This window comes from Conger conger, chromosome 13 (genome assembly GCF_963514075.1).
Source record: "Conger conger chromosome 13, fConCon1.1, whole genome shotgun sequence".
Lineage (NCBI taxonomy): Eukaryota > Metazoa > Chordata > Actinopteri > Anguilliformes > Congridae > Conger > Conger conger.
The window spans coordinates 12,474,258-12,546,346 of NC_083772.1; the positions used below are offsets into that span (position 1 = coordinate 12,474,258).

Consider the following 72,089-nt stretch of genomic DNA (forward strand, 5'->3'; position numbering starts at 1 on the left):
TTTTAATTACCTTAGCAATTACAGCAGCGTTTATACATAGTCACCCCATTTCAGGGCACCATAATCTTCGGGACACAGTAATGTTATATAAATGAAAGTTGTCATGTTTGGTATTTTGTTCCATATCCTTTGCATGCCATGTATGTGACCTATCAGCATACTAAAACTCTTTGCATTTGAATTCATCTCTATGGGGATTTGGGGGTGGGACTAGATATAGCGATAAATTACACTGCTACAGTATGGAACACATTTCAGATTTATGAATCAATTTCCCAAATGACTGGTGTACCCCATCGCCATATTCTCTCTTGGTGCTTTACTGCCACCTAGTGGCACCTCTGGACATCTCATCCTACAAATAGTTTAATTTGGAATTACATTTCAAATGATTTGTCGGACGGTGCTGTTACAGAGTGGAATAAAAATGTTAATTGCATTGGGGAGTGGGCAAACCACACCATAAAGAATATGGACCTATGTGTCTGAAATAAAGTTAAATAAAAATGTGACATTGGTTCAGGCGGTAAGAGGAGTCGCCAGGCAGTCTGAGGGTTGCCGGTTCGATCCCGCCCTGGGTGTGTTGAAGTGTCCCTGAGCAAGACTCCTAACCCCCAAATGCAGGTAATCACCGTTGATGTGTGAGTGTGTGTATAAATGGGTGAATGAGAAGCATCAGTTGTACAGTGCTTTGGATAAAGGCGCTATATAAATTCCAACCATTTACCATTTAATGTGCCACTCAAAAACGGGGCGAGGAATGACCTCTGAGACTGATAAGTGCAAGCCACCCTCAGAATCTGTGGTGCAACCTTTCAAAAGGGCTGACACTGTCTGTGGTTTTGGTCCCAAGTGGAACAATCCTGCTCTTCTTTGGCCAACTGGAGAACTTTCCATATTTTATTTACAATAAGTCATTCAACAGTTGTATGTCACTTGTTGTTCAGTATTTTTTCAAGGTCTTTACTTATTAAGCAATACAAGCTTAGTTTAACCATAAACACAATAATTATTATTAGTATCCTGTACAATAGGAACCATGAAATAACTTTTGAGAACATACAGTTACCCTTTTCCGTAGATTCTTTCCCCTTTTCCAACTTATTTTCCACGTTTTGTACCCTTTGCCGCGGCCTGGAGCATGGGGCGGGGTTACACTTGGGAAACATGTAACCCCGCCCCACAAGCTTTGTCATTGGCTGAAATAACGTCAGAACTCTTTTGACGCAGACGCAGACTGTGTTTAGTCCCAAGAGCGCAGCCTTTGAAACGGAAACTGTCAGTTGTTAGCTAGCCTAGCTAGCTTTAGCTAAGTTAAGACTATGGCAGCCAACTTTGGAACAAAGTTGAGCCAGGGCGTTTGTGTGCACTAACGATGCATGCCATTTTTTAAATAGTTTCTCATAATGGTGAGTTCGCAAGCTAACTACTTTGGAGGTTAATCAGTGTGTGGCTGCTAGTGAACGTAGTATAACGTATCTAGCTAACAGTTAGCCAACGGTAGCTAGCTTGCTATCTAGTTACAACATGGCTACTTAGCTCTTATCAGTCTTGAATCCAAAAAGTCTGTTTCTTAGCCAAGTACAATATCTGATATAGCGTCTTGTTTCACCTTTACCTTGTTAACGTTAACTTAATGGATAGTTAGCTAGCTAGGTGTCTAACTCTGCAGAGTGTGCTAAGCAACAGTATACACAAACATGCGTATTGTTTGTCCGTGCTTTTTTTTTTCTAACGTCGACCTCCATTTTTAGTGTTTTGTAGTTAGTTAAAATGTGTTTTGCTTCTAGTTGTAGACTTGGAGACGGAAATATGTCAATTGTGACCGTTCAACTGGGGCAGTGCGGTAACCAAGTCGGCCAGGAGCTGTTCGATGTCATCAGCAACGACACTCACGATGCGCAGCGATATAAACCCAGTGCCCTTGGAAAAGCATACCATGTCTGCAGTCAGGAAAGGTTTCTCCACGAGTCCATAACGGGAGGTACAGTTTCATAAGTTACACTAGATGGCTGAGTAAAAAAAAAAAAAAAAAACTGCATCCAGCCTTAAAATTGATTTACTTTCATTTTAAGAGCAGCCGTTTAAAATATATTTATAGGAACATTAGTCAAAAGATGCAGAGAGATACGGGGTAAGGGCATACTATGTTAACTAATAACTTAACAGGAAATTAACTGCATTGTAATTCATTCCAATGTTAAATTGTTGATTGTTCTGTATCCAACACAAAATGCACAGGCCCTAAGTATTAATCACTGATGTACTGGATGTGCTCTCTGCACAGAGCTGTCTGCCCGAGCTGTCCTCATTGACATGGAGCCCAAGGTGATCACTCAGACCATGGCAACAGCTGCTAAGTCTGGCAGATGGAAGTATGGAGATCAGTCATTCTTCTGTCAGAAACAGGGCTCTGGAAACAACTGGGCAAATGGGTAAGGAATGACATCACCTAGCTGTGTTTCCATGCCCCACTTTCCACACGAAAGGGACTAATTTCACTGGTTAAAAAAGTCATGCTATTCCAGCTAATGGCATCTTCCACACCATTCCTCAAAGGCTTCCCCAGAGAACACCCCATCTGGAAAAAAAAATGCATTCTACAATGTTGATATGGAAACAAGGTAGCACACATGGTTGTTATGAATTCCTTGTCACGGATGGGGGCTGCATCAGTGAATGGCATTTATATAGCGCCTTTATCCAAAGCGCTGTACAACTGACGCTCATTCACCCATTTATACACACACACACACACACACACAAACAGCGATTGGCTGTCGTCAGAAGCATTGGGCGTTAGGTGTCTTGCTCAGGGACATGTCGACACCCAGGGTGGGATTGAACCGGCATCCCTCCGGCTGCCAGACGACTGCTCTTACCGCCTGACCCAATGTTGTCGCTCCCTGTCGTTCATATGGAATGTGCTATGCACTGTGGCTCTGAGGCCATGTGGTATGCTGAGGCGTATGCTGAGGCGTATGCTGAGGCGTATGCTGAGGCGTATGCTGAGCGTATGCTGAGGCGTATGCTGAGGCGTATGCTGAGGCGTATGCTGCTGCTGCTGCTGCTGCTAGGTTCTGTGTCCACGGGCCACGTCACGAGGAGGCGGTGGGGGAGCTGGTGCGCAGGGAGGTGGAGCGCTGCGACCGGCTGGCGGGAATCCTCACCCTGATGAGTGTGGCGGGGGGTACGGGCTCTGGAGTGGGCACCTACATCACCCAGTGCCTCCGAGACGCGTACCCGCACTCCTTCCTCCTCAACCAGCTGACCTGGCCCTACGGCACCGGGGAGGTGAGGGACCCAGCGCTCGGAGAGCCCACCGTGTTTCCCTCGGCATGGTGCCTGCATGGCATCTCATACTTTCATTCAGTCATAGAAAGTATGTTACAGTTTCACCATTCAGTATTACATTGTCACCAGACAAGGAATTGAGAAAATTCCATACATGTTGGATGGAGAGATATAGGAGAGAACCAATCCCCTGCTTATGCAGACTCCGAATGAATCTGGACCCTTGATAGAATTTATTTTTGCTATATTATAACAGCAAAGTAATTCAGTGTTTTTAATTGAACATTTAAACATCAAGCCCTAGCTTGCTTTAGTCATTTATGCAGTGAAGTTGGCATTACTGCTATGGCAAACTGTACTTCTGTTTTTGATCCTTACGTCTCCCCCTGCAGGTGATCGTGCAGAACTACAACTCGGTCCTCACGCTGTCGCACCTGTACCAGTGCTCCGATGCCATCCTGGTCCACGAGAACGACACCGTGCACAGAATCTGCGCCCAGCTCATGAACATCAAACACATCTCCTTCAGCGACGTCAACAAGGTCATCGCCCACCAGCTGGGCAGTGTGCTGCAGCCTGCCCACACAGCACACACACACAGCCAGTACAGCAGGAACCCTATGGGTGAGCACAGCTACTGTGTGTGTGTACGAACGAACAGCAGGACTGTGTGCACCAAACTAAAATATACAGTGCCCCCATAATGTGGACAGAGACCCATCTTTCATTTATTTGCCTCTATACTCCACAATTTGAGATAAAAATAATAATAATACGGCTTGTGGTTAAAAACATTATTGAGGGCACCGTAGAGATCGGGCAGTCTGGTGTGCCATCTTAAGTTCAGAATCTGTGTTAAAGCTGTGTGCGTGCGTATGCGTATGCATGCCAGTCTGGAGTCACCCTGAGCACAGATTCCATTTTAAACCTGTACTCTGTGCATGTGTGTGTGTTTAGGGGAACTGATGACATGGCTTGTGTGCCCCCCTGAGCACAGATTCCATGTTAAACCTGTACTCTGTGTGCATGTGTGTGCGTGTGCATGTGTGTGTGTGCGCGTGCGTGCTCGTGTGTGTGTGCGCGTGCGTGTGTGTGTGCGTGCGTGTGTGCGTGCGTGTGTGCGTGTGTGTGTGTGTGCGTGCGTGCGTGCGTGCGTGCGTGTGTGCGTTTGCATGTGTGTGTTTAGGAGAGCTGATGGCCGGGCTGGTGTGCCACCCTGAGTACAGGCTGCTGAGTGTGTGCAGCGTCCCGCAGATGCCCAGCTCCTCTCTGGCCTACAGCACCTTCACCTGGCCTGGCCTACTCAAACCCCTGCGCCAGATGCTCATCACCAGCGCTAAGATGGAGGAAGGCCAGTGTCACATGCTCACCGCCGCCCACTGTTAAATTCAGCTGCTGTTCTGTAGACCTTAGCTGCTGTTCTGTAGACCTTAGCTACTGCTCAGTAGAGCTTAGCTACTGTTCTGTAGAGCTCAGCTACTGTTCTGTAGAGCTCAGCTACTGTTCTGTAGAGCTCAGCTCCTGTTCTGTAGAGCTCAGCTACTGTTCTGTAGAGCTCAGCTACTGTTCTGTAGAGCTCAGCTCCTGTTCTGTAGAGCTCAGCTACTGTTCTGTAGTGCTCAGCTACTGTTCTGTAGAGCTCAGCTACTGTTCTGTAGAGCTTAGCTACTGTTCTGTAGAGCTCAGCTCCTGTTCTGTAGCGCTTAGCTACTGTTCTGTAGCGCTCTGCTACTGTTCTGTAGAGCTCAGCTCCTGTTCTGTAGAGCTCAGCTCCTGTTCTGTAGCGCTCTGCTACTGTTGTTCTGTAGCGCTCTCCTACTGTTGTTCTGTAGCACTCTGCCTGTTTACAGACTCATGCTGTTCATCACCCCATCTGCTTTATCAGAGAATCGAAAGCCTGTAGTTAATTTATCTGTTGGTCAGGCATGGATTTGTGTGATGAGTCTAGCTTGTGCTGGGGGATATTTCAGGACATAAACCAGGATTACTGCGCTTCAGTCCATGAATGGGTTCCGGGTTTTACTCAGTGCAGTTATCCTGCTAACTCAGTAATCCTGCTTTGTGAGACAGGACCCTGCTCATGTTAAAGTGGCGGTGTGCCCCCTGCAGGCATCGACTGGCAGGTGCGTGCACCCCCTGTGGGACAGGGGGCAGCACAGAAACTCAGTGGCTTCAACACCTCCCTGGCCAACCTCCTTATACTGCGAGGCAAGGATGTCTCCAGTGCCAACGCATGTAAGCAGCCCTGTTCCTGCTGGCCTCATCCCGGGGTTTTCACCAGCACAGCACTGCTGCTTTTAATTAATACACCTCTTTCTGTTCCCAAGTGGATGCTTACTTCTGTATATTTTGGGATGCAGGTGGCTTTCTCGACCCGGCGCTGTATTGCCCCTGGTTGCCAGCAGGGGGAGCCTTTAGCACCTGGAGATCACAGCTTCCCTTCAACAGATATGAGAAGTCAGCTACTCTGGTCAGCAACAGCCAGTCTCTGCTGAGGCCCCTGGACCACATGGTGGGAAAGGCCTGGAACATGTTTGCGTCCAGGTGAGAGTTCAGTAAGGCAGTGCATGTATGACGGAGTCAATGAGCTTTTTGGGGAAAAAATCTGATCATTCAGTCAGTTGTGTTTTGTTTAAAAGTTAAAAAAATAGCAGAAAAAAGTCAGCATTCTATAATTCATGCTACTTCTCTCAAATGCAGTACATATGTACTTTTCTGCACTACAAATCAATTAAAAAAACATTGCACACACCTGAAAGCGCATATCTGTGTTAAACCTCAGTTAAGCTGAACTATAATCCCCACTGTAATAAGCAGTATACAGTACTGTGGCATATGACTGGTTGGCTTGGTCCAGATTCCATACATTACATTACATTACATTAATGGCATTTAATGTAATGTACAATTTCAACTGCTACCAGTACAACAAAGATAAGGACCAGGGCCAATTTGAATTATTATTATTATTATTATTATTATTATTATTTTAAACAAACAAACAAACAAACAAACAAGCACAAAAGTATGACCAAACCCCTTAACTAGCCAAACACTGCTTACCTAGCCGAACTAAAAATACTGATACACAAAGTAAATCACAGAAAGACAACATTAAGGTTCACAGGGAGGTAGGGAGGGACGGGGAGAGGTGCTGCTTGAAGAGGTGCGTCTTCAGTTTGCGCTTGAAGGTGGGAAGAGATTCTACAGTTCTGACCTCAACGGGGAGTTCATTCCACCACCGTGGAGCCAGAACAGACAGTAGTCGTGAGCGTGAGGTGGAAGTTCGGAGAGGGGGAGGTGCCAAGCGGCCTGTGGAGGCTGAACGAAGAGGTCTGGCAGGGGTGTAGGGTCTGATGATTTTTTGTAGGTAAGCTGGGGAAGACCCCTTAACTGCTGGGAAGGCTAGCACCAATGTTTTGAATTTGATGCGAGCCATGACAGGTAGCCAGTGGAGGGAAGTAAGCGGGGGGGTGACCTGAGTATTTGGGAAGGTTGAAGACTAGACGAGCTGTTGCATTCTGGCTAAAAACAAATATTCAATCACTTGACAGGTATGCAACTAGTTTCAGTGATTAACACAGTGATAAAAACAAACTAGCTCAAGCCCTAACCTCTGCTGTGTAAAATAGCAATTACAATTATACTTCACCACGTCTAGTAGACGGCCTGCAGCGATACCAGCACACCTGGTTAAAATTATTCACTTACTGACTAACGATAACTTTCCCGAGTCTAATATACTCCGCGTCGCTTTGAGCACACCTATTTGAATTGCCTACAATCGCTTACAAGGAATATCAAATCAAGGCTAATCTACTGACAAATTCCAGTGCTATTTATAACAAACGTTCAATGACTTGACAGGTATGCAACCAGTTTCAGTGATTAACACAGCCATAAAAACAAACTAGCTCAAGCCCTATTCAAAATAGCTGTTCAAAATAGCAATTACAATTCTACTTTACCACGTCGTAGTGGACGGCCCACAGCGATACCAGCACACCTGGTTAAAATTATGCCATACCAGGCCATGTAACAGGATGAGTGATCCAGCAACCCCAGTTTACTGCTCTTGGTTTAAAATGTATAGCAGGTGATTCATCATGGGGAAATGCATGTCTTTGTGGTGTAATTGCATGGGGTGATAATTGAAAACAGGATAATAGTATTAAAAAAATACATTTCGCCTTGGAGTAACTCGTATTAGCAGTGTCTCCTCAGGTTCGTTCTGACCATTTCCGAAAGTGTTGTTTCTGGGAGGAAAGTTCTTACTGGAACAATATGTGCATTGGACACTTGTTGGGGTAGATCAGGTCATCTTGCGTAAGTGTATGAAAGACTGTGTTTTGTGGGCCTGTTCCACACCGGCTCGATCCAGCTCAGCCAACTCAAACCTGTCCACCCTTCTCCTCCCGTTCCACATTTATGAATTTGGCCCCTGTTGATCTGCTCTGCTGTACACCTTGACCCGCTCGAGTTGGGTTTGGTTTTGTCGGAGCGAGGATATTTTATGAGGGGCCTACACGCACATTTACTGCAGCAGTTTATCTTATCTCGCTGCTGTTAATTCCAACAAAATGGTGGCACCTTGAGACTGTAATCCAAGCCTTGCGCTATGTGCTGTGTCATCAGTCCTGAGCACGTTGTGTGTATCACTTTCCTTCTCTCACAGCGGACTCCTGGGTTTAACTCAGAGTCCTGCATCCTCACCAGGGCTCCACACTGACGGCTGTATGGTGTGGTCACTCGAGCTGTGTGCTTTTGGTTTTGCAGGGCATACGTTCATCAGTACACCAAGTTTGGAATCACAGAGGAGGATTTCCTGGACAGCTTCACCTGCCTGGAGCAGGTCATATCCAGCTACAAACACCTGTGATCAGAACACCTGGAGCAGGTCACATCCAGCTACAAACACCTGTGATCAGAACACCTGGAGCAGGTCACATCCAGCTACAAACACCTGTGATCAGAACACCTGGAGCAGGTCACATCCAGCTACAAACACCTGTGATCAGAACACCTGGAGGAGGTCTTATCCAAATAGACACCTGTGATGAGAACATCTGGAGTTGGTCATCACCAGATAGACACCTGTAATCAGAACATCAGAAGGAGGCCATATCCAGATACAAACACATGTAATCAGAGCATCTAGAAACGGATAATTACTTGATGTAACTGCAGACTGAGCTGAATCTCTCACACTGAGCTGGATAATGGCAGTGTCACTGTACAGACTGCAGACTAAAGCTGAATCTCTCACACTGAGCTGGATAATGGCAGTGTCACTGTACAGACTGCAGACTAAAGCTGAATCTCTCACACTGAGCTGGATAATGGCAGTGTCACTGTACAGACTGCAGACTGAGCTGAATCTCTCACACTGAGCTGGATAATGGCAGTGTCACTGTACAGACTGCAGACTGAGCTGAATCTCTCACACTGAGCTGGATAATGGCAGTGTCACTGTGCAGACTGCAGACTGAGCTGAATCTCTCACACTGAGCTGGATAATGGCAGTGTCACTGTACAGACTGCAGACTGAGCTGAATCTCTCACACTGAGCTGGATAATGGCAGTGTCACTGTACAGACTGCAGACTGAGCTGAATCTCTCACACTGAGCTGGATAATGGCAGTGTCACTGTGCAGACTGCAGACTGAGCTGAATCTCTCACACTGAGCTGGATAATGGCAGTGTCACTGTACAGACTGCAGACTGAGCTGAATCTCTCACACTGAGCTGGATAATGGCAGTGTCACTGTGCAGACTGCAGACTGAGCTGGATAATGGCAGTGTCACTGTACAGACTGGAGCTGAGCTGGATAATGGCAGTGTCACTGTACAGACTGCAGACTGAGCTGGATAATGGCAGTGTCACTGTACAGACTGCAGACTGAGCTGGATAATGGCAGTGTCACTGTATAGACTGCAGACTGAGCTGAATCTCTCACACTGAGCTGGATAATGGCAGTGTCACTGTACAGACTGCAGACTGAGCTGGATAATGGCAGTGTCACTGTACAGACTGCAGACTGAGCTGGATAATGGCAGTGTCACTGTACAGACTGGAGCTGAGCTGTCACTGAGCTCTGCTCTGTGGCTCGGCGTAAACCAGAGGTGTAAATCACAGCTGGGATTTTCTCCCCCTGACACACTGGCTGCTGTCTGCAGACCGGGCTTTCCGTTTCCACACTGTCCTTCACTGTGTATCCGTGACGCAAATCAAGATGTCATAACCCTGTTTATATTTTCCACATTCATGCATTTGGCAGACTTAATATTTATATATTTGTGTGCGCTTATTCAATGCGTTTTGTAAAGATGATTTGTTGAAGTGTTTTGTTAAAATGTTTGATAAATTATTGCAAACTAAGATTTTATAATAACATGATAGAAATGTGGAAATTGTGTACTAAAGCTCTTGAATGAGTCTGTCTCTTCTAGTCAGTTTCAGTGCGTGTTATGGTTGGAAAGGGGAGTAGGGACAGCTGACAAATGTGAATGGGCTCAGATCAGTCAAAGATGGTGTCCAGATGGAGAAGCGTGATTTCACTTCCTTTTCTTTAGGGCGGTAGAAGTGGTGGACTCGGTCCCCCACCCCTATCCACACTAGCTGTCCTGTGGTATTTTTGTGGACTTACTGTATACGTTTAAAATCTGGTTTGTGTGTTAAGTGATTCACTTATTTGAACCAATCAGTGTCTTTTTTTTTTGGAGAGAAAGCCTTTTGATTGGTGATTGACAGTATACAGTACAGTAGCTCCCTCATTATTCACTATTCAGTCGCGTCTTTGCTTACAGAGCTGATAATAAATTCATTCAGCCTGTCTCCGATTCCACTCCATTACTCACGAGTCTAAAAACGACGCCGCTCTTCTGAGAAACAGGGTAGCAGTGAGAGAGCGCCAGCGCGAGCTGCTCTTCCCAGCAAGGCGGCTCGCGGCTCGCTGATGACACATCTCGCCGTGACCGAGTTTTTTCCAGTACGGGTGAGAACGCGGGTCTGCAGCGGGAGAGGAGGGGAGTCTGGTAAAACAGTCATAAGAACCCTTTCCATCAATGTCATCCCACCCTGACCGCCAGACACAACACAGAAACGGCCCGCGAGGCAGAGAACCGCTGCTCTTCGCATTACCAGCCGCTTTGATGATGTCACCCCCGTCTTTGCGGCTGGGGTTGGTACTCCCCTGCACACTTCTCTGGTAGTCCACAGATGATGCAACTTCTTCAACTTTTTTTTTTAATTGTCTTTTTTTTTTTTTTTTTTTTTCCTTTCTCCCTCCTGACCTCAACACTGTACTATGGTTTCCTCTTCAATTAGGCCAAGTGGCAATATCCTTGACCAATAGTTTACATTACATTACTTTCGTTCAACAGAGGCCGTTATCCTGAGCAAGCTACAAGTAAAGAGAACATAAGTACATCCACCAGGGTGGCAGGCCGGGTGAATAACATTCCCAGACCAGCCTGCAATATCTGTGCAAGCTACGGTTTATAAACCTAGGACCGTAATACGTACTATACCATTCACATAATGGTATAGTACATGGGTCCTTTGACCATGTCTGGGTTGTGACCTAGTACAGGTGAACAGCAGTGTCAGCATAGGAAACCAGGCCTTTGAGAAAGTAGGTTACTGTGTTCTTACCCTGTCCTGTGGTGACAGGATGCCACTGTTTGTGACGGGACAAGTGTTTTCTGCAGCGACCTCATGTTTTTGACAAAATGTTTTTTGTGGTTTTACCGCCAAATGTTTGCTTGTGCTCTTCTGGTGAAGACGATGCTAAACGGTCCTCTGGGCCTGGGAAGAGGGATTTGCTTAGCTCTACCTCTGAGCTACCAGCAAGTGAACCAGCCATGGAAGAAAAGAAAGCAACCCGTGCTCATTTTTCCACCTTTTTATGCTGGTATAACTTTTCCTGCTGGGTGATATATAGTGTGAGAGGGAAGGGGTGTACCAGGGAGGTTGGGATCACAAAGTCATTATTTATGGAAAAAACTGTATTTTTTGTAAAATTACAGGCCTCCACACTATTGCACAAAGGTGTGAACTCTGCTGACTGAAGACTCGCTTTTCAAGCTTCTGTAAAGACGGCGAAATTAGACGGCTGAATTATTTGAATGTGTGTAAAATTATAAAGGGCAAATTAAATCATTTCCAGTAGAATCTAAAAGATTAAAGATTTAGACTCAATATAATGTACAGCCCTAGGGGTTTCCCCTGAATAATAACTTCCATTTTATCTGCATTTTTCTGCTGTAAAATGTTTTAAAATCATCAGCCCTGGCTGTTAAACTGTGTGCAGTCTGGGAAATAGGCATGCGTGTAAATCCTGGATCATCTTCAAAGTGTGTTCCATCACTTCCAGAATTCCCACACCACCTGTAGTTCCTCCTGTGCGGTTCACTGATTTCTGAAGAGTAGTTTTGTCTAAGAGATTGAGTAATGGGCTCTCGCAAGAGGACGTTATTTATCGTTTCCGGTTTCCACGGTGCCACGATCGACTGCGTCTTCGCCTAAACTGATCTCCGTTGGTACTGGCCGAATGAGTACAAGAGTGATAACAACGCCATGTGCACACTGGATTAGTAGTGGAGAGTGGTAAAGCCTTCTAGCTGCTGCCTGCCAAATAGGTGCAAACTGGCCAATCGCACACAATGAGGTCATTTTAAAAACAAGGCAAATCCCCACCTTGTAATTTCAGTGAAATGCTCAATTTTCTGGAACAAAAGGTTTTGTATACTGGCTTTACTGGGGTTTTGGCAAGTGTGCTCTCAGCTACTTTACAATACAGTATGTCCATTCATCTAGGAAAAACCTACCAGATTAATCTGCAGATGCTGGCAGTGTGCCTCACGTGACTTCTTGTTCCTTGTAAAGACCCAAAGCCGTGTCTGCTCATTGGAGTAGGAGTGTACCTCCATCGCGTTGACTTTGGAACAGCACCGCCAATGTCAAAATAGTTGATTAGTGTTTTAACCTTGCCAATTGGCAAGTTTTTATGATTACAATTGTTTCCATTTGCCTGGATACACATGTAGCTGTTTTGTTGTATTGGCTCCAAAATATATTATGGAAACACTGATGGAAATGTAGCTATAGGCTATTGAATGTATATTCTGGGGATTTCCAAGACTTGTGTACATATTGCTGTTTTACTCAATTTATCAACCTCTCCTCGTCAGATTCTGCACTGGTGATGCATATGGAAATGTGCTTCTGGTTTCTCGATGTGGATTACACTGATGGGCAGAATATTTGCAGATAACAAAATGACCTTCAAACCATCCCTACGAATGATTTCTTGAAACCATTTTTCAAAACACTTGAACACTATAGACTCGTCTCATAGCCTTCATCCTGGAAACGAGCCCATATCTCTTTATTGATCTATTTGTAATGTTTAAGTGACCTTTACAGTCCTATCTCTTCAGCGATCTATTCGTAATGTTAAACTGATCGTTACAGTCAAATCCCTTCAGCGATCTATTCGTAATGTTTAACTGATCGTTACAGTCATATCCTTTCAGCTATCTCTTTGTAATGTTTAAGTGACCTTTACATTCATATCTCTTCAGCGATCTATTCGTAATGTTTCTGAGCTTTACAGTCCTATCACTTCAGTGATCTATTCTTAATGTTTAAGTGATCTTTACAGTCATGATAAAGGTACCCAAAGCTCTAAACCTACAACCCCACAGTTGTACACACTACAACTGTCTGACAGCCTTCACCTATTCTGTGGCCAGGTTCACACAAAAACACCAGCACAGATGCAAACAAAAGTTTACTGCACCTTGCTTCCGAGTCCACGTGTGTATCCGTGTGGTCGCAATGCAAGAAATGAAACAAAGACACCGCAGATATTGAGTAACTGTTTATTCTGGGGAAGATGTATGCAAATGCGTTTAGGAGGTACAACAAAAATTTGCACATTCAAACACAAACGCTCTCTCACACACACATGCACGCGCACGCACGTGCCTGCACACACGCACAGGAACAGATTAGGAGGGGCACAGAGGGGATCTTTGCTGTAGAACAGAATGTGCCGAGAGCTGCCAAGACAAACACTCCCCAAACTAACCAACTCAAAAACAAAGAAAAAAACAGACCATACCGTATTCATCCACAATTTTCACAACTCCAAAACGTTTCCCCATCTTTGCTGTCCAGAAAATATAAAGCATATTTCTTCAAAGGTTGTGTCACTCATGCAGGATTTTACAGTCAGAAAGCCATGCCAAGAGTCACTTGATATGTATTACAAGTGGAAAATCCAAAAAGGGGGAAGAAAAAAAAAAAAAAAACATGAAGTAGAGACAGAACAGAAAGTACACAATGTGTTAGAAAGGAGAACACATGCGCTTGCAGTGTTCACCTCAACAACCACAGACCAGCAGAGATGGGGAATTAGGCTAAGCTAAGAATGTGACTGGTGTGTTCCACAGAAGTGCTGAAGAGGCCTGAAAGGGAAGCCAATTCAGGTATTCTCTAGAATCGCACTGATGAACGCACGCACACACACGCACGCACGCACACACACACACACACACACACGCACGCACACAATCAGTGGTACACTACATCCACAGTTAATAAAAAAAAAACTGTTCCGCTTGAACTCCAGCCTTCAGAATATTACCCAAAAAGAAAGAAGCACAAACAGCCGAGACGCTGAAATGGGAACTTTGTGTGACATTTTAATTTAAAAATGAGAAGCTTGTAGGATGAAGGAGCCCAGAATGTCAGGCAGCCTACAGACTGTTGTCGCCATGCAACTTAACAGCCAACACCAGTCTGATAAGCTACCGGACAGGACGGGAGAGTGAGTCAAATCTGTATATGCCGTGGTCAGACCATGGTCATGCTGCAAGTAACAGTGGGTTGATTTCTCTCTCGCGCGCGCACACACACATACACACATACACACACGTCAAAAGTAAGCAAAATCCTTGCCCAGCCACACAGCTTGAATCAATGGAGTGTTCCCCTCTTGGTATGAGAACACTAGTACAGGCTCTTTGAGAGGGTTCATTTAAGGTCACAGGCCCAATTTAACCAGTCCCTTGCTTTGATTTCCACAATAATAACACACATTAGCTTCATTACCTTAAGGATCCCTTCACAAGCAGTTAAGATTAAACTAATCTCGGATCATAAAACTGTCATGCTCCAACAAGCAGACAGTAGTGATGACATCACGTGGTGCAGCCACTCCTAAAGACTAAAGGCACAAGCTTGGAAATTCAGTGCAGAGAACAGGCCCCAAATGCAAGCCTTCATTTCACCAAATTGCATAATTACAGTTTTGGCAGTGAGCAGGCAAAGACGGGAAAGCACCAAACTTTACACTTACCTTGCTAATGCAATGGGAAAGAAAGCACTATATATCCATGCTGCCTGTTAAAAGTCAGTTATGTGCATCGCTGAACTGCAAGGACCCAAGAATCTAGAGATACGACTGCCAGTTAAGCCACTGAAAATTCAACGGATATTCAAAAAAGTATTTTGAGTCTTGAATTCCTGAAAGTTACTATATATATTTGTTAATGTTATTACAGCTTGTAAAAAAAAACAAAAAACTGACAAATCCAGACAGGGACTGATCCAGGCAATTTTATAAATTCTGACCAAAGTTCAGTTGAAATTTACAGGTTAAAAATGACATTAATATAGCAGCACTGTATGTACAACTACAAATGAGTGAATAAAGTTTATCTTTTTTTTTTCCTTTTTTTTTTGGTTCAAAATTATGTGTTATATCACTGATCAAACATCTGAACCGAACGGTCATGAACAAAAGTATTTACAGGATGTGCAAACTGTATAAATACCGTGTCTGCCCGATTTTCTATTGCTATCCTGTTGAGACTGACCGAAGAACAGAATGACAGACACACATAAATGGAATTAATCGAAAACAGAATTTAAGCCCTGAAAATCAAAAGGTCATGAGCCGCACCAGAACAATACGCCACCTATCCAAATCAGCCAAACTCATCTCTACAGTTGCACATCGCAATCAAGTAAAATAAATCAAGTTTGCCGGTTAAGAGCTGTGTTCACTTCAATGGAAGCAGCACTCACTATGTTGCATAAGCCCTTGCAACAACAAGTACCCGTGCCAGCAACCAGCTTTCACACTGCTGCTGATGAACTGCTTAATGACTAGAATATCATTCACATCAGTACTACAGCAGATCTCAAGTAACGCACACCCAATGGCAACCCAAAAAGACGGAACATAAATACACCCAGACGTCAAATATTACCAGATTCGCAACTTCAGTTTCTTGAAAAAGGAAAAAAAGGGAGTTGGAAGAGTCAGTTTTGTGGTTGGGTTGTGAGTGAGAGCAGGAGGCAACGGGCTGCGAGAGGGGGAATGTCACTGCGTCTTCTCCTCGGCGCTCTTCTGCTGCTGGGTCCTCTTGGCATAGCTCTGTGCCATGGAGTTTATGATGGAGCAAACAAAATAGCACACCATGATGATCACCACTTTCTCAAACACCCAGGACAGCCAGTTTTCCCCCTGTTGAGAGAGAGAGAGGGAGGGAGAGGGAGAGAGGGAGAGAGAGAGAGGAGACGTTTAGTCACTAAAACCTCTGGAACACAGATAGATCAAAGAGGATCATTCCAGCCTTCATGTAAAAAAAAAAAAAAAAAGCTCTGGTGCACAGACACCTGATACAGTTTCTGAGCTGCGATACATTTAATATTATAAAAGCTATTCTGTGTGACACTGGAACGTTTTATTCCATAAAGTTAAAGAGCTCTTCGTTCTCTTCTCTCTCTTAACTGCCAGGGCTTTTGCGTTACTGGCTTTTTTTTTTCCTTCTGGCAACGGACTTTAAAAAAAATCTTCTTTCGCGACCCTCTCCGTAATAAGGATAATAAAAAAGCGAGTGAAATATAAAGCAGAGGGAAGACGGACGGTACGAGACGCGTGAGGTCACCGAGGCGGCGCTCCCTTTGTTCCAGCCTGCGATGGATTAGCACGCCGCGGCGCGCCGTTAGAGGGCTACGCGCGAGACAGGAAGTCTCCCGTCAGAGGCGCGCGGCGCTGCGTGACTGTGCGAATCGAGCGGCCGCCCCTCCCCTCCCGGGCCTCTCTGTCCCCGCAGTGGGTTCAGCGAGTTCACTACCAGCTCCACAATGCGTTCCACATTCAGCCCAGCTCAGCCAACACTTCCTCCGCCAGAACCCTCTCTCACTGCGCCTCAGTACAAAAACCCGCCGCACTGCCTCCGATACCGAAACGCTGTCGTAACGAGGGTGAAACAGTTATGATAATATAATATACTTAATAATAATATCTGGGCCTTCACAGAGCTTTCCTGATAAATAATTAGCTGTACATATCTCTTTTTTTAACAATTGTTGTCTCGACTGTTCTGCTTTAGTATGAATGCTACATTCTCAGTGTTTTTGTTCCATTTCAAAAGATACAAAGTGGAACAACAATAATGAATATGAACTGAAACATATCCAACTACATGTACAGCTACATGCACATTACATGCTGGAACATACCGTAACCATTCTGTTTATCTGGTGACAATGCACTATATGAACTCCCTAGAACTTCAAAAAAATTTTCTTGTCACACAAAAGCATGAATACACACGTTCTATGATGAAATAAGTTGAAATGATCATTAAATGAGTCAGCATTTTTTCATGCAGAACATGTGTTTGAGGAGGAGAGGCAAGGAGAGAAGGTGAGGAGAGGAGAGAGACAGGAGGAGGGCAGAGGAGAGAAGGGCTGTGTGCTTACCGCTGGTGTTGCCTCTCCGGCTCGGTGGTGCAGTTTTGCGCGCTGAGCCTCCAAGTAATCGCGGAAAGGCTTCTGGAGAGAGGCACCCACTCTGGGCACGGCACTGACATCCGCCCGGTCCCGGAGAGGAAGAGGAAGAGGGGGAGGAAGAGAGAGAAACACAAACACACACACACACACAGCAAAGTTACATCGGAGCTGCTTACCGGTGGAGGCCCAGGCCGGAAATAAAGAACTGTGCCCTGAGCCCGTCTGCTACAGCGTGTCAGTGAACACACCCACACTCCACACTACCATGGAAACCAAGGGCTGTGCCGTGCATCAGCTAATCCTGACCGACAGGAGGAGGAGGGGGAAAAAAAAAAATTAAAAATGAACAAAAAATAAATAAATAAAAATGAGGTAAAATAAAGAGTTGTGCGCTGGATGCGGTCCCAGCCAGTCCCTGAGTGAGGAGCAGACTTGAGGCAGGCTGAGCTCAGCGAGTTCAGAGCGCTCTGTCCCCGTAGTGCAGCCAGAGAGAAATGAATGAATCTGCACAGCTCTCACATTTATCATCGGTGGTTCCTGCAAGAACTGGTTTCGGCCAATTAATGAGGAAGTGAGTTGTGCCTGTGTCATCTCACTGCATTTTAAAAGAGGTGGCCCCGCCCATTTTACCAGGAGAGAAAAGAACAGAAAAATGAGGCGTGTTTAAAAAAGACAGCCCATATTAGGAAATACTTTAACTGTTAACAGCCCCCCCCCCCCCACCACAAACTCCCAAGGAAGCAGGGTGGGGAGGGGAAGGGGGGGGGGGGGTTGTATTGTCTTATCCTCTGTCCTATCCCTCCGAGTCAGAAGTTCAGAATTAATCACAACAACAGAAATCAAATGAAACGCTAAGGACACAACCACCTTCCCAGAATTACTGTATCGTTGCCATATTGGCTCCATATTTTCATTATTAAAAGGCTTCTTCAGATATCATAACAGACAATACAGTATGTGGTATACTTCTGGGCAGAGAGTAAGTCTGAACAAGCAGTGCAATGCTAAAGACTGTAGGTATGGCTTTAATCATATGTCCTCATAGGCATGTCCACGGTAAGTTCTGCCTAATCATTCACCAGCTTCAGCACAAAGGCAGCCCTGAACGGAGGTGACCTCAACCACAGCCAGGCCTGGGAGCTCAGAGCCAGGCCTGGGAGCCCATGGCGACACACCACTGGATGTCAGGGTGATCAGAGAGGGGGGGGGGTACAAATGTGTGGCCCATACATTCAGACACTGAGCTCACAACGCAGGGGATATAATCACCTGAGGTTTCTGCAATGAAGCATCATCAACTCATGCCCCCCACGCTGACCAGCTCACGGTCTGGAAATGTGATCGCCGCTCCATCAGGGATATGGAGTAGCCTTCATAAAGTCGGTCCCTACAGTGCTACTCCTCTCGATTCAGACCAGTGAGAACACTGCCACGTGCACGGTCTCAGCACACAATTCACCAGTGACCCTTATTTTCATTTTAAACTCTTCACTTTTTACATTGTTGCCTCGTCGCTGTAGTTGTTGTTTTTGTACCTGCGTTTATTTCACTTAATCTTTGAGATATTTATTATTTTATGTCTTTTTATTAAGTTTTTAAATGCTGCTAATTTACATGTTCAGAAAACTGCTGGGCAAATACAATGCACAGTATTATTATCATCATTAAAGCGGCACTAAAATCTGAAAAGCTGTTTTCATAAGACAGAAGAAAGAGTCCACAGAAGCCACAGGGGACAGGAGCTTCTCCGACGTCAGGTTCAAAAACGAGTCTCCTCCTGATGAGCAAGAACAAGTCTCACCACGACACTGATGACCGACGATAGCAAAAGGGGAAAAAATGTTAAATGAGCTGGACATGATTTTAAACGTGGCTGAGTAAATGCAACAGAAAAGCAATTATTTGAAATCTGAAAACATATTTTCTCAAAGTAATTAACTGAGGATTAGGCAGAGATGACCAGGACCACCGTCAGCGGGGGTCGACCGGGTATGCCTTCGCTGTTACCGGAGGAGGGGGCACAATGTTCTGTGAGCTTGTGGTAAATATTATTGTCCAGGGCACGGAAAAAATAAAATAACGCAACTCTTTCCCAGGCCCGGGAATTTCACTCAGCAGCCCTTCAGACTAGAAACTGTATCAGTGAATTTACATCGATTCTCTTGTTTTATATAAAATATCACATCAACTCCCCCCGTGGCAAAGCAAACCTTTCCACAAAGTACATTTTCTAAAAATGAAAGTACGTTATTGGCAGTATCTGCCTTTCCAAGTTTGAGTAAGAGGTGATTCATTCAGACAGACTGAACAAACTTGCAACTGAAGCCGTCCGTGTATCCGTGTCTTCAGACAACCGTAAGAGAAACATTTAAGAACCGCCTAATTTACAATAATAATTTTGGTGCACAGACCCATACACAGTATAATGTATATATTATAACCGGCATATTGTAGACTGTAATGCTAAAGTATACAACCTAAATGATACAATGTAATATGATATACAATGAACTTTCAAATGTATTTTCACTTGGAATGCCAGCTTTCTTGCTGCCCATAAATTTCCTACATTCTGTGAAATATAAGAATCATGAAAGTATCCGAATAGAATATCTATTTTCAGGTATTTGAAGTAATGCATGTATACGACATAAAAATGTGCACAATATTACCTTATCGTGTGACATGAGAATTTCCTTCAAGGCTTCAGTACGTAGAATCCTGAAGAGCAGAATGGCGTCTCACTAATCTCAGATATTGTGTGACCTTCCTCAAATAATCTCCAGGCTAAAGATGAAGGCCCCCGCGGCACAGGAAACACTGCGCGGAATCCCCGTGATCTCAGGCCCGTGATTGGCCCAGGCCCCGGCACTTTCCCGCACTACAGCGCGCTAATTCCCACCTGGCGGGTCTTCCTGCCAACACTCATCACGAGGCCTCCGCGGCTAACGTTTAGCAACTTCCCATAATTGTCAATGGCTGGAAACGCATTGTTCCTGGTGGCATTATTAGTCCTACACGCCAAACGGTCATAAAGCTGCGGCCATTACTCATTTGTTTTGTGTCTTGCTTTTTTTTTTTTTTTTTCTGTGTTGCAAAACACTGTCTGACCGACAGACTGAGTGACAGACTGAATCTGGACCGTGTACTGAGGTCTGGGAGAACGGTCACCATCACTGTTCCGTGTTTCCCTCAGTCATCGAAAAGGAACGCATAGTGAAGTAACAATATATCATTACGTTTTTTTGGGGCAATACAAACACCAGCATTTCATGAAAACATAAAAATTCTGACTTTTACTTAAATGTAATATAAGAAAATACGTTTCTGAACCTTGACCCTTAATTAAAAAAAAAAAAGTGTACTGCAGTCCCCCCCCCCTTTTCAGTAAACCCCACGAAAAGTGTTAGCCAATCAGGGAGTCATTGGGAAGGATGAATGGTTTAGTGCCACTTTGTCCCATCTCAGTGGCACTCCATCACACACACTGGCGGGGGTGAGAAAGCGGGAGAGCTGATGTACAGGAAATGCAGCCATGAGCTCACTGAGCCACGGCATCAGCGGCCTGACCTCACCGCTGTCCGCCGACCCCAACACGCGCGTTGGGCGCACACTTCCGCACCGGCGGGCACGTCCTCCGGCCTGCAGCAGCGCACACAAGCCGGCCCCGATATTATTCACAGACGGGGTTACGGAGGGCCCTTACCGAGGACAGGAAGGTAACCGAGTCGCTGTTGCCTAGTCACGTTTCCTCAAAACAGCTCAAGGTTGAGGCTGGTCTTTTGCTGGATATGTGGAATGAAATCCAGTCAGCCATGACTACAAGTTTCAGTGCGCACTCACCGTTTCCCCGTCTGTGTGTACTCTGCGGCCGAGTCCTCCGTACAACACAATCGAGTTATTATGAAACTAAAGTAACAACCCTGAAACCTCCATGAAATGGTCAGAAACAGCTGGAAAAGTTGTGCATGTGTGGGGGGAGGGGTGGGGGGGGGGGGGGTGTTAAAGTTCCTATTCGAGGTAGAAAATCGTGATGTAATTACGAACACAAACTGTACGTGGTCTGGAAAGAATATCTGATTTTGAACATTCAAAAAAAGTACTACTACGTAAAAATGTTATATTCCTTAAATATATGTGGGCCTACACCAACAGTGAAGCAAAAGACAGAAGCAGGAAAAGGCAGTTATGATGTTCAAACACCTTTTCAAACAGAAGTACTGCTCGCTTGTTTTTAAATGGAACCAATCAGACGGCCTTCCTCTGGAAACCACCGACCCTCAGCTGGGGGCCCCTCCTTCAGCCGAAAAGGAAACGGAGCTGAGGGCCTGAGAGGGTTAAACTGCGCTGCAACCACCAGAAGTCAGAACTGAAATTAGCTTTCTTTTCGCACTGCTGATAAAGAGATTCTCACAAAAGTCATCAGCTCATTTCCTCAAGACCAAATTCCACACAACATATGTCAGCGAGAAGGCCCTGCTTTCATCTCCTCTGCAAAAGCCCCACAACGTCTGAAACCTCAGGCCCCAGCCCCATGTACCCATCCTTAATCAAACCAGCCCACACTGTAAAACCCTCACCACCAAGGAGGCCGCAGCCTCGCCTGCTGAACCAGGACAGGGCCCACTCGGACACAGCACTACACAGACAGAAATTAAAAATAAAAATTGTGCCGAAGTTCAACGGATTGAGGGGAAACTTGATACACTTCTGGTCTTTTTCTAGCTCATGAAGAGAACAGACCATTCAGTTATGTCTGTGACAGCAGTCTGAGGGGGAGAGATTTAAGTGCCTTAAATGACTCGACCCCCCCCCACCCCCCCACCCCCCAACTCCCCCATCATACCATATAATGAGTCATATCTAAATGCACAGAAGATCACGCTCAAAAATGCACTTCATACAGAGACCACGGGAGACATTATCCCACAGCAGTGCATTTTTACAATCATTAAAAATGCATCAGAAATCTGTTAAACACTGTGGTTTTTCAACCCATAGACCATCATATATTGCCTTGCTCACAATGCGCAGGATCCCCTTAAAACCTACAGATCACAGAGCAGTTACCAAAGTGTAACACTTGGCCTTGGCTGTTAACCTATCGTGTAAAACTTTAAAATTTAGGGAATTTGTGCAATAAGGGGTCCGATTTCCCCCAGCGTGATGACAAACTTTCAACTCAAACACCCCTCAGGACTCAACTGTTTTTTGAAACTGACAAAGACCAGGAAGACTTATGTCAACACACCATGCAAACTCCCCACATCAGCAACCACTCGCCCCATTTAACTGCACCGGAACATTAATGATCACAAATCTGTTAATTAATTTACAATGATGAGAAAAAGGAAACGCTAAGAATACATGAATTTTTACCGAAAGATGACAACACGCTTCCCGCATAAGGTGGATCGATAAGAACCAAGTACCAAGTGTCAGAACATTCTTATCCAGTCATTACTCACTACAAGGCTAATTTTACTTGGTGAGCAATCCTATGAGATCACCATAGGAAACGATCAGCCTGGTTCCCATACATTAGGCCACTTTCTCCTCGATCAGATGATTCTCAGAAGCTCCTTGGAGCACTGATGACAAAACTCTTTACCAAAGAATACGACAACATTGTCTTTTTTAAACCGTCTCTGGATTACAAGGCGGGCCTGATCTTTTAAAGGATGTTTGCATGTGCGGATAACCGACTTAATAGAGGTCTGGAACACGACGTGATAAGCCAAGAATCTAAAGACCTGAAACTGGTTTCAAATGCAAACTAATACTCTTAACTAATACATATCTGACTGCTTCCCGAAATTTTACCGGTTACATTTTGGATTTCATTAGAAAGTAATTTTTTTTATTTACAAAAAATACTAATGAAATGAAGTAAGATTCACGCTGTGACATTTTCCCTCCACGCTGCTGCGTGTGGACGCCAGGCGTGGCTCTGATTCATCGACGCGGCTGATGAATGAGTGTAGCGCCGAGCTGGTTTCGGGTTGAATGAGAGCGGAGAGAAAGTTCATTCTGAAACCCCCGGTGGAAGGGCTCCCTTTGATGAAGTGGCGGGGCGGGTGGCAGAGCGCGGTGCGGGACACTCCCCGCGGCAGGTGTGTAAACGAGGCTTCCTGCCTCAGCGATTCATATTTCCACGCGCTCGCCGCAGAAACCCGCCCCCCCCCCCCCGCGCAAACAGCCCCTTCGCACAAGACCGGCGTCACGTCCTCCGAGCACGCGGCCTCGTTAGCAGCGAGGGGTTAGCGAACGAGGGGGTTAGACATATCAGCACGTCCAAATAAACTCTACGACTTGGGTCTGTTGCAAAACACTCGCTAAAGGACTGATTCTCAGTACAGTGGGACTGACATCAGCCTGTGCCAGGGAGGGAGGGATGAGTCCATGACTTATCAGCATCCCTCCTCCAGGATGAATGTTCACCATACACATCGATGTTTCCATCATCATTTCAGGTGGGGCCGTTCACTGTGTCCATGCATTCAAGAGAACTTGGGGGGGATGATTTTGCATTGCTTGAGAACAGAGTGAATTTGAATCACAAAAAAACGATTTTTAGGTACATAATTGTGAATAAACGCTATAAAACGACCCTGCTCGTAGACATAGTCTCATACATAACATCGCTGTACAGGCTGTAGTTGGTTTTCTTGCTTTAAGCCACAACCTCTTGCCGTGATACTGTACCTGCCACTGCAAAGCTGGCAGTTCATCAGAAACTTAAACTTTCATCTTTCATCACACAAAAAAACAGTCTGGGCCAACTGAAAAGATACTAACTGAATTACATCCAAAAATAACATCAGAAGCTTTGGAGCTACCCTCAATGGCAATTCCTGAGCTACAAACCGAACAGGAATCATTTCTTGATATGAATGCTAATCCTATCTTAGATATATTTGCAGAATGAACAGGTGTGCTAATTAAAATAAAGTTTACCCATGCGCAGCCAATTTCCTTTACTGGACTATATTTAATGCAAGTGTTACCCTTGAGTACTTCATATATTTTGGTTATATAATGAACAAACAACTGGGCTTTCAAATAAAACAAATGTATGACCTCTGTAATGATTCAAATATTGCATATGTATTGATCCAAGCACAAATGCACCATAATGCTACAAAAATGAATAAAAAAAATAAAATAAAATAAAATAATTAAAAAAAAGATTTAGCTGGAACTAATTATTAGACAGTCAATGTGCACATCACTCCACTGAAGTACCATTATTTTGAGCATTTATCTTTGCGAAAATGAAATCATCATCAACCATCCGTCTTCGAGTGTCCTCACACCCTTCAGCACGCTTCAGTGCAAAAGTGCCAAACGGAAACAACACACACAAAAAAGGAAGTGTACGTGTCTGATGGCCCCTTTCACCAACTCTTTCAGGACTGCCAAGAGCCTACCACAGCCTTTTCTTCTCTTTCTCTTTTAAACCGTCCTCACACAGAAGGTGGAGTGACCCAGAGGTGGTGTTACTCACCCGATCAGGGACACCATCTGCTCCACGATGTGCCTGCTGAAAGTTATGATCACGAACAGTTTCTGTGGGAAGAGGAAGGGGGGGGGGGGGGGGGGGGTGAGTGCAAGATTAGGGTCGCAAACATAGACAGGATGTAAACAGATAACCATCCATTTTCCTACACGCCGCCATTACTAATACACCATCATCTCTCTTGTCCTGATGGAGGCTGTCTGATGGGTGATGAGGCAGGCTCGAGTCTCCACTGGGGGTAAACACAGACTGAGCACCATGACACATGTCTGCCAGCTAATCATGGCAGGAAATTAAACAGCTCTGGGGGGCTGGGAGGGGTGTTTTTCATGCACAAGGCCTAAAGCACAAAGGCTCAGTTCCTTTGGCCCCACAGGGGTGGGTAAACGTGCATGAGATCACGGGCCGGCGGTACAACTGCACAACGCATCACTTCTAAAGAACCTACAGTGGTAAGACACACACGGACAGACACCCACGCACAAAGACACAGACAGACACAGACACAAACACAGAGACACACACACACACACACACACACACACAGACAGACACAAACACACAGAGACACACACACACACACACACACACAAACACAGAGACACACACACACACAGACAGACACAAACACACACACACACACACAGACACACAGAGAGACACACACACACAGACAGACACACACACACACACACACACACACACACACACACAGAGAGACACACACAGAGAGACACACACAGAGAGACACACACAGAGACACACAGAGACACACACACACACACACACACACAGAGACAAACACACACAGAGACACACACACACACACACAGACACACACAGAGACACACAGAGACACACAGAGACACACACACACACAGAGACACAGAGACACACAGAGACACACACAGAGACACACACAAACACACACAAACACACACAGAGACACACAGACACACACAGACACACACAGACACACACAGACACACACAGACACACATAGACACACACAGACACACAGAGACACACACACACACAGACACAGACACAGAGACACACACAGAGACACACACACAGAGACACACACACAGAGACACACACACACAGAGACACACACACAGAGACACACAGACACAGGCACAGACACACAGAGACACAGAGACACAGAGACACACACAGACACACACAGAGACACACACAAAGACACACACAAAGACACACACAAAGACACACACAAAGACACACACAAAGACAAAGACACACTCTGCCTGTCTACAACCTGATGAGTCAGAGCTCTTGACTTGGCAAAAGGAAACGTAAGAGCCAATCAGAGACAGAATCTGTTAAACAACTCATCAACCTTTCATCTCACATTCTGTCCCCTTCCTGGAACAAAATGAAGAGAGAATAAGCTATAGCTTCAAACAAAAGACTACAGCTAAACATGAAAGGGCCGATGTCTTCGTCATTTCACAGACACAACTCTTTACCTGAGAGGGTCTTTTTTTAGATTCTTTAGCACCACTGCATGTGTAAATTGTATACACACAGCTGTGGCAAAGACTATAAGATAGACTTTATTGAACCCTGTGGGGTCATTTGTCCTTTGCATTTGACCCATCCTAGTTGCTTAGGAGCAGTGGGCAGTGCAGCACCCAGGCACCAACTCCAGTTCTGAGCCCAGTGCCTTGGTCAAGGGCAGTGGCAGGAGTATATCGAACCTGATACACGTCTTTCCGCGTGGGAGGAAACCAGAGGACCCAAAGAAAACCCACGCAAATCCTCATTTCTGCTAAAGCTAGGCAGCTAAATGCACAAGAAAAAACAGACAATAGGATATGAATAGTGAACGAAAGGCCTCATTCTGTACATAAAATGGGACAAGCTATCATATGACAAAAGATACAAAGTGCTTTAGATGAGTCATACTTCTTAAATACCAAAAATATGCCAAATGTAGAGTTTCTTGAGACTGAACTTTAAATGATTTTTTGCGTTAAGTTAACATTAAAATCAGTACTGAGCCACTCAGCTTAAAAATAATAATAATACAAAAAAAAAGGACCTGTCTCTGAGCTCCATGTAGCCCTGTGCCCCTAACGGTCTGGAGGCCAGAGGCTCATTACATTACTGGCATTTGGCAGATGCCCTTATCCAGAGAAATGCACAAGAAAGTACATAGCCATAACCAGGAACAAGTGTGCTTAAAGACCCTAGAGGGAAGTACAATTTAAAGTGCTAAGAGTGCAACAAAGATAAGGACTAGGGCCTATTTGAAGAGAGCACAGGTCAGCTGTGCAACCTACAAAGGAGGACTGGAACAGGCTGGTTGCAGGTACATGGGCAGTTAACCAGATGGGTCACTCTCCCACACAGGCCAACACTATAGCTGTGGATCTCCTGGCCAATCAACAGTGGCATGGTCAGGTCTGTGATTCTGGACCAGAGGACATGACACTTAAGTGGGGACCGCCTGCTTTACGGACCAATCAGAAGGCCAAAGCCTCAGCCACCATACTGGTGTCAAGCGCGCCGGATGAAGGTACAACAATTCACAAATTCATTTTATTTAAAAGGCGTTAGTAAACTAAACTAGCTTTTCGGCTGTACCTGGATGTGCATCTTGATGACGGCTTTTCCAATGAGGGTTGCGCCAAAAAAGGTCCAAAATGGCACCAGAAAGTGTCCGCATGTGATCCCAGCCAGATCAAACAGGGGGTTGGGAATCTGAAAGAGATATTATCACAGCATTTACATCACTTGCTTACCTATGCACAAAGTCAGGGTAGTTAATTAATCAACTTAAATGATTAAAATGACTAAAATAAGTAAATTACAGCATTTGTACTAGAATCTGGAATGTACACTGTTGTTCTGTTGGATGTTTCAATGCCATTTTCACTTCAGGCCCAAGGCTTACAAAACATTTATCATGCTTGAAAACTGCTTTTTAATACTGTTCTAACAAGAAGGTCTCGTAGCTTTTGAAACAGCGTTTGAAAACATATCTTTTTAACCTGGCTTTTAACTGTAATTAGTAATGCCTTTTGTTTTAACCATTTTTATTTGTATTGTGTTATTGTTTTTATGCTTTATCATTTATTTTATTATATAATCTGTCAACTGTGTCCTGCATTTTTTATTTTCTTTTATTTTTCGGTCTTAATGTCAAAGCACTCTGAGCTGCTGCCATTACATGAAAAGTGCATTATAAATAAAGTTTATTATTATTATTATTATTATTATTATTATTATTATTACTATTATTATTATTATTAGCAATAGGCAATAGTAACAAATCAGTGGCTAGTACACCAATGATAAATACATTGATTAAATACAGAATAAATACAGAATTAACACAGATTATAATCATTGTAATTTTATAGATTTTAACTCAGCTTATAAAATTCAACCATGATACACAAGCATAATTTCTTACACCAAAAATAAAGACTTACAGAGGCACAGGCTAGAATTCCAAAGAATCCCACTTTCTGCACCATGTTTTGTACAGCGAGTTTTGCTCTGGTGGCAAAGTCCTGGAGAAAATAAGAAAAATGATTTAATGAATTCAACTAATTATGAAAATGTATGGAAAAAAAAATATATAGTTCAGAGATTATAATTTAAAAAAAAAGATTTATTTTTTATTTTTTATAATGCACGCAGACACTTAGTCTTAGGAAAGTATTCTTTTTTTAATTCTGAAAGAATTCTGCATTTTTCCATTATGCAATTTAAATAAAATTATACCTCCCCTAGATGTACAATAAGAGACAATGATACAAAGCATTGTAAATCGCATTGAACAGAAAAAAAACGTTCTAAGATGCATTTAAGAAATCAAAATATATTCATGAAGATTTTTATAAGTATTTAGACTACCAATCTTCAACAAAAAACTATCTAACTAAAAAGAAAGGCTATTTAAAATAGTCCGAACGTTTTTATAATGATAAAAAATATATTTCTACATACAAATCATATTAAATGTAAATATGTTCACATATACATTTATGTAATGGATATACATGAATATACACAAGAGGAATGAACCGATACATTTTTGGATTGCAAGCAGAAGCACTAAAACAAAAAAGATGCAGGAAAGTAGACAGGTTATAGTCTTTAAAAAAAATGTTTATACTTGAATGTTAAACTACTAACAATAGAGTACACTTACAAAAATGACAAAAGGTAGGTCTATACATATGAAAATGCTTAAAAAGAACAGAAGTCTCTCACACACACACACACACACACACACACACACACACACACACACACACACACACTTCAATTTCACAATACAAAAATAACACACCCTGGAATGAGATTGCGTGAAACATTACTCTCACATTACTAAATATCCAAAACCTGCTCTGACACACTGACCACGTACATCATCATTAAAATATGAGTTTCTTCATACTCTCTTCATTTTTTACTTGCTTCATATTCAGTCTGCGTCATTTTGAGTTCCTGTGATTTCCTGTGTTTCAAATTGATTTCTAAATCGATCTATGAACAAAGGAACTTAAATGGCAACTTCAGATTCGAGTTCAAAATACAGAGCCGCTGCATAATACACTATAGCGCATTCTATTCAGAAAATAAATCAATTTAGTCAACATCATCAATGGTTCTTCACAATAAAGCATGCACAGTCAAATTCCATTCATACTTAAGAAACTAAACATAAATATTATTCTAATCATCATTATAACTGTATTCTACTGAGGCCATTCCAGCTATTCGGACCCCTTCAAATTAACACCCTTCAAGCCTCTCTATAAATACGCTCCAACATGTTCTCTCATACAACTACACCTCTGCAGGGCGGACACGGAGAGCTGTCACCAAGTATGAATAATGTTACTATGAATAATATTACTAAACATTACAGGTAAGACTCTCAGGAAGCTCAAGTGATAATTATGGTGCAATCAGTGACGCTTGTAGCTTGTAGCTCAACAACAGGAAAGGGCTCACAGAACATCTCTATATTTTTCCTTTTATTATTCGCATAAATAAATATAGGAATTAACTTCATATTCCTACCTTTTGAAAGAGTATATAGTATATACATATAGTATATAGTATATACTATATATATAGTATATAGTATATACAGTATTTTTCCAAATGAACCGTTTTGTACTTTAAAAAAAATAACAGGATTAAAATAATTAAAACAACACGAGGAGAGATGTCATAGTATCAGGACACAAGTTTTCAATTCATAAATCTGCAAATAAAATAAAATAAAAAATAAAAAATAAAATAAAAAATAAAATCCTCAGGTCAAGCAACTAAGCTGAGACAATATTAAAATGATTGATTCATATTGTTTTTAAAAGCACAGTATATATCGGTTTGGGGCCTTTCCGTTGTTTAGGGTGTAAAATATTTCAAGCCCTCCTTAAACAGGCTGAATATACTGTAAGAATATTCTTAACCGAGATCACAGTGGCTGCAATACCCTTTGTTCTCAAAATTATCACTCGGCAATACCCTCTGATAAGAGAGTGGTGTGGGCATTCATGCCAGATATGCTCAAACGAGCAACTCCTGCGAGAATGGGCTTTTTTAATAACGCAAGGCGCTAACAGGAGACGTTTGAGAGGCGATGAACGAGGGACTCGCTGGCACAGAGTCAACACTCTGCCATCTGCTGGAGCGCAGTCCGAGAGGCTCAGAGAAGGGAAGAAACTGTCCCAACTGCCGGTGATCTGGGACACTGGAGGAATGTGTGGTTCTCTGAAGGAAACCCATTGATTCGCTTTTCAACAATGGTAGGGATATCACAGTGACTGCAGGGGGGGAGTGGAGTAAAACATTTAATGGGAAAAGAAGACTAAATTAACGGTCACTGTGGTGACTATTTAAAGCGACAATAAGACGCATCGGATATTCAACCCCGACTGTGCCAAAACCCTCTTCAACCAGACAGATTCAGTTTTAGCCAAGAGCCAAAACCATGCCAGAGGAAAAAGTAAAATAAGCCATTTAAAAACTTCAATAGGAGACTCATTGGGAGAAATATGACACATAACATGAAGATAAACAAGCCATCCAAAATCATCGCTTTCCTGATAGCTGATATTATTTGAAGATTAAGAGAAAAATGATTTCCTCAATGATTTTTTTCAAATTCATTAAATTGAAATTTTTTTAAATGAATTCAAAATTAAAAACTAGAGAACCCTTCTCTCTGAAACATGAATGCAGCGCCAACCAGGTGAGAACTGGGCACAGCACGCAGGGTGAAAAACTGAAGTGAAACTTCCAGAACAGGCCACTTCCAACTGCCACTTTTTTTTTTTTTGAGCCAACTTTTACAAGGGATAAAGGTATATGACATTTCCTTGATGTAAGTACTGCATGGTGTTGCATCAAACGACTAGCTTACTTTGTGCATAGGGGAAATGAATAAGTTAAAACAACAGCTTTGATTAAGTAGGGGAAAAAAATGCTTGTGCAGTGCATTATGTAGGATTATCAGCAAAGGGAAAGCCCACATGCTCCTTCTCTTAGAAAGAAATGAAAAACAACAAAAAATGTGCTGATGGCCTCAAATGTCCCGTGTGTAACTGCATGCAGATTTCAGATCTTTTTCAACAACAGAATGGCAAAATATTCTGCCTCCTGGTGCAATTTTATCAGCTGGTCCAGCCCAGAAAATGTAAGTATAATTACATTAAAATATATGCATAATTTTTCCACATCGACAAAGTCTTTAACAAGCTCTGATTAAAGGGAAGGTGGTTTCACTCTGACTCACTCCTTTTCAGACAGTTTACTGGAAATAACAGGAGGGGGGGTGTTTCACAGAAGTCACATGACCAGCATGGGCAAACCACAGCTCAGCGCGGGACCAGCAAACTGGTACACAAGGGTCGAGCACACGCCCCACGCAGATGGTTCTTATTCCGGTCACAGGACAAATGATCCGGGGATTTGGTATCCAAGCAGCCACTGCCTGTTACCCCTTTCCAAACAGGACATCTGATTCCACCCTGCAGCCTCTTCCCCCACCTCCATATCCCTGCTCACTCTCAGATTCACACAGCAGCACATCCGAGTGCATGGCTGAAGGACTCACTCACAGTCCGGCTCACAATTTGGCAAAAATAAATCAAGAAATTCCCTACAATTTTTGCCACAAACTAATAATGGCGTCACTTGGTGATGTAAAAAAAAAATTATAAATAAAAATAAACATTGATGTAAATGTTGCTCTTGTTCTCCGTTATACATTGAATTAATAATGTCAATGATATTTTATAGAGAGTAAATAAAGCCTAAATGTGGGTACTATCATAGACAAGAAGAGAGCGAAGCCCTGTGTTTGAAAGTGGACAGATATTTCTCAAAGGTTACGGGACGAGTTTGGCAGAAGCCTGTGCTGTTGTCTTCCTGAGGATGTTCTTTGTGTGCCAGCGCTGCACATTCCAGCGCACGGAGCCAGATGTGCCTATAGGGCTGAGACTAATGGGACAATCAGCACGCTCAGCGACAAAATCAGTGTGCTATACGGCACAATCAGCGCACTATACGACACAATCAGAGCGCTATACGACACAATCAGCGCGCTATACGACACAGTCTGTGTGCTATACGACACAATCAGCGTGTTATACGACACAATCAGCGTGTTATACGACACAATCAGCGTGTTATACGACACAATCAGCGTGTTATACGACACAATCAGAGCGCGATACAACACAATCAGCGTGTTATACGACACAATCAGCGTGTTATACGACACAATCAGCGTGTTATACGACACAATCAGAGCGCGATACGACACGATCAGCGTGATATACGACACGATCAGCGTGTTATACGACACGATCAGCGTGTTATACGACACGATCAGCGTGTTATACGACACAATCAGAGCGCTATACGACACAATCAGAGCGCTATACGACACAATCAGCGTGATATACGACACAATCAGCGTGATATACGACACAATCAACGTGATATACGACACAATCAGTGTGTTATACGACACAATCAGCGTGTTATACGACACAATCAGCGTGCTATACGACACAATCAGCGTGCTATACGACACAATCAGCGTGCTATACGACACAATCAGCGTGCTATACGACACAATCAGCGTGTTATACGACACAATCAGCGTGATATACGACACAATCAGCGTGCTATACGACACAATCAGAGTGTTATACGACACAATCAGAGCGCGATACAACACGATCAGCGTGATATACGACACAATCAGCGTGCTATACGACACAATCAGCGTGTTATACGACACAATCAGCGTGTTATACGACACAATCAGCGTGTTATACGACACAATCAGCGTGTTATACGACACAATCAGCGTGTTATACGACACAATCAGAGCGCTAAACGACACGATCAGCGCGCTAAGTGACACGATGGCCCGTGGCCATGACAAAATGACACGTGGTGAAAAGGTATTTAAATACCATTTCATTTCAAAGAAACTAATTTCAATTTAATTTAAACGTAATGACTGTCATTATGTAATTCGAACACCAACGGCAAAGACAGCGTGATCACTAGCCAGAATTACTTGTATTTAATTTGTGGAGTAACATGGTCTGATTGTGAAAGACACTCGTGCAGACAGTTACCTGCATTATGTAGGCAGAGCAGATGACACAGGTTCCAGTATTAAATAATGGATAAGGGAACAGGTCACTCTGGCCTGTTACTTAATAAATGCAGACTCCATCCTTGCTTCCTTTCCATAACCTACAATGAGATTCCCACTCAAACTAGGTTGCTTCAGGTCTACAATTTTGCATTTGTCACATGCAATACAGTACTGGGCAAAAGTCTTCGGCACCGGTATAACATTCAGTACAGATGAGATTCTTTCAAAAATAATTCAATGAAAGGTCCTGAATAAACGTACTATACATTTTACATTACAGTTTAGTAATTTGGCAGAATAGTTAAAAACTGAATCAAATCAACATTAAAGCGTTAAAACTGCATCACTTCTCTGAGATAGCCAACGCTGTCCTGCAGTTCCATAAGACAGTCAGCAGGGAGGTTGTTCCAAGCATGTTGGAGAACTTGCCACAGTTCTTCTGCAGACTTTGGTTGGCTCCTTGCTTCTGATCTCAGCCAGCCTTGATCAAGTTTTTATGTACAAAGTAGTCAATTGCTTACAGTAATTAATTAAATTAATTAAATACAAAAATGTCTCTGTAAAATTAAATCTTTTGGAAAATGAATATTTGGAAATCTCAAATGTGTTCTTTTACACTAACACACAAAAATAAAAAAATATATAATAAAGTCAAGGATGCCTAAGACCGCTGCACAGTACTGTAAATCTATCAAAGATAAACAACGAGCTGGACCACATACATTTTTTTGGGATGAAAGTCCCCTCCGCGGTATCGCATTCATGCCTAGCTACGTGGCTCGGAGCAACTTTACTATCAACTACAAAACAAAGAACTACCCCAAATCACCTGTAGCCTCATACCCAAATACTCCTCATCTCACCATTCCCGTACCATCCGCTCCACCACTGACCTTCAGACTCCCGTACCACACTTCAACATCATTACACTAAAGTTCAATCCCCCTATCCCTCAGAATCACATCACCGCCCTCATCCTACAAACACATATACAAACAGCATCTGATGACAAATCAGTCTTGCCCCCATTGACCCCTACTGTGAACCAGATTTCAACCTTATTGTCCATTTTCTTTTTACTTGTTCTTTCTGTGCTTTCAATCAACGTCTATAGATGGCAGTTCCCCCAGTGGCACCTGCTTACCCCTAATCAAAACTCTTTTTTTTATCTTCTGTCTTTTTATTTTTCTTTTCTCTATATCTTGTGCTTAGCTGCAGGATAGGAAACCCACAGAAAATAATTTCTTAAACTGAGTTGGGAATAGGTTTATAAGTGTTTTGTGTACTCTTGTTCATGTCGCTTTTAAACTTTTTTTTTTTTTCCCCCCTGGACTAATAAATAAAATGAAGATGAAAGGAAGTAAAAAGATATTGGGTAAAATGTGGCTGAAAGCCTGACCTGACGACAAGGCCAGTGCAGACCGACATTAAAGGAAGACACATTCCTAAAGCAGCACACCGCAGTGCCTCTCCAGAGATCTGAGGGGAAGAGAGAGCATCCGCTTCCTGCCTACGCGCTCATATCCTTCAAACTTTACAGAAAATTAATAAGTGAAGACAAGAACATAAGGGTAGATGGAGCACCTGGACAGAGCCCACACTGAAGAAAAAATCCAGGAATAGAGTAGTAAAAGGAAAATACATTTCCATGGACAATGATAATGATAATGACAATGCAAGGTCAATGACAACATCGGGTTCTAGAAATACAATTTGTATACATGCATGTTTGTGGCATGTATATAAAATTCTGTAAGAGAACAGAATCATCTCCTTTTATGTGTATGTGTGTGTATGTGTGTGTGTGTGTGTGTGTGTGTGCGCGTGTGTCACATAGATGCAAGCTGGGCACATCGACGAACCACGTCAAAGGGATGGCAGGAAATGCTTATTTAAAAAGCACAATGAAGCGAGTACTGCCTGTTGAAGAACTACAGCCAGCCAGGGGAACTACAGACTGCTGAGCACGGAGGAGTCTGTTCTCTTATCTGACCTCACACTTGCATCACTGCAGTGTGATTTGAGTCAGGGTGCTGGCTGTGGGCAGGGTGGGAGGGCAGTGACACATGACACAGGGCAGAGGCGGCCTCCGCCGAGTCTTGTGAGGCGTGTGCCCTTTTCCACACATCCTCCCAGAGGCAATGGGGTTAAGTCAGCAGGTGGAGGTGACACACCCAACCCAAAACACCCTCAGACACACAACCCAAAACACTCCCAACACAAAACACCCTCAGACACACAACCCAAAACACCCTCAGACACACAACCCAAAACACCTTCAGACACACAACACAAAACACCCTCAGACACACAACCCAAATCACCCTCAGACACACAACCCAAAACACCCTCAGACACACAACCCAAAACACCCTCAGACACACAACCCAAAACACCCACAGACACACAACATCCACACAAGGGAGAGTGTGTAAAAACAGAGGGAACAGGAAAGCCAGCTCATGGGAAAGAGAGAAGGGGGAGACAGGGGTGTATGTCACCCACCTGTGCGTTCTCTGCCTGTTCCAGCATCTCCTCAAATTCCTCATAGTCTTCATCATCAGGATCTGCCCCCGACAACCTCGCTGCCCGGGCCATGAAGTATGGAGGCAGCTCCCCAATGGCAGTGCCTGCACCCTATACACACAGACACACACAGACACACATACACACATACACACACAGACATATACACACACACATACACACACAGACATATACACACACACAGAGACAGAGACACACACACACACACACACACACACACAGACACACAGACACACAGACACACACACACACAGAGACACACAGAGACACACACTAGCATTAACCAAGGGTACTCATGTATTAATATTTTTATAGCTAATAATCATAAACAAGGAAACAAGCCTAAAGTCATATCCGCATAATAACAGTTTGTTTTGGTTTTTAATTGAAACCCATAAATGAGGAATATTAATTACTACCAGCGAGCTAGTCAGTATACAGTAGATTAATATACAGATTCAGTAGAACATGAAGCTTATGGTGTGAAGATTCTTGGATGAAACTACAACGAATCTAGCACGATCTGCAGAAATGTAATACTACGAATGGACACTCCAGGGAAATAAAGATAGATTAGACGGAAGATTGTTCGTTTTCGTTAACTAAATCTACCTGAATTTTTGCTGACTAAAACTGGACTAAAACTAATGAAATGTAAATGGCTAAAATGTGACTAAAATAACATTTTGTTTTAAGTCTGAAACCAATTAAAAGGTTGTTGCGAAAACGAACGCTGGAGGCATATTAATTTACCTTCACGTGCTCGCGCTGGTGGAATGCGCATAACAGAATGGACGTATTCGCAGGCCGGTACCGCACTCACCCACATGCAGGCCTCCAGCCGGACCTTGGACATGATGGTCCAGAGGGAGATGCTGCCGTCCAGGGCCTCGTGCTCGGGACACATGATCTCATCGGGGTACGGGGGCTCGGGGAAGTCGACGGAGCCGCACTCGTACGCAGCCAGAGTGACCGACGCTATGTGAGGGCCCTGCGGAGACACGCAACAAGCGCCCCATACATCACCGCTGTGGCACCATTGTCTCACCCGCCCCTATATCCTGCAGGACGGCGTTTACATCATGAGCCTCTGGGCTCAAACCGAAAGGGTAGGAAACTGGTTTTGGTCCTTGAAGTTTCTCCTCTGTAGTCACAGCCTGCTTTCAGCAGTGTGATGAAATAACGCACCAAAATTAATGGAAAGGAGGAGGGGTGGAGGGGTGGGGGGGGGGGAGCTGCGATTGTTTCCATTCATTTCTCAAAATGATCTTCAGTGGGAAAATCTCTTCCAACACATGTACAAATGCATTTTATCTGGAAATGTTTTTTTAATTTGAAGTCAGGCCACTTTATTATGCGCTAATCTGCATATCGTGGCACAAGGCCATCGGCCCTGATGGAAGTTATCCACCCTCGGTCCTCTGCACGGATTCTACTACAAAGAGAGGGGTTTGATACTAAGAGAGGCCTTTCCTAAGGTTAATGCCGATTCTCTTTCTGACTCATCATCCACATCATATGGGTGTCGGGGAAAAGGTCCGTATAACTGTAAAAGCAGCATAAGCACATCCCGCTTCCTCCCTAATGTCACGTTTCTCATTAACAGCACAGTGTACACAATACACAACCCGGTTGCACATACTGTCAGAATTGACATGTTCAATTCATACAGAAACTCAGCATACAGAACTCAAGCTCACACAAAATGGCTGCCAAAAGTTACTGCCACTGCAGCTATAAAACCGAGAAACAGGAGTGCTTAGTAACAAAGAAGAACGGGAGTCTCAGGAGGGATTCTGGGAAAGTCCCTCTTTCATCATGTGCGAACACTCCTGAGGAACGATCAGCCTCAGCTTCATCTGTGCTGCTTGACACAGAGTGCAGTGACACACTAACCGCCCTCAGAGTGGGCATCAGTTCTCTTGGACAATCAAAACATAATTGGCCTTATAAACAAGTAATAAATAACGTTAGCGGTAACGCAACTGGCCAGGTTTGCAGGTAGGATACTGTCAGTCCAGTCAAGCATAGTTTGCTCACTAATTTCTCGCGGTAACAGCTGCAGCCACACAGAGCCATACCGATCTTTTGTTTTGCCAGGCTGGTAAAGTTTCGCTCTGGTTTCATGTTCAAGCACGTCTTTGAGCAGCCAATCCCAGGCACGTCCTGCAACCACAAACATCTGTGCACTCTTGAACAATGTGTTTATTAAAGGATTATTTATAGAAAATCCGATACCATGAGAAACCAATGATTTATAATAGTTACTGGTAATAGACCAAGGGACCCTAACCCCCTTCTCACACCTTCTCTTTTTTCCACTCTCTCCCTCTCTTTGTCTCTCTTTTACTCACTCGCTTAGTCTGAGAAATAAATGCGTCATGACAACAAAAAAACAAAGCCTCGGATCCATCAATTACCCAACAGTTTTATATCTTTTGCCAGAAAAGAGCAAAGCAATACTGTGTTTAGAGGTTTAGGAAACGGCTTATGACAATAGCGATAATCTTTGTGACTATAGCGACCATTTATGACACATAATCTCCCAAATCTTGTATTTAAAAGTTGAAAATGAATTATAGTCCGTCAGTAGTAGTCAGTGTCGATCGTCTCAGCAGAGCCTGCTTTCGAATGTGTGGTCTTGGAGAATAACTTTCAAACAACGACTGCAGTCACCTTTAAAGACATATGTAAAAGAACCTGTTAGGATTTCAGGGTGTTATTTAAAGGTTTCCTTAAAGACACACACGCTACCCAACACTACCCAACTAAAGCAGCACAAGTAGGGAGAGCTGTCAGGTGGTAATCGACCCATGGTCTGTCAGGAAGAACGCAATCTGCGTAGCACTGAAACCCTGGGTCTAAAGGAAACCAAAAAACAGTGATATGCACTTACACAAGTCCAGACAGTTTAAAACACTTACACATTTACACAACCGACTGGCAGTGTTCAGAGTCATGTGTATTTGTGAGACAGTCTCGCTGAACAGCCCACATTTTATCATTGCATTCCTGTGAGTCACAGAGGTTCTCCCACAAATCTCGCACGCAACTCATTTCTCAGTTACGGCACAAAAGCGTCTTTAACTTATCGAGGACGGGGGAAGCCTGAAACTACGGGTCACCTGTCTACCGACGGGATTAGGCATGAGCGATCACACAGGCAGCAAGCATGCAACACAAGCCAGGAACACAGCCAGCCTATCAGGGCCAGTGACTGGTAGGTGATGCGTAACTGTGTGTGCATGGGAGTCTTTGTGAAGGGCTTACTCCACCTGTCACAGTGCAGATAACTAGGCATTACTTACCTAACCCTCAATCATCCTATTCACAGCCCACAGGATACGACGTGCCTGTATAAATGCTCATCGTACCCATACAAACATCACCATCTGTACACATCTTACAGCTCAAAGTGCACAATGAATGGTGACCATATAAAGGCTTTTCAATTACAGTACAAGAGAACCTCAGAGATACGAGCCAATTTTGGAACAGAGGTTGCCTGCAACAAGTAACTTTAGAGGAAATACTCAAGTTTAATTTGAATGCTTTATTGGTATGGTTACTTCCTATACAATGACAGCTAATAAACGAGCTGTAAGCTCATCGCATTAAAAAAAAAATGTTTTGACCCATGTCAGCTTTCTGAAAGTCACAACATATAATAACATAATAGCCTGTCTATAGCCGACAGCAGCTAGAGCAGAAATGCTACCCGTCCTGCACTCCGAACCTAGTGATTCAGTTACATGGCACGCTGCAGAGGAACTCACACCAAGCAGAAACACATGTGTGCTATGTAGGGTGGCAGTGCAGCGTAGGGCAGTGGTGAGGGAACAGGGCTTGTGATTTCAGGGATGTAGGTTAGGTGCTGTTGTACGGTGCTGTTGTACTAAAGCAAGGCATCTGTAAATGCCCGGTTGCATAAATGGACCCTATATTACAGGAATGTAATCTATTTTTTTTCGCACCGGATTGCCAACTAAAAACATGACAATGTCATGAGGAATGTTGCTTATGGGCGACACCTTACTGTACACCCTATGGCACACCAAGTACAGGGGGCTAGCACTGAAAGAACAGAGATGCACCCGCTGGCTTGTCAGGGGTAGGAGCCAATGCACTGGTAGCCGACTTAACCCCACCCGACTGCTGTAAGGATGAGGCAAAAATTTCCCCCCAGGAATGTTCTTCAAGGCCCTCTCTGTAATTTTGCCAATGGATTACGAAGAAAATGACCCGGAACAATGGTATATAATTATTCTCCAAATAAAAGTAACGGTAAAGATCCTCATAAACCGCACTTCAAAAGGAAACGTAATGCATGTAAAATAAGTCTGAGACCAACACTACTTCCTTGTTCATCGTCAGTCTTCCGTATTTCATTCTTCTTCGTAGTTTTATACGCCAGATGTCTTGGAGCCCTTCCTCAGTTCATCATCAGGGAAACAAACTCATCACTCACTCATAAGGCAATATATATAAAAAGAATCGTTTTTAAATGACAGTTTTTATTGCCAAATGGCTGTGACAATGGCTGGGTATCACAGAGTTCAGTGGGCGAAGCAAAACTGTTGCCCAGTCTACCGAGACAGCAGATGTTTAAAACTACCAGTACCACGATCCATGAGGTACTTAGTTGCTACCTACGTAATTTTTTGTCAAAAAGCAACCAAAAGTTTTGTGTAAATTACAGAGTGGGCATTTAATTATACAGGCTAGAGGCAGTCTAAACATATGAAGACAGGGCCTGGCCTGCTTGGAGGGCCCTGTCCAGACTGAGCTATTCTGGGAATCAAAGGGATGCCCTCATCTGGCACGGAGTTTAAACACAGAAAATGCAAGGCATCCACCAACACCAACTCAAGAGCATGAGATCATCCCTCTGGCATACAGTACAATTTCCTGCCTTAGAAGTAGGAACATGGTTCCGAGCCCCCTACGAGACTTCCAATATTTAAATTTGGCTGTGGAGTGGGGGTACGCCAAACAGGAAACCATTTAGCCTTTCTGTCTGATTAAAAAAAACTGCTCATAGTGTCACCAGCTGTTCAACTGCGCATTCTACTCATTGCAACAAATCCTCAACATCCCCATGTCATACATTTAATGTTAATCATTTGTTACTTAGGTGACGCTTTTATCCAAAGCGACTTACGGTTGATTAGACCAAGCAGGCAGACAATCCCCCCCCTGGAGCAATGTGGGGATAAGGGCCTAGCTCAAGGGCCGCGCAGCTGAGCGGATCTTATCGTGGGTACAACGGGGCTTGAACCACCAACCTTCCGGGTTCCCAGTCATGTACCTTTCACCTTTGAAAGTTAAACTACAGAAATGATATCACTCCAATGTTTGTGGAGTGGCCTGCAGAACTGGTAACTCTGCACTATGAAAATTGATAACCAGCACATTTTCAGCAACTGGTGATGCCCAAGAGTCACATCTGTAGTCAGGTGGCTATCTGTATACAAAAAATAATTTCAGCCAAGTTGTACCAATTTAGAAAGATGCACCATGTATGGTAGATATCTCATTATGCTAATACCTATACACCCAACTAAACAAATCCTCACATTTCTGGAATTGAGTTATTTAAATCATTACAGCCCTAGCAGTTACCAGAGTTGAACAGATAATGGGGCAAATTCCTGAGGTGTTACGTGTCTTTGAATGTCACTCTCACCCACAGACACACATACAGTTTAAGTACAAAGTAAAATGTTATTTATGATACCATCAATTTGAAATATTCATTTGGAATTGAGTTGGAAACATTACTGCATCCTTTCATACAGGCAGTAGACAGGGTCTAAATCAAAACAGAGGGATCTGAGGTCCTGTCCTAACCACTATCCATCACGGTAGCCTTTATACAACTTATGAATACAGGCTACACAAAAAGTTCATTCACATAACGTTCCATTAAAACCAATTCAATTTCACCGGAGCTCCAGAGAGATGGGCACACAGCCATCCTCACAGGCCATGAGACGCGGCCAAGGTCGCAGGCCCCAAACAGCCGAACGTCCCGTTCTCTAATTTACAGCCCGACGTTTGTGTTCTCAGAGGGACTCGGCCATTTTGGAGAGGGCCTGGGAGAGCGAGGCAGCTCTCCGGAGCGGTCTCACGGCGGTCATGTGACCGGCTGGGTGGAAATGGCAGGTCAGACGGGGGGGGGAGGACGCCCACTCGACGAAGGGGAGCCCTGCCTAATTTACGAAGGCGGCGGCAGTTGATGAGCACAGGGGCAGGAGTCACGGGGAGGGGAGGGCCTAGAGGGGGGGCAGGGCCAGGTGTCCAATTCCAGAGACGCAAACTCGGAAATCCCCGTTCAGCCTGCTTCTGCTTTCTGCGCTAGCTCCCTTTCCCTTTGTTCCCAGACCACAGCTCTCTTTGTGTGCAGGTATCGGCCGCGCGCAGGGTGAGGGTTTTACAGGCTCGGAAGTGGCGGAGGCAGCAGGCTTCACCCGGAGCTTCTGCGAGCCAGCCACAGACTGGAGGAGGACCCTCTTTCAAGCCAACGCACGGACCTTGTGTGAAAGAAGCCATTGTGTCTTCGGGCACTTCTGGGCGTCTGATATGTTTACACAGCGTTACATATCCCGAGCGATGTGTGACAAAGTGTGTGTATGGTAAACAAGGAGCGGGATGTTCGATTCGCGCAGTGACTCTTTTGATTTGCCCGAGTAAAAGGGTGTCTACTGCACCGGTTTCAACAGCTATCCCACGTCAAAGCACAGCACACTCGCAGGACAGCCACCCACTGTGACTCTGTCGCTGTTTAGAAAGTTATACAAAGCCACAAACAATAGCAGGTCTACTGAACGAGAGTGCTAGGCACACACTTTCCAGGATTCAATGGTGACTAAATTCTAAATTTAACTACGGTTATCGCTATCTGAGATATTTAGCCTTAATTACCGAGAGAAACATTCACAGATTCTTTGAAAACCGACAATACAAAGTAAGCGGTTTCCATAGCGACAAATCCTACCGTGCATGGTGCCTGTCCAAACCTGCACAACTACATCACAATCACTGGGCAGATGCTCTCGTACTCCGTAGAACACATCAGTGTAACCACCAGGAATGTAAAACTGCAATATCAGCAGGGCACAAAGGCCCATTTATAAATCAATAAGTGTAACGTTAAGCTGAAGAAAAACAATTTCTATGGTACAAAACAATAAAATGAGTCACTCTGACCTACAAAGTTAGAACATAACAACGGATGCTGAAAACCCCCAAGAAGGATCAATGAATAACATCTCGATTCAGAAAGAAAGAAGATACGCTGGCTTTCAAAGCCACTTCCGGAGTAACTCCCGTAGGTCACGTTCAGAAAGCTAAATAAGTCATACGCAAGTCATCTGGGAAAAGTTATCTTTAAAAAGGCCTGAAGTTTCAGGTGGTTTCGGATTAAAAAACAGCTTGCTCATCATCGGCGTAGGCTACATCTGATAGCAGACAGATGTGGATTGGCCACCAGGTGGAAAGAGACATTGAGTCACTTCGACATCACCCAGAGGCCGGTCCATAAATCTCCAGGCGAGGGGGTCGGTGAAAAAGGCCCCATTGTGTGCGGTAGCCCGCGGTCTGGCCGTGTCATGTGACTCCGCGGGGGACACAAGGCACTCCGGACCAGGCGGTGTCAGGCTGCGTCCCCTCACAAACGATCCCAACATGACTCAGTCCGCTGCCCGACACACTGCACGTTACGAAAAAGCTGGCTGCTGGCTGCAAAACAGGACAGTCGTCAGAAAGAGGGCGGGGGGGGTGGGGTGGGGGGGGGGTGTTTGGCTATAAAGAGGATAATAAAAAAAAAAACATTTCAAAAGACACTCAACGCAGGAAGTGGTGTACGTCTGGTTCCCCTGGTCCCATGACAGTCTGTGACACTAACAGCTGAATCAGTGAGAATTTCAGCCAATTATTCACCCCCCAAAAGAACAGCAAACAACTCCAGAAATCGGATCAACTCCAGATCCTTCAGCCATGTCTCTGTACACAGAACTCTGGAGACTCACAGGGAGTACCTGAGCCAGCCTTAGAAGTAGTACACACGGCCCGTTAATTACATGATTTCCGGGGGGTGAGGGTGAGGGGGACCGGGCCCACCACCACACAGGAGTGAACACGCACAGGCTGAACACGCAGCAGCATAATCACAGCGCAGTCAAAAATAAAACAGAGATGTGATTGGGTGAAAAAGAAGAGGGGTGGACCCAACCGAGGAAATATAATGGAAGGTATTCAAGCAGAAACATCAAGTCTCACGCTTAATTTGAGATGATTAGTCTTCATTATATTAATGTTAGGGTCTATTACACCGAAACGAATGAATGATTAGGAATTAATTTGAGGAAAAAGACATTGTCTCTCCATCGTTTGCCACAATTAGATACATTAGGGTTGCTTTGGTACACATATTACAGTCCTGAGAGATAAGAAAATGTTCATTCATACTAAAAAATACTAACAGTCTACCAAGACACCAAGCCGAACAGAGTAACACAGAACACAGAAATGCAGTGGGACGCTGAAGAGCTCCTTAGACTGCTGAAAGGAGATGAAACAGACAGACATTTGAACTCCATTTCTCTTTTTCTATTGCAGCACATTACTGTAATTGCAGTTGAGGGAGAGGGATATTTCTGTCGCTTGAGGAAGGGGGTGGGGGAATTCCTCTTATCAGAGCACTATGTGTGAAACACTGAGAGTATGAGTCCAGTTGCTTTTTTTGGGGGGGTTAAAATTAAACAGAGCAATCTTCTGTAAACCACAATGACTTGATAACACATGACACTGTGTAAAGGGGGGGGGGGTAGTCTGAATACAGTCACAGCCAGTTTCCTCCGGTGAAGGATGACTTTCACAGCACATATCAGCGCTTACAATGACAAATTTACGATTTAGTCATTTGGTAGACGCTTTTAGCCAAAGCGCATTTCACTTCAGAAATCAATTTATAAGGGGGATTTTTCTGGCTCCTTTGAAAACAATCCGAGGAATTTTAACAAGCCACAAGTCACACAGGAGAAGTGGCAAAGATCGACCACAACAGAGGTAAGAGCCGGAGTACGAAACCAGAGCCAGCGGCCAAAACGTGAGCGCGGACCCCTCTGCACCCATCACCACGGGCCCCCTGTGTGTGCAGGGCCAACTCCACACACAGGAATGTGCCCAAAGGTCCTCCCACCCAGCACAGGACGAGCAGCCATTAGAGAGCGCATCGCCGTGACAGCTACGCTGCGTGACATCATCAACATTACAAATGTGCAGCTTAAAACTAAAGGTTACAAAGTACAAGAAGTACAAAGTGCAGGAGAGGCCAGAGGAGGGAGAGAGAGGGAGTAGGAGCATGAGAGTGGGAACGGGAAAGAAAGATAAGGAGAAGACTGAGTGAGTGAGCGAGTGGGAGAAGGAGAGAGGAGGGAGATGGGGACAGTTGGAAAAGAAAGGGAGAGATAGTGTGAAAGTGAAGAAGAGTGGGAGAGGGAGAGAGGGCAGGAGAGGACTGCAGAGTTCCCTCCCAGCACTGACAGCTCAGGCGGCTGTGACGAGCAGACCCACAGGCGGAAAGGCACACAGACAGTCCCCCGGGAGCACAGCGATTCCAGCCTGTCGGCTCTGGGACCAGCGCTGAGGCTGCTCCTCCCGTCAGCTCGTGTGAACTCAGAGCGTCACGGTGAACCGCGCTAGCGCCGGGGAGAGAGGTCCTGCTCTGGCCAGGCCCAGCGATCGTCACGTTTATTTTAGACAGAACCGTCCAACCCGAGACGCACGTCACCTGTCCCGAGTGTCTTTTCAGACCCCGGTCCGGGCAGGCTGACACTACCCGACCCACTCTGCGGCTTCACACAAGATTGTGTGAGGTTTGCCCCAGCCTGAGCGAGTGTGGCCTCGACAAAAATCTTATCTGAAATAAACAGATTTCACCGCACAAACATTTTAATTATCCCAAGCTTTTCCTTGTCACCGTGCCTACTGTGATGTCACTTCTCAGCCATGCTGAACACCCATATATGGCAAAATAGAGGAAAAAAGGCACATTGCATGAAAATAATGATCCTACACTGAGTCAGGAGGAGCGGCCCGACTTGTCAAATGAATAGGAGCTCTTGGGCAAGGGCAGTAGGATGTGTCACTGGGTCTAGTTTCCCAGGGCCACTACTTACAAAAGAAAACAGCAATGAAGTCAGAAAACAACAATGGACGGAGGGTTTCATTCATTCAAAATTCCTTTATGTTGTTCAGACATTCCTCCATGCTGCCCTCTTTCCTTCCGTTAAGCAGGCAGAGTGAAAGACTCTGAAGCGGTCACTCAGACATCGTCTAAAGGCGCGTTGGGAAAGACGGAAATCACGCTCTGCTTTCACTTCCTGGTCTCTCACGAGGAGACGCAGCATGCTCACACCGCAGGTCTGAGGTGGAAAGGTTTGGGAAGTCCCTCTGTGACTGAGGGCAGATGAGTGGCCCTGAGCCTCCAAGGGGATCAAGGGGCCAGCTTCCCAGCTATCTGGGCATTTCTCACCCAGTCATATGCAGCCACCCCCTAGTGATACCTATATTTTCACTCAAAAATCCTATTTTCCCATTGGACAACATTCGTGTAGTACAAAATATTTCCACTCGTACCGATGTTCAATCTATGCAACATCATTTAAAAAAATTTTTTTTTTTTTTTAAATTATTCTTTCCTAGATCCTAATTATTTTCCCTAGCACACAGACAAAGATACAGATGTTTCTATTTTTAAAGAATGCTCTGACGTAAAATCTTTGCACCCTCGTGCAAGTGGCCAAGCATTTTCCGTTTGGCTCATCCACAGAGGCACGCAATTACCCTGTGTTTTTTTTTGTCGCGCATGCGACTAGGCATACTAAGCATGTGACCAAGTGTGACACAAATGAGCATGAACTATTACACTTCCTGGTGCCCTGTGTGGCAGAGGTTTCCCCCATAGGTTTCTATTGGCGTCACTGTCTCCATACATTATATACCCAAAGGTCTGGATGCACAACCGCGCCTCAATGGTTAGAAGTGGGTAGAGGAAAGAAGGCACATGGCACCATCTAGTGTTCATGTTCGGTACAGACTCAGTGAATGCAATGTTAGCAATAGAAACTCTACAACATTTAGCAAATACTTCTCAACTTTCTCCAAGAATTTCTATACTTCTATGCCTTAACATTAAGTAAATAAATAAATACAGGTGAGCTTTTATAATGTAATTGTGAATATGATGGGGCTGGAGACGTGGTGTTGCGCTCTTACCAGATAAAGCAGGAAGGTGTGTAGGCCAGTTCCAAGGCCTACTGATGAGAGAATGCCCAGGCCTACCCAGTAGGCACACCACAGGAACCTCTTCTCCAAGTACTGCACATACTGGGGGGGAGAGAAACAACCGCGTTGTAGAGACAGCACAACGGCACTTTGCTTAGCTGAGAGGAAGGGCCTATCACAATGGCCGGCTTTGTTCAAGCGGCCCGCTTCTGAGTTATGCTTTGGACATTATCAGTCACATGCAGCAGCACCCTGTGGAGGGGGCAGCAGGGGAGCAGGAAATGTGTGTTTTGCAGGGACAGAGAGAGCAGCTCTTGCAGATGCACAGGCCTACTGACAGCAGCATGTATTTCAAAGCACAAGCACTTCTACAGCCAATGACTGCACTCTGAATCCCATCACACTCAAGTTACCCGCCCACCAGTTCAACCATAATTCATCTTTCACAGCAGTCCAGACCAAAGCTGAAAATAAACGGCAGGCAGTGGGACGAAAAGCATGATGAGAGGGCACGGTCTGTTTTTAGCATCGGTCCCGCTCACCTCCTGATGTGCTCCTTCAATGGAATACGCCACGGAGAAGAACACAAACACCAACAAGAGGAAAAACACCAGCCCTCTCCGTAGCCACAGTCTGGAGGAAACAGGAGACAGAAACACTGTAAGAGCTTCCTGTGGAGGAATATCTACTTATAAACAGATTCACATCGCACAAAGGGCATTCACCCTCAAACCCCCCCCCCCCCCCATCCCATTCAAAACCAATCTACCCCAGTCAAGCCAGTCCCTCCCCCTATGCTCACTGGAGATTTTGGGAGGGGTATCCCTCACTTCCTGAAGCTCAGACTACAATAACCCAAGAGCCTCTGCGAGCAGTTCCACACCCGGCCGTATTAAAGAAAACAGGTAAAATGGTTCCATCGTGCCCCTGGGCACAGCCTCACCTCCAGGCCCACTCTTTTAAGGTAATGAGGGTCTCCAGGAGGAAGTAGCGCAGGGTGAGAACGGGCTTTCTCCAGAGCACCAGGGCCAGACGCTCCTCCCGATCCCGCCGTTTCCTCTCGCTGAGGGACGAGGAGTCTGGGGACACAGCGGGGAGACGCACGGCCGTCACGGAGAGCAGCGCTGCGTTCCGACGGCTCATTTTATCCGTCCTCGCGTGACCCCGAAAACTGATCGAGGGCCACCGTCTTTAAGGACATTCAGGTTCGTTAAACGCTCCTTGGAAACTAAAACTGTAAGTAACTTTCAAAGAAGTGGCCTATATCCCCCCCCCCCCCCCCCCCACTCACAGGCAGGATTACACTTGGCAGCACATACTTTTATGACAAAAGCAGCTTAACGCCGCATTGAGCCTGTCATTAGTACTTTGTTCTCACCAACTGTCAAGTAAAGAGCTTACACCAGGGAATGCTCAAGTCTGGTCAGTTTGCCATTCTGGAAACTAGATCCAGAAAGCAAGACCAAATCGACAAAGATCTGAATATGGCAAATTAAGGGAGAAGCTGCAAAGCACAGAACGTGAGGGTGCTGGAGGACAGAGATGCTCAAGACCTGAGTGCAGCACCTGCTCTCTGCCACTACAGCTTCCAGGGTCTTCACAGGACAAAGTGAAGTCTTAAGTGTCATTAAATACTGCTCCCTCAGCTAAATCAGTTTATATCCACTGGACACGATGGCAGCACAAATGAAATTAGGACACTACAGGCAGAGCCCTGAGGATTTTGGTAATGTAGTCCATATGAATCTAGGTTGTGCAACGACGAATATGCCCAAAAGTCCCACAAGGTGATTTCAACTCTCTGACGATAGTGCCAGATAGGAGTATTCCCCACCTAATATGATATACATTTCATGATCCTAAGCTTGATCTAGTTCATTCTGACAGTGAGACAAGTTTTGGCAAAATGAACCAGGTTCATTCTCAACTGGTCTTGCCTTTCTACCTACCCAAAAAGCTCCCGTTCTGCTGATCCTTAGACCCTACACGCCTCTGTGGTAGTTCACAGTCTGTCCCATTTTCTGCCATCTCATTGGGTAGGTTATGGACCATGTGATCTATTTTTAAAAAAATAAAAAGGGGGGGAAAGAGGGAAAGCTTGGTTAGGCATGTTCTACAGAACAATGTTAAGCATCAACTGGCACACTTGAAAAGGGGAACTATCCAAAAAAACGACATATCACCAATTTCAATGAATGAAAAAAATACATATATACCCTGGTATTGAGTCGTACTATGAATAAATTGTATTCATGCTGTGACTGGCTGGGGCAGCACATTACTGGTGTACATGGGATTCAAATCAAGTCAAATAGAGTAAATTCTTGGTCGGGATTGGGGAAATATTATTCAAATATGAACGTCCCACCTGCTCTCATACTATGTCATGCTTTCCTCAGCTGGCTGTGGGCCAAGTGAGATGAACATGTGGCGGGGCATTAAACTAACGTTTTCATCCACTGGCCAGAGTGGCTGGCAGAGTAAACAAATTTACCAACCTCAGATAAAGTTAACTGGCAAGTGACTGGCGTTAATTTCACATCCTGTCACTGCACCAAGAACCTAGAAATAGCCAATAATTTGGTATTTCGACATTTCTCCCTGATGGAAAAACATTGCTTTTAATAGACAAGACACTGGATAAATGACACAGAACACCAACAGCGGATAGCAGTAGCTCATGACAGCACTATTTACTCACCCACAATTTGACCACTCATCTCAACAGCTGAACATGCACAACGGATTTACTTTAAACGGCAAACATTTAAAAACCGGTTTTTCAAGGATTTTGAGCACGCTTAGTAAACTGCCCCTTTTGCCAGAGGTTTCGATATCCAATGGCTGATGGAATTTTCAAGAACACTTCCCCATAAAATAAGGAACGTTTGGCAGTGTGTTGCTCTAGTATGCCATGGGATTAACGGCCGAGCACAACAAACACAGGGTCGTCTGCGTATGCTGGGTCTTTTTAACATATGTACATTCCAGACACGCATCAGCGGCGATGACTTAGATGACTTAGAAACTGAAGGGCACCCACTTCAGTTTCTGCGAGACAGGAGTCATTACTGTACATATTCCTGATAAACTTCAACCACAGGGGGGAAAACTCTGCACTGACCTTTGAAAGATCTACCAAACAAGATGCCAGTAGGACAATTGTCAATTACATATAATTTGCCACAGAGAAAACAAAGTGTGGTCTCTAAAATGCAAAGAACACACTGAAGTCGATGTTTCTAAATATATCATGAGCAATAGGTCAACTAGCCTAACACCAATGTCTGCTGTCTGCTGTGATAGGTTAACCTGAGTTAACCAAAGCCATTCAGTGATAGAACGACAATAAGAATGTATAACTGACGTTAGCCATTAAGGATGGCGAACGGCTTTTCCGGCAGAATAAAGCTATATAATCAGGTAGCTCAAGAGCTGCACTAGATAGCTTCAAGCACAAGTGTTTGAGTTAGGTAACCAGCCAGTTAGTACACCGATGTATCCAAGATAAAAAAAGTGACGAAACCTTGGTTGGGACCTGACATTGTTGCGCAATTCTCGTGGAATGACTGTGCTTAATAGCTAGCCAACCAGCCCGCTAGCTAGCTAATTGACAAAGTACACAACACAGCTAGCTTGCTAACTAACTATTAGCTAGACTATTTCTCCCTGAGATTCGGCGGCGCAACCTGCCACAGAATAATTTAGCTTGCTAGTTAGACAATTAGCTAACGTTACATTTTCTAGAGCAGTAAGTTACAATAATTGTCTAGCGTACGTAACCTCGCTAGCTTGCTATAGCCAACCATAATTTAGCTAGGTATTTGTCTTGAATCTTCGTACTGCCATTTCCATGGTATCCTTGCTAACCCCGTCGCCCGGTTCATTATCATTCATTACATTAGTAACTGACCTGCTAGCAAGCTAGCTAGCGGTGTTGCTACTGACACTGACACATCAGCGTGGAACATGCAGTTTGATAGCGCACGGCTACTTCACGTGAACAAAACAGAATTACCCATGGCAGTGGAATGTACCTGAGCAAACCAAAACTAATAATAAGACTAGTAAACATCAACATATTGCGAAAATATAATTTACTTACAGATTCTCAGCTAGGTTAGCTTGTGACTTACCGTTTCCTTCCACACTCCACTGATCTATCCGATCTAACACCCGTCACCGCATCACACTAGCTGCCGCAGCACAGGAAAATGACGTCCGCGTTATTTTTACTTCCTCTTTAGAACAAAAAAACAACAAGTAATAAACACCATATCAATCCACATACGTGCTATGTACATTTCTAAATACCCCGATATTTTTATTATTATTTTATTTTACGCCAAATCCTACCAGTGAAGTTTAAATTTAAATTTAAATATGTCGTCATCAGTACGCGACGTGAGCCCGACGTCAAGCTCAGTGCGTTAACGATTCCGACTTCATGTAGCTACCGTACATACTTTGTACAATGTTGGATTTATTTATCTTTTCCATGTGGTAAAGTTACTAGTCCTCTTCATCTCTACTGGGACATAAAACCGCACCACGTGATATAGGAGAAAGAGAAATAAATCAAGCAAAATAAATTATTATCTTAAATATTATATCTTTAATATGTTTTTTACTTTAAGCTAAATTAAAGCCTACACATTTGGTGCACTCCTCCTGCCGTCATCTTCAAACTGTTTTATCTTTCTTGATCTTGTTACATGTATTTGGTTCAAGGCTTAAAAATGAGCTTCAAGAATAATATTTTCTATTTAAACAACTATTTAAACAACAACTTTTGGGATCCATGATCCCAATCAATATCCTTCCCTAACTGAAAGCATCACTATGTCTGCTGAGTAAGGACTCATTGCATAGGCCTAAGTGTCCCTGCTGCTATAAGCAGCTAAACATAATGTTTAATTGAGTCACAAAACTGAAATTAATTCCCACATCTTGATGTCTTGAATAATATAAAATAGCAACGGGACTGGATTGTTTTAGCAATAAGAAAAAGGTTAGGGGAAAGAGTAAAATTTCCTGGTGAGATTAATGATCCAGGATGTATAAAGTAGCTGTAAAAGTCCACCCAAGAACCCAATAATGTTTTATAATTGTCTACTACATTACTAAAAATACAATATTATATTTATATTGTAATATACATAATTATATGCTATTTGTTGACAAAATGACATGATGTCTATTATATTTTATTACGTGTAATTATATGTTTGACAGGCATACATTTTATGATTTAAGTTGTGATAAAAACCTACTAATCCAAACGATCAATTAGTTGGTCTTGTATTTTGAAAGACCTGCTCATATTAGTCAACGGAAGTAGAATTATCTTAAAGTGACTCCGATTTCGAAGTAGGTGGATTGCCCTTTCCGTAATGGCGCAAACCAAGAGTAGAAAGTGGTGCTGTGTTCCTATGTGTGGAAACAATAAACAGAAACATCCATATTTAAGCTTTCACTGTTTTCCTGCTGAAAAAGAGCGTAGGAGGAAATGGGTTCAGGCCATACGAAGGGTCGAAGGTCCGTTATTTAAAATAACAAAGTCAACTCACCTGTGTAGTCTGCATTTTAAGGAAGGAGACGTGTTTCTATCTCCAGGTGGCCTTAAACGTGTGAAGAAAGAAGCAATGCCTTCCCGTTTTCCGTGGACAGTCTATACACAGACTATTCTCTTATTATGCAAGGGATAAGGAGCGACTTGGTTGTCGTCTTCGGTTGGTACCTTTATTTCAGGTGGAAGAGGCCCGTGAAGAGAATGCACCTGCTGCTGCTGCTGTTTTTTTTTACTACCATGTTCGGGCACATTTCGGTCAGTTCTGTTAACTTGATTAAAGTTAGCTAGTCTACTTTTTTACGATTCTATTTTGTTGATTTTTTTTTTGTCTTTTTTCGCTAGATCATGACTACCATGCCGGGACACCTGAAGGTGAGTTCTCTTAACTTCACAATGTAATACTTTTTAACGATTGTATTATTATTATTATTTATTTGTTTAGGTTTTTATAATATTAAAAGTACGTTTTTTTTTCATGTGGTATCAAATATGACCTGTATTAGGGAATTTACTTGGCGTTAGATGTCAACTATGTAGTGTAGATTACATTATAGAGGATGTAGTTTGCGTTTTGTTGTACACCATTAGGTGCCATTATTTTAATGATACTTGTTTTCATTGGATCCCAACATACAAGTTATGGAGGTGGAGTTGTACCATTACATTTTCACACTAAAACAGGGCCCATACACTATGGTTCTTTTCATAGTCATGTACTTTATCAAAATAGTGACAGATATTTGTGTCTCAAATAGAAACAGATTATTCTGTCAAAGAAGAATCTTCTGACTGGAATGAAGACAACAAACTTAGCCATGACAGTGCTGAAATAATATCTGTGTGCGTCAAAGAGGAGGAAATTGAGGAGGAGATTGCTGAATCTGAAAGTGTTGTCACAGTGCCCAAATTGGAGCCCAGCGTTGAAGAAGATGAGGAAGACAATAAACAGAGCATGCACCCAGAAAAGACTCCCCACTGTAGTACCAATTGCGGGGAGGCCTTTAGTCAGCCTGCAGGTGGACCAGCGTGTTCATGCTGGTGGGAAGCTCTTTGTTTGCAAGCAGTGTGGAATGACTTTCAGCAAGCTCTGCGGCCTCAAGGTGGATAAACTGGCTCATGTCCGCAGGAAAGAGCGCCGCTGCGACCGCCGCGGGAGGACCTTCAGCCGACTGGCGTACCTCAAAGTGCACACGTGCGTGCACACGAGCAGGAAGGTCTCTAAACACGTCCAGGAGCCTGAGGCTGCACGGGCGCGCGCACACACAGGGCTGTGGCCCTACGACTGCAAGACCAGCTTCTCCAGCGTGTGGGACCTGAGGATCCACCAGAGGACCCACACAAGTATGAAGCCTTACCTCTGCAGTGACTGTGGCAAGAGCTTCCGCCAGAAGGGGCTGCTCGTGGTCCACCATCGCAGGCACACGAGGAGTGCGGCCCTACAGCCGCCTCGAGTGCAAAAAGACCTTCCGGCAGTTCAGCCGGCTGGAAGTGCGCCGGCTGTGCCATGCCGCTGAGAGGCCCTTCCACTGAGACGAGTGCGATGGGAGCTTTGCGGAGCTGGGCTGCCTGCAGAGGCACCAGTGGCTGCACAGGGAGAGGGAGCGCCGCCGCCCCCAGCTGCTTCATCACATTCAGGCATCTGGATCAGCTGGACGGGCACCAGCACGCCCCGCGCCGACGGCCGTGACTCCAGCCCCTGCTCCCTCCGCGTGGTGCGCACACGCCTCCGCACTGGAGAGAGGCCCCTCTGCTGCCCCAAAAAGCCTTCCGCAGCAACTCTGGCCTTAACTGCCACCTGTGCATTCACGCCGGGGACACTGCTGCGGCAGCCTGCACTGTGACCCACAGAGCTCCCTGCATTGAGCCTTCCCCCACAAACTGCACTGTGCAACCAAGCACCTTGTTCGTGCCTTGGCCTGGATATTGCACAATGATGATTTTTACCTGTTACTTCTTCTACATGTTAAATTATAAAAACAAAACGATGGTGGATGACTGTAAATTTGGCATGTGTTTGATCCAAACTTCATGATGTGCTTTTGAAGAGTCAAATATGAGTTCCCCAACAGAGAAATAAATACTCTGTTAAAGCCTGTTGTGGATCAGATAATTCCACTTCTAGTTTGTATTGTTCGGACTTTTGATAGGAAGGGGAACATACAATTCAGAATTTAGTTCTGAAGTGTTTCAGAGAGACAAACACTGCTGCCAGTACAGTATAAGCTCATAATTTCAACAGGAAGTTGTCACTCTGCGTTATCTGTACAGGATATCAATATGTTCTGGCGCACCAAATGGCATGAGTATGGGTCACCAACAAAATTGTAAATGATATCCAATGTCCCACACAAAAGAGTAGCGCCCTATTCTCAGTTTCGAGTGTTGTAGCATATTTCACCACTAGATGGCAATGTGGGGACAAAGTTGGTAATATCACGGCTCTCAAAGGAGAACTACATTTCATTTGGAAGCTTTCCCTCACCAACCTGATTTGCTGAGCCTTCATAAGGGCACATACATTTCCCGTGCGTTGGTAGTTGTAGGCAGTGCAGTTCTGTTTGCAAAAATCTATTATAATCACCTATTAAGCACTTCCCTCTACGATTATCCTCTATTGAAATTCATGTAAATGTTTTGTAATTCTGTTCATGATGTTAATTTGATGTTAATTTGACCTAGTTTGGTGTTGCACGGGTCTTTAAACAATTGACACAAAATAGGTTGGCACTTTGTCCGGCATGCATTTCTGTTGATCATATTTCATATTCCTTATTGCCTCCTGTAAATTAGATTATATAATAAACTGTTTATATTAAAAGGTGTGCCTCTCTTTGAAACTGTAGGTTATTTGTTGGTGCATTTTAAAGAGAAGTCGAAATGAAGCGATCCCTGCCCCACTTGCAAAATCATAATAGTTAGCACATTTCAGTAAATTTTTCCATAGAAAGCTATTGTCTATAAAGGAACAGCCTGAGCTCTGGCTGAAGTGAATGACCGTATATCATGTAGCAGAAAGCTGGAGTGTAAAAATAACAAAAAGGGAACAAAGACCCAGACAGTTTAAAAATAAACCTGGACTAGAAAGACTTATCTTGCAGCTCGCAGGCATGCGGTAGGGTAGCAGAAACAGAATTTTGACACTGCTTTCTCAACTGTCAGTTCAAGGATATTTATGCAGGTTAAAGGATAAATTATGGCCCGAGTCCAAAATGTCCGTCAATTTGTCGACATTCTCGTTATGCCACATCATTACTTTCTTTCACTTTGATGTGCATTTGAGCGTGACAGCCAACCTCTGCAAACACATGGAATATATAATTATAATAATATAATAAATGTTGCATTTCAATAAAAATGATATTGGGCAGTTACAGCCTGTTCCAGTAAATGAGTATGTTGTACAATCTGAACACTGTTGTACCCTGAATCGGTGCTCAGTGTTGACAGCAAAGTAACCAGGGTCGATTTAACCAGAAAAGAATGTATGTTGAACCTACAGCTGCAACTAATTAATTGTTCCTCTGGTGCATTTGCTCAGTATAGAGCAGGAGATGCAGGAATTGATTGTACAGTATGTAAAAAAAAATAAAACAGGATGTGCGTGGGGTTTGGAGGCGGTCAGTACCGTTATGAGAATATCAGACACTGATGTGGTCGTTTGAGGAGGCGAGGGAGTTGTACGCAAGCACGTGTGCGGTCGAGGATATACTGTATATTCATCTGATCACATCGTGTGCACTCCGGTTGCTGTTGTGCTCATTTGCATACGTGGGTACGCGAGTAAATCTCTTCCGCTGAATACGGACCTCCGGGAAGCCCTGATCACCACGGCAATCGGGCAGCGACCCACGGAATTAATGTCCCCTGGAATGGAGTTCTAATTTTAGATTGATGTAGGGGGCGATTCTCGGAGGTACTGGGGAACACGGGCCGCATGTATTGATTCGGTTGCCGTCGTCTTTCATGGCAGAATGCGCGGCGCCTGTGTTAGTGGTGCAGCTGTTACACATTGGGCTCTCCGACTCAAATTGACCTGGGCCCTTCCTCCTTGCGCACGAAACACAAGAAGGTGCAGGTAACTATGCTGAGAAAAGTGAGACATTTACATACAAAGGAAGAGCACTGTTGTGTACAGTAGTGCAAAATAGTTAGCAAAATTTTGGCTCCTCTGGTCAGAAAGCCTTTTACGATTTAGATGTTACGCAACATATTTCTTAATGTGCAAGATTACTTAATTTTTTTTTTACTGTTACAAAATAATAGCCAGCGAAGAGTCTTTCAATTCTTGCTTTTTGATTTCCCCCCCATTCTTCCTGGCAGAACACTTCAAGCTCAGAAATATTATTTGGCCTCCTTGCATGTACTTCATGGTTGATTTGAGGTATGCTTTGAATCATTGTCTTGCTGGACTCAAACCCATACCCAAACTCTCTTCCAGCTTCAATATCTAGACTGACATTAGAACTATAGCCTGTAGAATTTCTTCATATTTGGTGGAAGCCTTTCTTCCTCCCACTCGCACAATATTTCCTGTGCCCCCAGCTGCTACACAACCCCAAAGCATAATGGATCCACCTCCATGCTTCACAGTTGGCAAGGTGTTCTTCTCTACAAAGGCTTAAGCCTTTTTTCTCCAAACATACCTTCGTTGGTGGTGGCTCAATGTTTTCTTTTGCATACTTCAGAAGCTTAAATTTGTGTTGAGGTTGTTCTGGCAACTCTGCCATGTAGGTCTTTGTTGTTTAAAGTATGTTGTATTGTTGTCCCGTGAACAGCTAGACCTGTTTTTGCTACTCTTTTTTGCAGCTCTTTTGCAATGATATGTGGGTTCTTCTGAGCATTTCTCATCGGGTCTCTGGCCATTCTATCTGAAATCTGTCTTGGTCTTCCAGACCTTGCCTTGACTTCAACTGTTCCATTTATCTTCCATTTTCTAATAATGTTTCTGACAGTGGAAATAGATAGAGAGTTTTTGTTACCTTCTATTTCTTGGTTGAAATGAACCATCTTAATTTCGTGGGCCATTTCACCAACGGGGCCGACATTGGCTCAGGCGGTAAGAAGAGTCGTCTAGCAGTCGGAGGTGTCCCTGAGCAAGACACTTAATCCCCAAAATGCTTCTGATGAGCTGGTTGGCGCCTTGCATGGCAGCCTATCGCCATTGATGAGTGCGTGTATGAATGGGTGAATGAGAAGCATTAATTGTACAGCACTTTGGATAAAGGCGCTAGCTATATAAATGCCATCCATTTACATTTTACCATTCTTCATTCTGAAATCCTTAGACAACTGTTTTTCTGCCTGATGGTTGTTATCATCTGGCAGGAAGGCCACTGCAGTTGGATACTTTAGAAGGCATGTTAGTTAGTTATCAGAATGAAAAGTTAAGCCCTGGAATTATACTCACCTGACTCACTGAAGCCCTAATGAGTTAATCACCCGGATCTGGGCCTGAGTAATCATCGTTTTAAAAAGTAACAAAGCGTAATCCAAAAGGGTTCCCAAACTTTTGCACAGGGCCCCTTTTTCTTTTTGTATAATTTATAAACTTAAAATTTCCAGAAAGGTCTCATGTTTGACTCTGTACCATTTAGAGTTCAGGTTTGCTTTCGATCATATACTGATTCATTGTAACAGACATTTAAACAAGGGGTACCCACATTTTTGCACCCCAATGTATGTCTGAAAAGCACAGGTAGCTGATATAGGCCCTCGGAAAATGGTCTTTTCTGAAAGGAAGGTCCCTCATACACAATATGGACGACACTCAAATCATTTTTACCCATATCCATTTTTATGGTGCGTTTAATTAGTTTAAAATGTGTTTTTTTTTTTTTTTTTTCATCCTTATTGGTATGTACATTTTTGTAAGGATAATAAATATCCAGGCTAATTTAAACAAGCCATTTTTAGGTTACGCATTCTAAAACATCCATCAATTGCTTATGGTTTTCTCTGCAGTCATGCTGATGCAACAGAGTCTGAGTAAATTAGACTGTTGGGCAAAGAATATATGGGCTCACATTTAGTATGGTGTAAAATTTGACAAAATATGAATTGTAGAATTTCCATGTAAATGGGCAAAGACCTCCAGGACGTGTGTGTGGCACTAAACCCCACATTCTGTTCAGGCTTGCTGAACGTGCTGCAGCAAGATAAACCTAGAACACTTTCTAATCCTTTCACATTTATTTTATTCATTTTTTTGCTCATTTGATGCCTAGGAAGGCTGTAAGGTGTGTCAAATTATTTGTTCAGACACTTGTATATTGGTGAAATGAATGAAACTATGATTTCTGAGTAAACCCTTTAAAGCTATGAAGAACAGACTAGCATTGACATGATTGCTTGGTTATATACTGTGATGTATTGTCCCATTTGCGTGTCTGTGAGTGATTTGTCTGTACTGTACTGTATTCACAGGGGAACACAGTGTTAATGACTGAGGGATACTGGGAGTGAATGACAAAATTAACACAGGCATGTGAAATGTGTCCAAATGGACTGTTAGATAGAAAAGATATACTTTATTGAACCTCATGGGGTAATTAGTCCTTTGACACATCCTAGTTATTTAGGAGCAATGGGCAGCCACTGTGCAGCACCCAGGCACCAACTCCAGTTCTGAGCCCAGTGCCTCGGTCAAGGGCAGTGGCAGGAGCAGACCTAACCTGACACGCATGTGTATGAGTGTGGGAGGAAACCGGAGTACCCGGAGGGAACCCACAGGAAAGCGGGGAGAACATGCAAACTCCACACAGAGAGGATCTGGCCGGCCGGAATCGAACCCAGAACCTGTTGTCAGTGATGCATGCAGCATCCCCGGTATGCGGGATCCCTCTGATTTATCATCACAGAAACACATCTTGAGGATTGAAGTACTCGCTCTAAATCAGATTGTTCTTTCAACTTCCCATGGGATGCCAGGGCACTTATCCAATGAATAGTCCTATTAACCCTGGCATCCTGATCAATTGTAATACCAGACCTGGCAGCCCAATTAATCCCATTAGAACTCCACTGTAACTACAAAGTTATGCTTGTATTTTGGGGAGTGGTGGTTGGGGGGGGGGGGGGGGGGGATTTGAGTAAGTGATAATCAACTTGTGTAGTGCAGAGGTTAAGGTACGTGACTGGCACCCACAGGGTTGGTGGTTCAATCCCCGGTGCATCCATGATGAGATCTGCACAGCTGAGGCCCTTATCCCCACATTGCTCCTGGGGGACTGTCAAGTGTTTCAGTGTTTTTGGTGAGTTTTTTCCAATGGCTGGCAGCATGTACTGTTGCTAGCCTGCTGCCACGGAAGCCAGAGGTCACTGGAAGGTCATACCTGGAATTTTATCTGCTTTGATTGCCACTCTTTACAGCAAACATGAAGTGACATCCATTTGCTTCTTTTACACAGACACGTAGTCCCTTTTAAGGATGCGCCTTTTCAATCTTCTGTATAAATATAGCCTTGATTCATTAATTGTCCCTCCTGTATAACTGAAATGCTGCGATTATGCAAAGAGCATCGGCGTTTTGTCAGCGTTCTGCGAACATGAAACCTGAAAACAAGCTGAGTAATTCCCGGAGGGATTTTAGCAGAACGTTCCACAATAGGTTAGTTCTCCTCATTTATGTGCAAATGCAGTTACATTAAGGAGTAGGTGCCTTTTAGCTTTTATCTCGCTCGGTGCCATAGGCAAACAATTGACTTGTTTAGTACCCCAACCCACGGATCTGCAGTGTGGCCATGGGCATATTAAATAGATTACTCTGCTCTTGCCAGCTCTTGCTATTTGCTAACAAATTTGGGCAGCATTCCTTTCTATGTTTTGAAATGGGGCAGCACGACCATGAGACTGAAATAGCCATTCTTCCTACTACAGAATACATTTTGCTCCTATGCTGGATTGAAAGACATTATGGCTAAACTAAGCTTTTATTTTCAAAAGCTTTTTAATCGTTTGCATATTTAAAGATTTGGGATCATTTAGCTTCTTAAACATTTTAGAGCAGATTGCACATTAGGCAGGTGCATAAGGCCCGAAGCTAAAAATATTGCTTGTCCCAAATCCCCCAGCAGAAATTTAGCAGGCCCCTCAGCTGTGTGAAATGTAAGTTGATGCTGTAATTGACAGTCATAAGTAATATTTTTGATGTTTATGCTTTTTTTGTTGTTGCAAATACACCATTCAGCAATGGTAATGAAGACAAAGTAACACTGAATGTGCTGTTGTCGGGAAGTGTAACCTGGGAGAGGCTTGAATGAGGCTGCAGAGGCAGTGGGTGTGCGCTGCAGAAGTGAGGCAGCAGTGGGTGTGTGGTGCAGATGTGAGGTAGCAGTGAGTGTGTGGTGCAGATGTGAGGCAGCAGTGTGTGTGCGGTGCAGAAGTGAGGCAGCAGTGGGTGTGTGGTGCAGATGTGAGGTAGCAGTGAGTGTGTGGTGCAGAAGTGAGGCAGCAGTGTGTGTGTGGAGCAGATGTGAGGTAGCAGTGAGTGTGTGGTGCAGATGTGAGGCAGCAGTATGTGTGCGGTGCAGAAGTGAGGCAGCAGTGGGTGTGTGGTGCAGATGTGAGGTAGCAGTGAGTGTGTGGTGCAGATGTGAGGCACCAGTGTGTGTGTGGTGCAGATGTGAGGCAGCAGTGTGTGTGTGGTGCAGAAGTGAGGCAGCAGTGTGTGTGTGGTGCAGATGTGAGGCACCAGTGTGTGTGTGGTGCAGATGTGAGGCAGCTGTGCGTGTGGTGCAGATGTGAGGCAGCAGTGGGTGTGGTGCAGGTGTGAGGCAGCAGTGTGTGTGCGGTGCAGAAGTGAGGCAGCAGTGTGTGTGTGGTGCAGATGTGAGGCACCAGTGTGTGTGTGGTGCAGATGTGAGGCAGCTGTGCGTGTGGTGCAGATGTGAGGCAGCAGTGGGTGTGGTGCAGGTGTGAGGCAGCAGTGTGTGTGTGGTGCAGATGTGAGGCACCAGTGTGTGTGTGGTGCAGATGTGAGGCAGCTGTGCGTGTGGTGCAGATGTGAGGCAGCAGTGGGTGTGGTGCAGGTGTGAGGCAGCTGTGCGTGTGGTGCAGGTGTGAGGCAGCAGTGTGTGTGTGGTGCAGATGTGAGGCACCAGTGTGTGTGTGGTGCAGATGTGAGGCAGCTGTGCGTGTGGTGCAGATGTGAGGCAGCAGTGGGTGTGGTGCAGGTGTGAGGCAGCAGTGTGTGTGCGGTGCACGGTGCAGATGTGAGGCAGCTGTGTGTGTGCGGTGCAGAAGTGAGGCAGCAGTGTGTGTGTGGTGCAGATGTGGGGCAGCAGTGTGTGTGTGGTGCAGAAGTGAGGCAGCAGTGGGTGTGTGGTGCAGATGTGAGGTAGCAGTGAGTGTGTGGTGCAGATGTGAGGCACCAGTGTGTGTGTGGTGCAGATGTGAGGCAGCAGTGTGTGTGTGGTGCAGAAGTGAGGCAGCAGTGTGTGTGTGGTGCAGATGTGAGGCAGCAGTGAGTGTGTGGTGCAGATGTGAGGCAGCAGTGTGTGTGCGGTGCAGAAGTGAGGCAGCAGTGGGTGTGTGGTGCAGATGTGAGGTAGCAGTGAGTGTGTGGTGCAGATGTGAGGCACCAGTGTGTGTGTGGTGCAGATGTGAGGCAGCAGTGTGTGTGTGGTGCAGAAGTGAGGCAGCAGTGTGTGTGTGGTGCAGATGTGAGGCACCAGTGTGTGTGTGGTGCAGATGTGAGGCAGCTGTGCGTGTGGTGCAGATGTGAGGCAGCAGTGGGTGTGGTGCAGGTGTGAGGCAGCAGTGTGTGTGCGGTGCAGAAGTGAGGCAGCAGTGTGTGTGTGGTGCAGATGTGAGGCACCAGTGTGTGTGTGGTGCAGATGTGAGGCAGCTGTGCGTGTGGTGCAGATGTGAGGCAGCAGTGGGTGTGGTGCAGGTGTGAGGCAGCAGTGTGTGTGTGGTGCAGATGTGAGGCACCAGTGTGTGTGTGGTGCAGATGTGAGGCAGCTGTGCGTGTGGTGCAGATGTGAGGCAGCAGTGGGTGTGGTGCAGGTGTGAGGCAGCTGTGCGTGTGGTGCAGGTGTGAGGCAGCAGTGTGTGTGTGGTGCAGATGTGAGGCACCAGTGTGTGTGTGGTGCAGATGTGAGGCAGCTGTGCGTGTGGTGCAGATGTGAGGCAGCAGTGGGTGTGGTGCAGGTGTGAGGCAGCAGTGTGTGTGCGGTGCACGGTGCAGATGTGAGGCAGCTGTGTGTGTGCGGTGCAGAAGTGAGGCAGCAGTGTGTGTGTGGTGCAGATGTGGGGCAGCAGTGGGTGTGTGGTGCAGATGTGAGGCAGCAGTGCGTGTGCGGTGCAGCAGTGTGTGTGTGGTGCAGATGTGAGGCAGCAGTGTGTGCGGTGCAGATGTGGGGCAGCAGTGCGTGTGTGGAGCAGATGTGAGGCAGCAGTGTGTGTGCGCTGCAGATGTGGGGCAGCAGTGCGTGTGTGGAGCAGATGTGAGGTAGCAGTGTGTGTGTGGTGCAGATGTGAGGCAGCAGTGCGTGTGCGGTGCAGATGTGAGGCAGCAGTGCGTGTGTGCAGCAGCAGTGTGTGGCTCGGCTCTCTGTCTCCTGCGGCCTGCACAGAGCACCGCCCGACTCCCTCGCTGCACGGAGGCGGCTATTTTTAGCCCCGTCTCCTGACCTCTCTTTACACAGCATCTGATGAAAGTGTGACACTAGCTCTCGTGAAAACGGTGCGAGGAATACGCAAGGGCAAGATGTTATACCTCTGATAGTGTGTGGAGAGGTTTATGACACGATGAGCACACCCTGTGACTGTGACTCTAAACTGTGCCATGCTGCTCAATGTATAGTACATAAAGGACTTGTTATATCATATATACTTGTTATATAGCAACATATCAGTCATATCTAATCACAAATTCCTTGCCACTTTGGATTACTATACACTACCTCTTGCCAAAAACCTGTGCCCTGGAAGTTATGTTGGAGTAACACAAAATTAAACACATAGTGGTTAAGATTTTTATATGAAAATAAAATATGTCTGCCTGGAAATTAATGGATCTGCCTCAGTGCTGATACAGGCCTTAATTGAGGGTATGTCTTGTACAATATTTCATTAAAACATTTAATTATTTCATTAAACAATAAAACATTGTTTATTGTGTGCAATATTTCTGCCTCAGCTTTCGCACATGCACTAACTTTGAAGAGTTTATGGAAGTAATTTTGGCAGATATGCCCAGGACAGCTTGCTTCTGACAGCTTGAAGGAAACAAGCAACTTGGCTGCTAACAAAATAGCTGTTGGCTAATAATTCTGACTTCTGAGTCATTCATTCACACAGTTTGTACGTTGATGAATGAACTCATTAACTCAGATATTACCAGAAAGAATGTTGAACAAATGAAGACTGGTCAATCAATGATTCACTTCAGCTGTATAGGTTTATTTCACAATTTACAGGTACATTGTAATTTCATATTCCCCCCTATGGGACAAAGACAGTTACTTCCTAGTTATCAGTTTTAATTACATTTGTTCTAAAAAATAAAACATCTTGATTCTGCTTCATATCAGAAATAGGATTCAGTTTTTACACAGCTCTTGTACGACAAGAATCAGAGTTTTTACTGCATCACATTACTCATGCAATAAATAGTACCAAATTATAAAAAAGAGGATCTGAACCTGGTATGTTGACCCAAAGTCCCAAACCATCGGTGTTCAAGGCCATGATGTCATAAGTAAGGCCAGGCCCTTTCTGCAGCCCAATAACCTCCAGTTCTGTCCTCGAGCAACTTCAGCAAAAATATCACATTCAGTTTACCTAGACTAACCAAGTACACACAATTTTTTATTAAATGCACATTTGATCATAAATTGTTTGTGTAAGATGGGTAAAATACCCATCAGCGGCCACAGACCACACCTATGGGCATCCCTAATGGCTGGTCAGCTGTATTGCTGGTATAGGAGGCTAGCACGTATTGCTAGCCTGCCATTAGCCACCAGCACCTACAGCTAACTGAATCCAAATCCAGTCCTGGGTTTCTTTCCTCCCAGGTAAATAACTGAACAAGTAGTGCTACTGATTGGCCAGACCGTCTTTAGACCTGACTCACAGGTAAAGGGAGGATGGAAAACGGGCAGTTCTCAGTCCTTGAGGATCAAGATTTGAGGATCAGGGTATTACAGTCAACTCCAGCAGCTATTGGTAAATGTCGTGGTTTGTAGGCTACACGATCGGACTGCAGAAAAAGCAGGACCAAGTAGTGAGGGTAAGAAATGGCAGTATTTCATGCAAAAGATCATCCTGAATGTTACACCATTAAATCTTTGTACACTTCAATCCGTTCCGCCTGGCATCCTGAAAACAATGAAAAGTGCCAAACAGGCTCTTTTTTCCATTTCTATATACCACAGCCCCAGATTTTTTTTTAATATATATTTTTTTTTTATAGTCGAGCAAACCAATAAAATAACAGAATAATTAACATGATGTTGACTCGTTAATTACAAGTACATCACGTGGCAACTACATTTCCCAAGTTTTAGAAGCCCTGATCCTGATCCCCAAATGAATTTTGATATAAGTGAGTGTAGTCCTAAATATAAATTGGATATGACTGCACTGCACACTTCAGCAATGTTAAAAGCATGGCTTTGCTGCCATTAAGCAATATCACAACTAAGAGCAATGCAAGTGGTAAATTGTAAAAATAAGAAAAAAGATAATAATATAATAAATGCGTTCTTCACCAAGGTACAAAATACAAATAGTCAAATACATAATATAACTGCATGGCATGGGGAAGCTAATGCTTTCAAGACATCAATATTCTAGCAGGATACTGGTATATACTGTACCTAAATGTTATTTTATGCCTGTAAAATCCGGTGAAGAACCGTGAAACCTTTCGTTTTCCACATAAAAAGTAGCTGAGTAGCACATTTTCAAATATGGTTCTTTGCCACATCTACTGTAGTTAAAATAAAAAAATAAAATAACAGTTGGCCACCAGCCCCTGTTAAACATATCAGCAATCAAACACACCACACTTACTATCTGGCTTCCTCTAATGTCCCCTGGAAAACCATCTGTGTTTACTATGATTCTTTGAAATAAGCAAGGTCCTTTTTGAACACAGAGAAAAACAGGACAACTATGGAACATAAACCCCTTGTTAAAGCAAACTGCTATCGAAACTGTCCATAAATAAAATGTTTAAAGACAAAATTTCAATCAGTTGCCACCCATCAGTTTGGTCTTATTCAATCATGTGTATTAATGGCATACGCATATACACTCGGACTGAGAAGCACTGTGTATGGGCAGTCCTTTCTCCATGCATTATATCTTCCAGGGAATAACGGCATCATTAGACTGAAATCCAACACATTTATTTGACCTAGCCATAAAATCATTGTTATGCTATGTAAACCTCAGGGTATCAACTCTAATTTTGGGCTAAGTTAATACTCGTTGGAGAACAAAATGTTGTGTGTGCATTCAATGCCTTTAATTCTATGTTAAATGCGAGGATTCAGATGCTTCTCCGGGTGTTGTGAAACACCTTTTTAAAAAACAGACTAGGATTTTGTTAAAAGGAGCTTGTAAATAAAACACTCACAATAAGCCATTGGAGCTGTAGAATCATGCTCTAAAAAGTCAGATTTTAGTAAAAACAAAGCTTCTCATCTCCTGGTAAATGATGTTTGGTAACACCTGAAAACACGAGATCTTTGAACTGGCAGTGTGGGACCCCGAAACCCAGGGCTGTGATGTCCGGTTCAGTTCCACAGTGGGGAGTAAGGTAACCAAATTCATCTCTAAGAATCCATTTTTATAAATGGACAACGTGTAAAAAGAAAATGTACAGTAAGTTATTGAAACCACCCCCAGATAAGGAGGTCTGTTAAGCAAACAAATACAGTAAAATAAATCCTGGCTTTACGCTGTGCTGTGGCCAGTATCCCTCCATTTGAGGCCTGGGATGAAATCCTTCTGAAATGTTCATCAGGAAGAACTTGCAGTCCCACGCAACTCAAACCCCTATTGTGACTTTCAAAGCTGTGCACCACAGATGCTCTCTCCCATATAAAGCGCAACGGGAGACGGCACGCAGGCCCCCCGTCTCCCCCGAAACCCGCCCCGTCAACACAAAGACCGCAAGGCTATCTCCGCGGGCTCGCTGTTGGCGGTGACGAAGGTGACCTGCGTGTCTTTAAGGGACGTCCTGTTGGGCGCGGGGGTCAGGCCGGGGTCCGTGTAGAAACGCAGCGACTGGCACCGGCTGCAGAGCACGGGGCCCGGGGGGCCCATGGGGAAGGCGGGGCGCTCCCTCAGCGGGGCCGCGCTGGCGCTGTGCCGCAGGGCCGTCCGGGCGGGGCGAGAGGCGGGTCTGCCCGCCGACGACACCAGCTTGATCTCCTCCACCCGCTCCACCCGCTCCATCCGCTCCATCCGCTCCGCGCCGCTCCTCTTCAGGCTGCGGGGAGACACGGGAGGGGCAGAGAGGGTAAGGGCCTCGCCCCTCTCCAGGGAACGCCCCCGCGGCCGGCGATCCGGGGCGTTTGTCCCTGGGTGCGGCCCCACACTGGGGAAAATGCATCCTCCCACTACACTCTCAGAGATAAAGGTACCCCTAAAATGGTGCAAATGCTTGTCACTGGGGTGGTACCCAGCAAGTGGTGTAATTAATTTGTACATTTTTTGCATGGAAAACTGACCCATGTACCTATGTGCCCAAACGAATGTTACTGTACTTTCAGGGTTGGGAAATTAAATCCTTAAAGAACAAAACTGTACCTCCACTATCACTTTATTTCTGAGATTGTACCACTTTCTCTCTTTTCTGGAAGTATGGGGGAGGAGATGAGTGGAGGAAAGGCGGATGCATTTTTAGCATTGGGATGCACACCCTGTCCCCGTCTCTGGCTCTAACTTTGTGTAACCTCTTCCCAAAATTTCATCATTGACACCAGCCAGTCCTATCAGTAAGCCCTGATCAGACGTGAAATTCACAACAGTTGTGAATTTCAACTTAGCTAAATTAAAGGGATTTCCAACACACTCAATACGGATTTCATTTATCGTTGCGGTTGTTTACGAGACCAGTTTCTTCCAACAACTGCTCCGCACAGCAATTGGATTAGATATCCGGGCCCTAGTCATTTGCATCCCCTTTGCTCGCTCAGCCGTAGTGTGATCAGGGGAAGGATGCAGTGCTAAAAAGCATAATTAACTTTAACACTGGATTACTGGATTTAAAGGGCTATATGCTGCTGCTCAACAGTATTTTTCTTTCTTTCTTTCTTTCTTTCTTCAACAGATACTGCACACTTTAGCCACTGAGCGAACAGAATTAGCCCTTAGTCTTCCAAAGGCTAATGATGATGAATGCATATGTCTAAGTGCTACCGCACCTGCTGCAATCACTTCATCCAGACATAATAATGCGACATCAGATTTGTATAACAGAGGACAACACAGCTGAACGTTAAAATGTTCACATTTTTCACACCATTCTGTGGAGGGAAATGTAACTCAGAAACATTGTGAAAAAGCATGCACAGTGGATTCAAACTCACAGCCTCATGAGCACTCATTTGGTGCAGTACTGAGAAGGAAATCGGTTATATTTCTGGGGGTGGGTGGGGTGGGTGGGGAAGTGGTCATGCTCCAATGGTGTGGTTGGTCAAAGGGTGATAAACCATTCTTCATCGATAAAATCACCAACCCCCTTTTGACCTATGTTACATCAGGGAGATGCGATGAATGGGAGGTTATACATCACCTTCTGCTATTAGTCACAATGAAGAAATGTTGGGGAATATAGCCAATTTACCATTTTCACGTCCCTGAAACAAATATCCAAGATTGTACTGGTTCTTTAGGTATATCTCCCTATTAGTCCATCTGTTTGATTTTCTACTTACCTATCAAGGTTATGATGTATGTTTATTTTCACTTCATAATTTCTCATTGGTTTTGTCGCCATTTAAAGTGTATAAAACTGACAGAGGATTGCACATAACGCCTCAAGCGAATTGGTGTTTTTAGTGACGAAGGCGGTTTTACCCTGCGAGAGACCCCTGAGTACAGTCTGCCATACGACGAGCTGCAGGTTGGGGCTGTTGCTCATGCACCTCAGTGCGCTGGCGGGGTTGTGCCACTGACTCCACAGACTAAGCAGATGGTCAGCTCCTACATTCCCCCCATCCTCCCTGCCTCCTCACTGCAACGCTTCACAGTGCCACAGTGTACACTCTCAGAATAGAAGAATCCCCAGAATCATCTAGTAGTAAGTGTTTCTTTTTTTGGGCAAAAAAAGTGTTCTTTGTCTGGGAGCTTTGACACTTCACACCTGTGATAGAGGGATCCATAAAGAACTAAAAAGGGTTCCTCTATGTGGAAAAGCCAAAGAACCCTTGTTTTCTGAGAGTGTAGTCTGTGACTATTTGTTAAAAGGCAGTTCCAGACACTGAATGAACATTGTCGTGGTACTGTCCTCCTCAAGCAACATTCACAATATGCATCGAACTGGAACATTGCAACAGCCTCAGTAGCAGACAGAGAAATATCCAGTGTTACGAATACACACGCAGCTGACCACCATTGAGTCAATAGCTTTGCTCTAATCTAATAAGGACAGAGCCAGGAATGGAGGAGCCCTGACCTCTGACCCCCCCCCAAAAAAAACTGCCCTCAAGCCGTCCAGCCTGTTATCGGACATGCTGTGGTCACAGAGTGCCTCAGGGGCTGGAGATTTGGGCGGCAGCCTGCTGATTCCGTCCTCACGGCCAAATGTCTGTGGAGCGCCTGCTTCCACTGACACTCCCTCTTCCACCCCAAACCGAAAGGTCACGTGACCCCTCGGTGAAACGGGCAGTGGGAACTGACCTACCCTCGGTGCTTAGCTGCTGCACAGAGGCGCCTCCCCTCAGGAGCCCACCCGATCGGGGGAAACGATCACCGAAAACGCGCTGCACTCGAAATGAGATGCGACCCACCTCCGTTTCCGTAAACGTTCCCGGTCCTCCCTTTGTGTGCAGCAACATTCACGCTGGTGTGCAAACCGGTATTTTACAGCCAGCGATTACTCTGCGTCTGTCGCTCAATCCCCCAAATTTACTTTGAAGGAGCAATCGACAATGCTAGAATGCAGCAAATGGCGGTAATTTTGAACCCATTTTCAATTCAAACAATAAACAGGAACAGCAGATTACCGTGATATACACATCCTTACAAGTATCTCCCGAGCGCTCCCGCTTCACAGTCAAGCCCATTATGCATGCAGAGATTATGATAGGTATGAATTTTCATAACTATCACTGCTGTGGCTATTGTAATTTCATGCACAGGATACCAGGGTCCGGTTACTTCTGTCAGCAGAGATAAGGAAAAAAAAAAATAATACAATTTTATTTCCAGTTTTTCCTCCCGATTTGTTCATCTTTTTTTTGCTTCTATAAAAGGTCTTAGTTGACATAGCTAGATTAATGAGTTGTTATGTATACAGCTTAAGTGATTACATTTCTGTGGTTCCCTGAGATCTGTGTCCTGTTTTTATACCGCCATCTGCTTCCTCCCTGTGTGTGCGGTGCTGTCATCCCACCGAGTTTCTGCCTCAGCTCTGTAATGGCATCAATTCATATCCCACATCATTTCATTACTTTCCCCTCAAACGCTCTGTCTGATCAAATCCTTTCTTTATGGTCTTAGATTATATCCAGGAGGGAGGGGCTGGCTGTTACTGTTCATTGCATAATGCATGAAGCCGGTTACATATTCTTGTACCTTCCTGTGTGCCTGCGTTGATATGCCTGACCTAGTACACTGTATTGATTGCTGTATACCTCATTCCCAACTGACAATGAGAAAGGAAACCAGTGGTCTCACACTTGAATAATGCACTTTGCTGAAATTGGCTACCCTTTATGAGGTCATCCGTTTTGTTTTTTTTCTTGTTTTATGGTGTGGTGGATAATGCAGACCCCAAGGGCCATGTTGATCTCGGTTTTATGGCAACTTTTCATCAAGCCGTGATGCAAATGTAGAAAAGAGAAGTGACTTTGTCGTCGTTCCAAAAATAAGGACAATTAGGAGTGGGGGCGATATGAGGTGAAACAAAAATAAAAATCTATTTTTAAAAGCCAAAGATAAAACAAAACCAAAACTGCTGTTTCAGAGTGCATATTACTGCATTACGTGAAGCATTACAGTTACAACACTATCTCTCTGTCTGTTGATCGTACTGTGTATTTCGTTGGTGAGATGTGATTTACACTTCCAAGCAATGGGTGTAATCCTATTGTTTGTACTGGGTTTATTTGGCTTCTAATAAATGTGCAAATATCCTGATGTTGTGATTTGTGATTTTTTAAATGCTTTTCCTATGTGCTAAACTTGAGATTCAGACACGGTCTGATAAGACACGTACTACAACTGTGACCAAGAAGTGAGCAAAAGCTTCCCATGCCCAATATGGCCACCAGCATGTGTTCACTGTAACGTGTAGCTCCTGGCCCTGAATCAGACATCGACAGGCTGTGAAACTACAAAGATGACAGGTTTATAGGTCATGGACTAATAACAACAGCACCATATCTCAGCCAGAGGGTACACCGCACTTCAAAATCCCTAAGAAATATACCTGTACACATAATAACCAAAGATCACAAAAACATGAAAGTGTTTTATTACAAGGAAAGGCCATTCAGATCTGCAAACCTTAGTCTGCATCAAGGCAAAATCAATTTTATTGACATTTTAAAGAAATTAAGTGTCTTAGGTTTAAGTTTTTCATAACTTTAATATTTCATACCTGGAACCCATGTAGTTGTTCTTCTTTTATTTTTATTGTTATAGACTATGACACACAATACTCTTAACGCTGTCTGATAAAGGCACTGGATTACATATCATTATTTTATTTCACTCAATATTGTTTCTGTACTTCTCGGCATCCCAATGGCCCTGAAAACATGAAACCACTAAAGCAAAATCTGCTGCAACAATAGAATCAGCAAACACAGCCAATGCAATACAGTGCGGAATGCATCATGTGCTTTAATGTAATTGGCCAGAAGAAGTGTAGGGTATAAGATTCTATGCCATTCAATATGGCTTTTCCAACCTGAGGCAGCACATAAGCATTTCATAAATGTCGGCATATTTACCAGCGCAAAAGTGAGTCGGTGTGCAGCAGCTGACAATGCAACCTTGAGCTTAACTTTCATGGCTGAGTGGAGCCCTGAGCCCAGGAGAGCTTCGCCCTACCCCTTAAACTTCATCTCAGAGTGCTGTTTTTATGTCTGAACACGTAACCTGCTGCCAGTGCTCCTGACCGCAATTACTATCGGAGTGTCAAAACAAAGGAGAAATGTTAGCAAAGAGAGGGGCTATGGCTCAAAGACATGGTGAA

The 72,089-nt window shown here is 44.4% G+C and overlaps 3 protein-coding genes across 4 annotated transcripts; 2 read left to right on the forward strand and 1 right to left on the reverse strand.

The window, feature by feature from the left end:
• The first annotated feature begins 1,251 nt into the window (after positions 1 to 1,251).
• tubd1 (tubulin, delta 1) lies at positions 1,252 to 9,116 on the forward strand. Its single transcript, XM_061217808.1, has 9 exons — positions 1,252 to 1,409; positions 1,791 to 1,984; positions 2,288 to 2,435; positions 3,078 to 3,294; positions 3,687 to 3,918; positions 4,481 to 4,645; positions 5,404 to 5,529; positions 5,655 to 5,838; positions 8,071 to 9,116. Exons 2-9 carry the CDS (start codon positions 1,813 to 1,815, stop codon positions 8,171 to 8,173), a joined length of 1,347 nt encoding a protein of 448 aa, XP_061073792.1. The 5' UTR covers positions 1,252 to 1,409; positions 1,791 to 1,812; the 3' UTR covers positions 8,174 to 9,116.
• Positions 9,117 to 13,165: 4,049 nt separating this feature from the next.
• Positions 13,166 to 52,850, reverse strand: vmp1 (vacuole membrane protein 1). The gene is made up of 13 exons (XM_061217477.1): positions 52,704 to 52,850; positions 51,270 to 51,374; positions 49,083 to 49,190; positions 48,077 to 48,212; positions 47,676 to 47,766; positions 47,125 to 47,235; positions 36,668 to 36,835; positions 35,803 to 35,934; positions 28,088 to 28,168; positions 27,237 to 27,353; positions 24,615 to 24,676; positions 17,078 to 17,180; positions 13,166 to 15,833 (listed from the first exon to the last, which is right to left on the reverse strand). The coding sequence occupies exons 3-13, from the start codon at positions 49,183 to 49,185 to the stop codon at positions 15,690 to 15,692; spliced, it is 1,248 nt and encodes a 415-aa protein (XP_061073461.1). The 5' UTR covers positions 49,186 to 49,190; positions 51,270 to 51,374; positions 52,704 to 52,850; the 3' UTR covers positions 13,166 to 15,689.
• On the forward strand, positions 52,851 to 54,690 carry LOC133108063 (zinc finger protein 717-like). Of its 2 annotated transcripts, none has more exons than XM_061217478.1 (3): positions 52,851 to 52,960; positions 53,048 to 53,077; positions 53,461 to 54,690. In XM_061217478.1, exon 3 carries the CDS (start codon positions 53,635 to 53,637, stop codon positions 54,217 to 54,219), a length of 585 nt encoding a protein of 194 aa, XP_061073462.1. In that variant the 5' UTR covers positions 52,851 to 52,960; positions 53,048 to 53,077; positions 53,461 to 53,634; the 3' UTR covers positions 54,220 to 54,690. The 2 variants fall into 2 exon arrangements, with proteins under 2 accessions (XP_061073462.1, XP_061073463.1); XM_061217479.1 differs by having other exon boundaries at positions 52,880 to 52,960; positions 53,467 to 54,690.
• Positions 54,691 to 72,089: the final 17,399 nt, after the last annotated feature.

Excerpts from the sequence above, each read along its gene's own strand:
- vmp1 (XM_061217477.1), bottom strand. The coding sequence starts at position 49,185 with ATGGTCCATAACCTACCCAATGAGATGGCAGAAAATGGGACAGACTGT. Across the intron at positions 47,767-48,076 it reads TTAAAAGAGTGGGCCTGGAG|ACTGTGGCTACGGAGAGGGC; the intron begins GTGAGGCTGTGC and ends TGTTTCCTCCAG. Across the intron at positions 47,236-47,675 it reads TTGAAGGAGCACATCAGGAG|TATGTGCAGTACTTGGAGAA; the intron begins GTGAGCGGGACC and ends TCTCCCCCCCAG.
- LOC133108063 (XM_061217478.1), top strand. The coding sequence starts at position 53,635 with ATGAGGAAGACAATAAACAGAGCATGCACCCAGAAAAGACTCCCCACT.
- tubd1 (XM_061217808.1), top strand. The coding sequence starts at position 1,813 with ATGTCAATTGTGACCGTTCAACTGGGGCAGTGCGGTAACCAAGTCGGC. Across the intron at positions 3,295-3,686 it reads GGCCCTACGGCACCGGGGAG|GTGATCGTGCAGAACTACAA; the intron begins GTGAGGGACCCA and ends CTCCCCCTGCAG. Across the intron at positions 3,919-4,480 it reads GTACAGCAGGAACCCTATGG|GAGAGCTGATGGCCGGGCTG; the intron begins GTGAGCACAGCT and ends GTGTGTGTTTAG.